This window comes from Suricata suricatta, chromosome 4, assembly GCF_006229205.1.
Source record: "Suricata suricatta isolate VVHF042 chromosome 4, meerkat_22Aug2017_6uvM2_HiC, whole genome shotgun sequence".
In the NCBI taxonomy this organism is placed as follows: Eukaryota; Metazoa; Chordata; class Mammalia; order Carnivora; family Herpestidae; genus Suricata; species Suricata suricatta.
In genome coordinates, this window is record NC_043703.1 from 115,069,139 (window position 1) to 115,141,227 (window position 72,089).

At 47.0% G+C, this 72,089-nt stretch overlaps 1 long non-coding RNA gene across 1 annotated transcript; it reads right to left on the reverse strand.

Moving 5' to 3' along the window:
• Positions 1 to 25,863: 25,863 nt before the first annotated feature.
• On the reverse strand, positions 25,864 to 26,854 carry LOC115289046. The gene is made up of 2 exons (XR_003907347.1): positions 26,694 to 26,854; positions 25,864 to 26,266 (listed from the first exon to the last, which is right to left on the reverse strand). It is a non-coding gene; the product is annotated as an uncharacterized LOC115289046 (long non-coding RNA).
• Positions 26,855 to 72,089: the final 45,235 nt, after the last annotated feature.

Consider the following 72,089-nt stretch of genomic DNA (forward strand, 5'->3'; position numbering starts at 1 on the left):
CAATAAGCAACATTCTGGGTGCTGCCTATAAGTGCAGTTGGGATCTCAGGGAGGACACCCTAGGGGACTCATTCAAGTGGAGATCAGGGAGTTTGGCATGGTACCAACTTGGCTTCCACATGGCTGTCTGCTATTGGTTATGAGATACCTATCAGAGAGAGGCCAGAGATTTCCCGATGCTGATTCCAGCCTTGGATACATGGTTTCTCTGAGTGCAATGCCTTCTCTCCTGTCCAGCCCCACCCTTCTCTTCATATCTCCCTTTCTTGCCCTTTGCCCTTTCCCTAATCTGGGGGATCCTATCTAGACTCATCATTTATTCCATCCTCTCTGGGTCTATGCTTGGAATTACAAGAAGTCTATTTCTTCCATTCTACTGAAACAGCCTTTCCTGGAAGCATTCATGCTTTACAATCTAAGTAGAATGTGAGAAAGCCATGAGATGAAAATACTGAAATGAAAACGTGCAACAATAAAGATCTTAAAACCCTATCATATGCATAAATGGTCAGGCTATTTCACTATAACATGGTAAAATCTAGGGAAACCTAACCCAGCTAGAGGTACCTAACCTGGCTTGAGGGAAAGGAGGGAGAGCAGAGTCTGAAATACTCCTTTGTTCATCATTATTTATTGCACCTGCTTGGTGCCAGGCGCTGTCCTTGGTGCTGGGACAAGAGGCATTAAGCAGGTGCCTGGCAGAGGGTATTGTCCTGGCAGAGGGGGCAGCCAGTGCGGGCACAGGGAGAGTGCAGAATATTCATGGAATTACAAATGGTACAAAGTGGATACAAGAATATAGGCAAAGTGAGAGTGTCAGGGCATGATGCTAGAGTGATAGGAAAGTGGTCAGGTAATATCTTTGGGGACATACTTGGGAACTTGACCCCTATTGTGAGAGCTGAGGAGAAACATTGATGGATTTTAATGCAAGACAGGGGTTGGCATCTGAGGAGAGGTAGATGACTTGGCTGTGATCTGGAGCATGGCTCTGAGGGGGTCTGGAGTGCATACATAAGGACTCCCACCCCAGCCAGAGGCAGCGGGCATGGAGAGAAAGGGACATATGGGAGCAACCATTAAAGAAAAGAAACTATGTATATGTATTTTCTCCTCTTCAGGGAAGGTCTATAGGGCAGGGTCACTGCTTCCCCCCATTCCCCGCACCACCATTTTTCCTTCTTGAGACCAGGCCTAGTGTTCCTCAGGGGAAGACTCGACCAGCATGGGGAGGCAACAGTGAGGGGAGGTAAGAGAAAGGTGTTGTGGGCCAAAGTGATCTCTAGTTTATAGTGAGCAGGGACACAAGATGGGAATCGGTTCAAACACTGAATGACCCTGTCTCCCCATCAGGTGGGTCCACCACCCTCTCCCTCCTGCTCTCCACCAAACCCAGAGATGTTCTTGCTACTTGTAGGCCACTGAAGGAGCCTTTGAGATCTTCATCCAGAAGGATCATTCATGCGCTGGCTGCCCTTGTTCTGGCTCTAACCTCTTGCAGACAATCTCCCAGCAGCCCACTGTAGGGAGACCCACCCCTGACTTTCCTTCACCCTCTTCTCAGAGGTTAGACAGATCCCCCCCTTCCTTGGCCCCCTGGTCCAGGGCCTCCTGCAGATCCCTGCCCACAGCCTCCATCTGGCCTTCAAGGCATCGCTTCATTTTCTTTGGCTGTTGCTTTTTCCTCTTTCCACATACCTGGTTGGCTTCCAGGATCAGCCAAGGCTCAGACTTGGCTATATGGAAATAGAGATAGACACAGTCCCTCTATTATTTAATTTAGTGAAAGACCAAAAAAAAAAAAAAAAACAAAGAAAGAAAGAAAGAAGAATTCTTGGCTAGGGTGGTACCTCTCAAGCCAGGAGGCCCCACCAAAGACCCTGGTAGTTTGGACAGGAAGTGACCAACAAGGATCTCCCTTCCAAGCTTAAATGGCCTTCTAACCCCACCTCAGTTCCTCTTTTCTGGCAGGCTTCAGGCCTCCCGGCTGCCCTCTACCTCCCACCTCCCAGGCCTCCCTTGCTCCCAACCCCCCAGGGCTACAGCCCCTGCCAAGCCCTGGCAGTGACACATTGCTCAGTCCCCGTCTGGGGCCCTCCCAGCTCCAGCGACCTCTGGATGCCCCCCCAGGCCCACCACACGCTATGGGCTGTTCCAGCTGAAATTCCCTTGCACTGTGGAAAGAGGAAATGAGAGCAGGGGTGGGGGCAAGGGATAGCAGAAAAAATAAAATTAGATGGAACCAAGTCCTGAAAGGAGAGAGAACTGAAGGAAGAAAGAGGCGAGAATTGACTTGTGTGGCTGGGGCTACCCTGGGGCCATGGCAGTGGGTCTTGTCAGGTCATACTCAAAGGAAGCCTGGTCCACACTCCCCTGTGACAATGCCTAGAGATGAATTTTGTCTTGGCCTGGTTTGGGTAAGTCTTCTGCCCTGCCTTTTCTTGAATAGGCACTGTTGTCCACAGGAGTAGCCAGGGGGCGTCTAAGTCCCCTGAGGAAGCAGGGGAAGTGTCTGGGCTGGCTGGCCTCACAGCAGGAGCTCTGGGACAGCAGCTTTCCCCACGAGGTCCCAGTGGGTTTGGCATCCCCATCATCCTTCCTGGCTCCCCTTCCTCACTTTCTGACCCCTGATTTCCAAAACCCACTCCCAGGGCCTCTCACACTCCACAGCCTTCTCTCTGCCCTGAAAAGAGCATCCCACTTTCTAGATTTCACAGCACCTGTCATCTTGTACCTTTATCAACCCACTAAATGCCTTCTGAAATGCATCATGGTGCTTGTGTGACTACTGTATTATCTCTACAAAGCTCTTTGGGAGTGGGTTCTTAATACCTACCTTTCTTCCCAAGTGTGGGGTCCTTGGGAATCCCACCCAGCACCACCACCTGACGGGGAAGGCAGGAATAGCTGCATCCAGGAACAGAGCAGGATGTTCTATGTCCTGCCTCTTTAAAGAAGAGCCACCAGAGAATGACCCAATTCCTGGCTGAGGGGCCCTTGGGACATTGGTCTGTCACCAACCTTGCTGATGGTAGAAACAGTACTAAGTAGTTGCTTAATGAATTAAATAAATTTATAAAAGCAGTGCGTTAAATTAACCCACACTGAAGTATAAATAACTAAGAACTTCATTGCTGTCCCCCAAGTGCTCCCATTAATGATGAAAATGCTCAATAAACTAAGAAGAGAGAGAAATATGCTCAACCTGGGACACATGCTGGAGTGATGGGAGTCTTCTAAAACTGACTGTGGTGACGACTGCTGGTGCTATGAGCTTGCAGAAATTATTGACAACATTGCATTGCCAGTGAATATAATGGCATGTAGATTATGCCTCAATACAGCTGTAAAGAAACCAAAACAATAATGCCCCTTAATCTGTGTCCTCTACGGAGTAATTTCTGCCAGCACTGTGGAGACATGGATAGTAGGTGAGGGGGGACTGTGATGAGAGCCTGTGTCCCCTGAGCCCCTCAGCCAGGGGTCAGGTCACTGCAAGCAGAGGTAGAACGTTCTGCTCTGTTCCTGACCCAACTACACCAGGGAATACTGCACTTGAAAATCACTGGGATTCTGACCCGATGCTTTGATCTCTATTTGATTTCAAATAATTAGAAACAGATAGTGTGTATGTATGTGAGTGAGTACATTTGCATGTGAGCATATGGGTGAGTGTAAGGGTGGTGCCTGGGTATGCCCATGAGCAAGTGTGTGAATACCTGTGTAGGTACTAGGACAAGAGGGGGCACAGTGGATGAAACAACTGTCTGTGAACCGGCCAGCAGGGAGGGAGACAGCAACCTGAGGCCAGCTTGGAAGAAGAGAACCACCTGAGGTCTTCTCCATGTTCCACACACCTTGCCATCTGCACCCACTCTTGCGTGCACACGCACACACACACACACACACACACACACACACACACACTCAGTGCTCTGGATACTGAGACCACAGTCATCAAGAGAGCTACAGTCACTTCCAGGCCCAAGACACTATGGAGCAGAGTGGAACCTGAATTCTCCCCTTGGCTCTCTGGCTGCCATGACGCCATGGTGAAGAGGATGAACTGGAGAGAAAACAAATAGATGGTTCTCAAATCTTTTAAAGTTGATGCAGGATACAGTTCTTGTCTAGCATGGGATAGAGCAAAAGGGGTGGACACACCATCCTGAGCGGATCTTAGCCAGAAACCTCTTGCCCCAACTCCTGTTCCATTATAGCATAAATCACAAGGTCCAGACCCCCTTTCAACCATCCCTCTATCCACTGGCTCATTTGCTTAGTGAACATTTACCGGGCACCTACTAGATGCCAGGCATTGTGCCAGGCCTTGAGAAAGCAGTGGCATGGAACCCAGCCTGCCACCCTTAGGGAGGTCATGGTCTGTTGAAGAAGACAGAAAAGCTACTAGATCTACACAGTCACAGCGGCTGAGTGTGTGTGGGTGTCTGTGTATGAGTGTGTGCTGTGAGAGGGCTGGGTAGTGTATCAGGGTTTATGGAACAGGGTCACCCAACTGAGCTTCAGAGAAGGGAGGCTGGTCAAAAGAAGATCCCAACAGGAGGTGATGCCAGATGAGTAGGAGTTTGCTCGGCAGACAAGAAGAGAGGGTGTAGCAGGTAAAAAGTAGTAGCCTATGTAAACCCTGTCATTGAGGTGGACACTGACTTGCACTGGGGCTTTAGGCCGGACAGGAGGATGGATGGCCTCCACAGGCCCCTCGACATACTGGAGAAAGAGGACAGGCTGCGGGCTCAGCACTGAGCTACAATGCCACCCAAGTGCCCCAGCCCCATGGGAGCCCCAGCCAGACTCCCTGCTATGTCTGTGGAGGCTGGAAGGTTTAAGAGGAAAGAAATTGGGATGCAGTTGGCTCCACACACCGGTAGAAATCTGCCCTGGCCCTGGGCCTGTCCACGGACCGGTGGTTGAAAATTGCTGGGCCAGAGGACCTCCAACATTCCATAAAGCTAATGTTCCAGCCTTCCCGGTCGGCAAGCTGCAATGCTAGATCATTTTCGCCAAAATCAGGGATGATACCATGCCAGAGAGTGTGGGAGAATACAGACCAGATGCCTTCTGCGGGGGGGGGGGGGGGGGGGGGGGGGGGGCGGCAGCGGCGCAGACACCGGCATCACCGTCCTTGCCCTCAAGGCACCACCACCTGATGGGGAAGGCAGGGGCCTCTCTTGCTCCCTGGAAAGCAGTGAAGAAGATACAAGGGGCAAAGGAGACTTCTCTCTGAGGTTCTGGCTAAACAGTGGCTCTAAGGAGCTGGGCTTGGGGCCAGAGGTACCCACACAACTCGACTCTCAGCCACCGGCATGGTCACAGATGTTTTGAATCTTTTCATCCATTGAGTGTGTCACCAAAAATTTCTTTTTTTGAAAGTGTGCCTTGAACACGAACAACATCTAAAGCATTATGTGACTGATGCAAAAGGTGGTGAAGATTATGGGAAAGAAGAGCAGAATGTGGGGAGATTAAAGACACCCTTTTCCACATAGTCGTCTTTGTGGTGAGCAAGTGAGCAGGAAGTGAGCTGGGAACCCCATGGTGGCGAGAGCATGGCTGTACTCAGAAACAAGAGAATCCAAATGTCTGAGCTTCCCAGGGAGTTGAGAGCAGGCAACCTCAGTTCTACTTGTGGTTGTGAACGGTCAGCACTGTGCTCATCTCAGTGCCCAAGCTGTACCCGTGTCCCTGGTCCGCTGGAGCAGAGTCCCTGCTGTGGACCAACCCACCCTTCTGAGGGCCGCTCTTGTTCTGTTGTCTCCAGCCTCTGAGGTTCCACATGGCTTTTGTCGCAGTATGTCCTGGCTTTCACTAAGTTGCTGGGAAGCCGTGGCCATGCATCTCTAAGAGCTCTCAGAGAGCAGATGGTCTCTTGCTCTATGTATCCCTGATGTCCGCCTGTGGCATGTCCAGGGTCAGTACATACCAGTGGTGCCCAATAAATGTCTGGGTGGATGTTTTCATTCTCCAGCCCATATACTTTATGTTTCCCTTCAGGTGGACCAATTCTGCAGATTGTAAACCTTATCTTCCCAGCTAGAATGGAAGCAAATTAAGGTCTATGTTGTCTCCTCTTTTGCTTCATAGAGTCCCAAAAGGACTGAGCTGGAAGTCTCTCAGGATTCATTGATGGCTCCCCAGTTTTACTTGTAGAAAACTAGAGCCTGGGGGCAGGGGAGTGTGGTAGAGGGAGAAGTACTTCTGTTTGTAGTATTATACCTGGTCTTGAAGGGGAGGTGGATTCTGTTTATACAATGTGAGTCTTATAAACATATTAATTCTGCTTTATTAGTGATATCACCCAGATGCTCTATACTCTTGCTTTGTAGTTATTTTATTAATTAAAAGTGGCATGGGCAAGTTCAATCTCTCATAATGCCATGCTCCTATTAATTTCTCCTTGTGTATTTTTATTATTTTTGAATGTTTATTTTTGACAGAGGGAGAGAGAGAGAGACAGAGCATGAGTGGGGGAGGGGCAGAGAGAGAGGGAGACACAGAATCAGGAGCAGGCTCCAGGCTCTGAGCTGTCAGCACAGCCTGATACAGGGCTCGAACTCACAAATCGTGATATCATGACCTGAGCCGAAGGCAGATGCTTCACTGACTGAGCCATCCAGGCACCCCTCTCCTTGCATATTTAAAGTTCAACAGTATGTTAATAGGCGCATAAAGAGTTATGAGCACTGAAGCAGAGATATCCTCTAGCGTTTGCCAAGTGACCCTTTGTCCAGGCACATTGTTTGGTTTGGTATCCTTGTGTCTTGTGCTGTCTTTTCTTTTTCCTCATTGGTTAGGCATCCTTTTGCTTCTGAGTCATTGTGCCACTCTCATTCAGTTGTGTCTTATGTGATTGGCATATAATAATATTATCATGTTTTTGTTATTATAGGTAATCATACTTCATTCATGTTTACAGTTCCATTTGGGGCTCTGTTTCACATTCTTTATAGCTTTCATTTGCTATAGGCACTCCATTTCCTGGCTTTTCCCCCCAGTTGGCGTCAAGTTGGTGTGGAGAGAGAAAAGAGGCCATCTGGGGGTGACGGCTTATATCTGAGGCTTACCCGGTTTTGCTGGCTTGCCTAGGGTTTTTATCGTCAGGGCAGTACTCAGACATGGCACACATTACATTGTCACCCAGGACTGTGTCCTTACTACAAAAGCCAAACTCTAGCCCGTGTGAGCTGCTGGGAGGCCTTTGAATCCACCTCAAAGTTGGAGGGAAGCCGGGAAGCTCTCTGAACTTGATTTACAACCTGTGGGGGCAGCTCCCTCCAATAGTGGATGCCTCAGACAGAGAACTGAGGTCGCGCAGGGTTATGTCAACTCAGTAAAGTAAGTCTAACAGAGTCCCTGGTGAAAACAGCAGGCCTTGATACATAAACAATTTCTTTAAAAATTAGAGTCTTTCCTGGAAGGGGAAGGGAGATTCCTGCCAGATTCCCTTTAGCTTCCACGACCCCAATTCACCTGCTGACATGCTTCCCTGACCCTGGGGCTGTTTCAAAGGGCGTGTGCTTCCAGAAACCTAGGGTCCCTCTGTGACTTCCATGGACCCTAAGCATCATTGCCTCTCTGGGCCTTCTCCTCCATAAAACGTGTGTATGTATACAAATACACACACGTAAAATTGCATTTTACAACGGTGCTAACACAAAGATTTATTCTGTTACTATAAGTCATTATTATTATATTATTTTTTTCTTCTGATTTTAAAAGTAGATAAAATGAAAACGTTTTCATGAGCCCCTAAAATTATTGGGAGCCCTTGGCACTGTAGCCCCTATGACTACTGGATAAATGGGCCTTGCAGAAATCAGGACCATGTGTAGGGACCGGCTAACCCAGAGGGGCAAGGGCAAGGGCTTCAGACGGTGGTTAGAACTTTGGGGTGTCTGCTTCAGAGCCAGAGAGCTCAGACTGAGAGGAAGATGGTAGACCAGTCAGATAGTAGGAGCATAAATGGTCTCAGAGTCACAAATCTCTCCATCTGTGACAGGCACAAAGCCTGCCTGCCCTTGCTTGAATGGGCATGTGGTGATGCGGGAAGGTGCTGGAATGCCCTTAAGGTTCTGACCACAACAACAAGAGAGAGAAAAGGCTTCTACTCCTACTTTGGGACGTGAGAGGTTTTGTTTAGAGCCACAGTCACGTGCGGAGGGTGAAATAGTCCATAATTCAAACCCTCTGGGGCAAGCTGCTGCCAGAGGGGGTCCAGGGAAAGCCTTGATGCTGGTCTTCATCATAGGAGACCCCATTCCCTGAGTGAAACTTCATTATGTATTTTGTAATGGTTATTTACTTTGAGGGGGGGGCAGACAGAGGGGGACAGAGGATCCAAAGCAGGCTCTGCACTGACCGCAGCGAGTCTGATGTGGGCTTGAACTCACGAACTATGAGAGCATGACCTGAGCTGATGTCAGACACTCAACCGACTGAGCAACCCAGGTGCCCCAATAATTATGGTTCTTTTAGAACAGAGTCTCCCAGCCTCAACACTAAGGGCATATTGGGCAGGATAATTCCCAGGGAGAGAGGGCCACCCCGCATTGTGGGATATAAAAGCAGCATCCCCAGCCTCAGCTCTCCAGATGCTAGTAGCAACTCCCCTCCTAGGTTGTGACAATCCAGAGTATCTCTAGACCTTGCCAAGTGTTCCTGGGGCACACTGTCCCCAGCTGAAAACCACTCTTTTTAGATGAACAATAAGGAGTACATTTTAGGACACCAAGGGTCATGGGTTACCCGAATGTTCCCTGACACTGAGATATTACCACAGCCACCTGCTGGCAAGTTTTCCTCCCGTCCTCCCTTCCTTCCTTTCCCACTTTCATATAAAGTCTAAGCAGATCTTTCTGACACTGCAGTTTCTGTGGGACCAGAGGGGTGCAGATGATTTGGCACATAACTAGCCATTTGCTTCAAAGCAAGGAGGTGTTCTGAACTTTTTATAACTTACTTCTCTTGGGGCTGAAATTATTGGCCATTGTGAGCCTCAATCATAACCCTCTTATGTCATTTGAGGATAGTGGGAGTCTCCCTGTGTCCTAGAGTAGCAACATCTAATAAACTGACCTGATGTGGGGAAGAGTCATTTCTCACAGGAATCTTGTAAGTCTTAATATATTGTCTTATTTGTTATAACTTGCAAAATTCACGTTTAGGGAAAGACGCACAAAATTTCTCATGCCACTGACCTCTTCAAAAAAGAAGCCTGTTAGATTTTGTTCATCCTATTTATTCTGTGAAAGAAATTAGTTAATTAATTAATTCTACAGTAAGAATTATGGGGTGTTAGGCCTGTCAAGGGACATGAGCACTATAAGCTCATGAGAAGAAAGGTGCCCTCAGATTCTTGTAATTGGTATCATTAATGAGAGAGAGAAAGAGAAAGTGGGGGATGGACTAAACGTAAAGTGGGGGTGGGTGGCACCAGGGCAGACCTGGAGAGTCTGGGGGACTGAGTCAGCAGGCTTCCCAAGGAAGCCTGGGCATTCGGAAGACCATGCTCAATCGTTTGTCTCCTATGGTAGACACAAACAGGACAGAGTGACCAACTCTCAGCTCATCCCCTCCAAGTCTATGGGAGGAAAAGACAAGGGATTTTTAAGCAGTTTAGGAGCTCCAGATCATTCGTTCATATTCTGACAATTTTAGTAAGGCATCTTATGCCGAGCTTGTAACAAGTCCTAAGATAAACTTCTTTTGGGCAGAGAAATCTACCATTTTACCCCAGAAATGAAATTTGGAAATAAGGAATGGGCCAGTGTTGATGAACTCTGCCAATGAGGCAAGGAAAGAGCCCAACAGCACACAGTATGCGGCCTATTGAGATTGGCTTCTGGTCTAGGGAGGTGGAGGTAGAGGCTGTGGAGGAAGTGGTTGAGGCACAGGCAGTGCAGCTGAGGCCAAACCAGCGTGTGGGCAGCTTGTGTACTGCACAGGGCACCATAGCCAGGGCTATTGCCATGTAATCATACCCATGAAAGATCTGTATATTTACTGCCACGATTTCCAAGAGATGAAAGAAAAGACCCTGAGAAAGTAGAAAGTGCTTTCTAATGTGCCCAAAGATGCCATGGAGACAGCCACAAGACACCCATTGAATGGGATTTCTTTTCAGTGGTGGGAGTTCCAATGCTTTTTTTTTTTTATGTTTTATTTATTTTTGAGACAGAGAGAGACAGAGCATGAGCAGGGAGGGGCAGAGAGAGAGAGAGAGAGGGAGACAGAATTGGAAGCAGGCTCCAGGCTCTGAGCTGTCAGCAAAGAGCCTGATGTGGGGCTCGAACCCATGAATGTGAGATCATGACCTGAACCGAAGTCGGAGGCTTAACTGACTGAGACACCCAGGTGCCCCCCAATGCTTTTGATATAAGTGGATTTGGGGAGAGTTTTTCATTTCGTTTACCTATGTAAACATCACTTACATCAAAGTAGCACACTAATGGGCTAGGGAATCCTTCATGGTCAAAGTAGTAATGAATCTAGAAGAGGAGCTGTACATAGAAAGGCCAGTTAGGCCCCAGGTTTCTCCTCTCCAGTTTTGGGTGGGGGCAGTCATTTTTCTTTAAACTCTATTAACCACAAAATCTATGTCTAGTAGTGTTCACTTCAGTCTGATGCTATACCCTCACCTTTCTTGAGTTCTTTCTTGGATGGATTATATCTTCAAGTGGATTATGTCTTATATGTACCGGAAACAAATACATAACATAGAAGTGTTATAAATATATCTATTTCTTCAAGGAAGAGTACATGGATGCAATATCTGAGCCTTTTCCTATCTGACAATGGCCTTTGCACACAGATGGCAACTTGGTTGATTTGTGTTTTTAATCAGACATTCTCAAAGCTCCTTCATAAGACCTACTTCTTTACCTTCTTTTGTAAGTAATCTATTTTCTTTTTCATCATGATATTCTTCATCTTTGAAGTTGGGATATTTCATTGGGGGTGTATCCAATGTATTGATTCTTTTTGAGACCTTTGTTCAACTCAGGAAACTTTTGTTTCTGTTGTTATGTCAGTAGATGAACCAACATGGACACCTCATTACCACCCCAAACCCATAGTTTATGTTAGGGTTCACTCTTGGTGTTGCACATTTATGGGTTTTGATAAATGTACAATGACATGTATCCACCATTGTAGAATGATTCTGTTATATATCAGAGAACTGTTTCATTGCCCTAAAAAAGTCCTCTGTGTTCTGTCTGTTCCTTCCTCCTTCCAGCATAACCTCAGCAACCATCGATCTTTTTACTCCACAGTTTTGCCTTTTATACAATGTTGTATGGTCAGAATCATACAGTATGGAGTGTAGCCAGATTGGCTTCTTTTTCTTAGCAATATGCATTTGAGTTCCTCTATGTCTCTTTATGACTTGATAGCTCATTACTTTGTAGTATTAAATCATATTCCGTGGTCTAGATGTACCATGGCTTGTTTATCCATTCACCTACTGAAGGACATCTTAGTTGATTCCAAGTTTTGGCAGTTATGAATAAAGCTGTTCTAAACATTTATATGCAGGTTTTTGTGTGGACATATAATTTCAACTCATTTGGGTAAATACCAAGGAGTATAATTTCTGGGTCAAATGATGAGAGTATGTTTCATTTTGAAGGAATGAAAACAGCTAAGCTGTTTTCCAAAGTGACTGTACAATTTTACATTCCCACTGGCAACAAATGAGAGCTCTTGTTGCATTTGGTGTTGTCAGTGTTCTAGATTTTGGCCATTCTAATAAGTGTCTAATGGTGTCTCATTTTTTATTTAATTTATATTTCTCTGATGGCATATGGTGTGGAGCATCTTTTCATATGCTTATTTGTCGTTCATATATATTTTTTTGGTGGGTGTCTGTTCAGGTCTTTGCCCATTTTTTAATCAAATTGCTCATTTTCTTTTTTTAAATTTAATTTTAAGATTTCTTTATATATTTTGGATAACAGTCCTTTCTCAAATATGTCTTTTACAAATGTTTTCTTCCAGTCTGTGGCTTGTCTTTTCATTCTCTTACAATGTCTTTCACAGAGCAGAAACTTTCATTTCAATGAAGTCCAGCTTGTCAATTATTTTTCTCATAAGTTGTGCCTTGGTGTTCTATCTAAAAGGTCATTGCCAAACTGAAGTCATCCAAGTTTAATCCTGTATTACCTTCCAGGAGTTTTCTAGTTCTGCATTTTACATTTACGACCATGATCGATTTTGAGCTCATATTTGTGAAGGTTAAAAATCTGTATCTAGATTCATTTTTTTGTCTGTGTGGCTGTCCAGTTGTTTAGCCCCATTTGTTGAAAGGATTATCTTTGCTCTATTGCATTGTCTTTGCTCCTTTATTAAAGATTAATTGACTATCTTGATAGAGGTCTATTTCTGAGCTCTCTGTTCTGTTTCAGTGATCTATATGTCTGTTGTTTCACCAATACCACACCTTCTTGATTACTGTAGCTTTATTATAAGTCTTGACATCAGATAGTGCTAGTTGCCCAACTTTGTTCTTCTCCTTCAAATATTGTGTTGGCTATCTTGGGCCTTTTGTCTCCCCATATAAACTTTAGAATCAGTTTGTCAATATCCACAAAATGTATTGTTTGGATTCTGATTGAGATTGTCTTGAACCTATAGATTAATTTGGAAAGAACTGACATCTTGACAATATTGAGTCTTCCTATCTCTGCAGATCCATGATCTTTTTAAATCATTCTATCTTTTATTCTTTTCCTTGGCATTCTGGAAAAAATCCTCAAATATTCTTTACATCGTTTATTCTTCTTCAGTATCAAATCCCTCCTTCAATTCTAATGAAGATTTCAATTCTTCAGTGGCATTTCCAGTTTCCTTACTCTGTTTCCCCATCGTCAAGCTCCCTTTTCTCTTAAACTCTAAGTCTTATCCCTTTCCATTTCGGTCTAACACTGCATCATCTTATCTGTTGCCTCTTTTTTCATAGAGTTCACATTTTCTTGAATTATTTGAGAACACAAAGCAGCTATTTCCTAAAATTTCTTCTTATTTCCTGCACTAAATATTTGGCAAAAGCATATATATCATCTGCATCTTGATTGTGATGCTTTATTTTGCAAAATATCTTTGGTCCATTCTGGGTTCTTTGGCTTCCTTTTGAGGGCAAATCAATAAGACCTGGAGTTTTCTCAGCCAGAACAACCATTGAGTGGATTGTTCTTAGTTCCTATCATGTTTTCTTAGTTGCTGTACAAATCTTGCTCCCATATCTTAAGCTATAATATAATAACTTACACAATCAATTCAAAGTGAAAGGAAGGCAGAGCTGTGAACAGTCCTACCAGAGGACTGTGTGTCTGGGATTTGGTTCAGTGTTTGCAGAAGTTTTCTGCAAAATTTTCTTTCGTTTTCCTGTTAGGTCTGGCCTTCATACAGGGTATCAACCACAGCTGGAGCCTCCTTCCATGGAACATTGCCCATCCACCAGGGGCACCTCCATTACCTGCGGGCTTGCTAGAGGAGGTTGCTGATACTCCAGACCTGGACCTGCCAGTGCCTCTTACTCAGGCAGCTGCTCTGTGGTATGGAGGTTGCTCCTGCGCTGTGTTCCTCATCTGTTCTCAGTTCTGCCTCATCCCTCAAATTAGCGAGTAGTGGTAGGGTCTGCAGCCTCTCTTCACCTTCCCATCAGGGTGCTGCTCCTCAGGCAGCACCCTAGCAGATTGGTTTTGCTACTGTCCTTGTTCAGAGTCCCCTGGGTTTTCTGGATGTGAATGGTACTCTTCCATATTAGCAGTGATTCTGCATATTCCCCATTGCTGTATAGCTAATACTTTGGACATTTTAATGAGAATTTTGAGTGATGTGAGTGGGTGGTAAGGAAGATGGAACACCTGTACTCACATCATTATCTTACTCAGGTCTTGGTTGGTCTGTACATCTGTCCATCTATCTAGTTAACTGTGCAGCAGTTAAATTTGGAACAAGCCTCATCATCTTGCTATTTCCTTCTGACTCAGCTCACTTTGGTCTCTTCCTCCCTTTCCCATATTGGAAACCTGACCTCTTTGTTCCAGACATGTTTTCATGTGTCTGAGGGTTATCTGATATTATATTCCCATATCATTGGCCAGCCAAGAAGAACTAAGTGAAAGTTTATTGAAACCAGTAGGTATGGATGGGCCAGAGACATTTCTTTAAAGAGGAAAAGGCACAGTCTTGATGGGGCTTGGGTACTGGTCAGACTTCTAGCTTCATCATTAATATGTTGGGCAGCCCAGGAATTATGTATGCTTCCTTTTATGGGGTCTCAACCTGCCTCATTTGTTAAATAAGAGCATTGAATTTCCAATGCCTTCTTCTCTGATATTTTTGGATTTTTCAATGAACCAAACTCTGCTGAAGAAGAGGCAAGAGAAAGTACAGTTCAGATTACTGGGTAAAGAGGTAAAACTTACACTCGCATCTGTTTAAGAAGCCTTTTCATTGCAAGTAAAACTAAACTTTGCCAACAAGTACAAGGTGTTTAATATTTTGCTGAGGAAAAAAAGGGGAGGGGGGAAGGACCAGAAGATGGACACAGAGAAACCATATGGGAAAGATAGATGATGTGAAAAAACTAGAAAGAGACTGAAAATAAGAAAATTTGAGAGAGATAGACAGAGACAGAGACAGAGAGACAGAGAGAGAGAAGGAAAACAAGAGGCAGAGGGATGGAGAGTGTGTGAGATATGGGATGGAAGGAAGCAGGCAGAGGCCCAAGCACAGGACAGGCAGTTGTGGAAATGAGGGGCTGAGCTGGACAGGGGGATCATTGAGGAGGTTTTCATTCCTTCTGGTCACTGTCAGAGGTGACAAATGAAGCTCCAAAAATCTGACATGTCCTAGTGGCTGCTTCCCACTCACATTCCCACTCAAATTCCCAGCTTATCCCTGAGCTCTGGAAGAGGGAGAAACAGAGCTGATGAAGTGACATCCGGGCCCCACTAGGCGGCCATGGGCCTCGTTTGAACACCAGGCTTAGCAGAGAATTCCTCCCTATGTAACCGGAGATCCATTTCCTATTCCCTCTATTCCCTGGAGAAAAAGGGATGGAATTGTGATGAAAGGGACTCTAAATAGAATAAAGGACACACACACACACGCACACATGCATACTTCTTCATAGAAGCAGTTATTGTGTGTGAAAATGGTAACCTCTGCAGGAGGGCTGAGGCTGGCCGCCATCATTTTTTGTTGGTTTTCTTAATCAGTCAATGGTTTTTCTCTGAAGGCCAGTAGATAAAAGTTGAGGGCTGAGTTTGAGTATAGGGTTAAGATCTACCTTTGGTTAGGGTTAGATTCAGCCCACAGTCAGTGTTAGGATCAATATGAGATCAGGATCAAGTCTCTGATTAAGGTCAGAGTAGCCAGGAAATAACATGGCTATAAGCTCACATAAGAAATGAACTCATGACATTCTGAGCTCTGCTCTCTAAGGGAAAAACCCAGGGATGATTTCCTGGAGGGAATAAACTTCTGGTGAGACTTTGAAGAAGAAACCTGGGAAGGCAAAGTGAAACCTTGAGGGACTAGGAAGAATGGCTGAACACAAATGAATGTAATGTTAATGGAAGTCCCTACATTGTGGTGGTCTTCATCAAGGTCCAGTTCATCATCAGACACCTGAACTCCAAGGTCATCCTCCCTTTTTCTGTGGGGAAGAGGAGTCTCCACTAACTTTGGCCAAGGGCACTTCACACATTCCTGGTGCTGAGTGCCCCTGGGCTCTGTGTCTGCACTTGGGGTTGCCAGGGCAGGGGCTGGCGCCAGGCAGGGTAGACACAACCTGGAAACAGGGAGTGGCTGTGGAAACTATGTGAGTCTGGCACACACCACCAGCCACTCCCAGGCTAGAGATGAGCTGGGTCATCACTGGGGAAGCCAGAGCCTTGGGACAGGAACAGTGAGGGGTTCACTCAACCCAAAGCCACCTTCTCCAGGAGGCCTCACCATCATGACTACCCCAACTTAGCAGCTGCAACAGGTGCGAAGTCTGTGCCACTGTGTTACCTGGCACTGTTTCATAAGGTTGTTGGCATGTGTCTTAGCTGTTTTCTCAAATGATAACTTCTGTGAAGCATTTCTCTTCTCTGCCTGCTCCCTTCCTCGGGGAACACTTGAGCTTGTCAGCAGTCTTTGACCTCCATGAGGGGATGGTCTTAACCTGTTAGTCAAAGGCTTCCTTACAGAGAGTCCACCTTAGTTAGATCATGGCATGCTGAAAAGGCTCTTTCATCAATATGAGGAAGGGACTTCCTGAGGAAACACCTTCCTTAGCAACCTGGGACCCCTAAGGAAATTCTTCCATCAGTCTGGAGACTCTTCTCCATAAGTCTAAGGGATTCATCATTATGGTTAATCAATGAAGGACCCTCTCCAGTGTGGAGCCCATGAGAATATGTCTCCTCCAGTAGTCTAGGTCCCTGGAGGGATGCCATCACTCTCAGCAGACTGGGCAGTCACTGTGAGTCCCTGTTCAAGAGCAACCCCAGCCAGTTGGAAGCACCAACCAAGAATCCAAGTCAGGCTTGAGTGAAGGTCAATACACGTCCATGCAGATTTTGTAAAGGAAATGATGGCAGACATAATGATAGCTTGTGGTGTTGGTGATTAAATGATGAAAGGGGCAGTGATACCTGGTGGTGGCAGTGATGGTGTGAGCACAGTGATGGTGCTGAGAACCTCAGTGGTGGTGGTCCTACCAATAGTGTTGTTCAAGTTAGCAGTACTAGTGATGGCAGAAGCAGCAGAGATGGTGGGGACAGTGAAAGCTAGGGAGGGTACAGTTGTGGAGACCACAGTGACAGGGGGCATTAATGATGAAGGTTGTGGAGGCCTCAAACTCTCCACCACTATCCTAAGAGGGAAGGGTCCCAGGGCAATGGGAGCACAGAATGGGGAGGAAAGATCTAGAATAGCTTGAAGGAGATCTCAACCATGATTTAAAAGGGCAACAAAAGCTGTATTCAAAAGGAGTTCAAGTTAGCTCTGAAACAGGGATGCCAATTATAGAGTCCAAAGCTGTGGGTTTTACCAGCACTGAGAGATATGAGTGAGAAAGCCCCCAGGAACAAGACTGTGAACCTGAGACAGGAGGCAGCCCACTTTGATGGAGCTCCTAGCCATGGTGGGTATAAAGGGTAAGACTCAGAGACCTCCATGCCTCTGGATGGTCCAGAGGAGGCTGGAGTATCCAGGGCTGCCTCAAAGGGAGAGGACTAATGGCTAGGTCTGTGGACTTCTCTGATCCCTCAACTTCTTTGTTTTCAATTTGGGGGACAGGGGGTGGTGGAGGCAGGGCTGTGGGAAGGATGTCAAAATCAGCTGGTGAATGTTAAAAATATAAGCGTACCTCCTTGCAACATGTCCTGGGTATTCTGACTCAGTTTCCGAGGTGAGTCCTGAGCATATGTATTTTTAATGAGCTCCCAAGGTATGATGATACACACACACACACACACACACACACACACACACACACGCTCAAGATACTTAACCAGATACTATATTCAGCAACCCTTACCTCTGTCACTGGGCCTGGAGGTATTTATAGCCAAAGGCAATGACATTTCCTATCATGGCATCTCCACCCGGCCCACCCAGAGGGTCCAGAAGACTGCAAGTGACTGGATGATGCGGGAGACCAGGAGGTGGAGGGCAGGACTGCAGCTGGGGCCTGCGATGGTCATTTCCAAGTAAAGAGTTGATACTGGCCTCAAAGAGGGACAGGAAGTGTTGGTGCCAGACATGACTCCATACCCAGCCCCCAGACTGCCTACAGACGTGGGGGTCATGAGTGGGTGGTGTGGGAAGTTGGAGGGAGGACATGGGGAGCACTCAGAGGATCAAAGCTGAAGGAGGAGAAGACCGAGGCTGAGGAGTTGCTGAGAGGGAGCTGGATGGGGCGCCCAGGCCCAGGCCGCTGCCCCTCTGAGGGAGCTGTGCTATTTGCTTGCGGCGCCTTCCACACTTCCTGTCAGGTCCCGATTCCAGGCCAGCTCCCATCTGCCTGGTCCACGAAGCCCTCCCAGGCTCCAGAGACTGCAGGACCCTCTTTCTTTGCTAAGCTCTCAGACTGTGTTCTTTGTCTTTGGGATTAGACACACCAGGTCTTATAATTTACCCTTTGTGAGATTGGTTTCTCTGGAGGGACTGTTTTTTGCCCTCACAGCTATCTTCCCTTTCCTCCTTCCTCCCACAACTGATTTGTTTTTCTCTGGCCCACAGCCACCATTCCCCTAGCATTGGGAGAGCGTGAGAAAGCATTTATTAAAATGTGTGGACTTGGTTTAAGGGTGGGATAAGCACCCTGTAGGAAGTCAGGGCCCTTGGGTTCCAGCCCTAGTCTGCCCCTTTCCTGGCCACTGGGGTCCCACTTCAATGGGAAAGACATGAGAACACCTTCTCCCCATATTTCCTCTCCCTTCATCAAGCCCTGGGCATTCTGTGTCCTTTGTTCTAACACGACAGCCCGAGCCTGCCAGCAACAAAAGGATGAATACCCCCATCTGGGGCCCAGCACAGTTCAGAGCAGGCAGAGAAGGGGAAACTGAGGCAACCTCTGAGATGCTAACAATCTGTTCTCTCTCCTTGATGTTCTGCATTGGAGTCACTTCAGGTCATAGGCCTTGTGAAAAAGGACTAAGGTTGGCAAATCAGGTCAAGGGAGCGACTTGAGCTAATCAATGAAATCTTCTTGAAGGAGAAAGTAAGAAAGGCCTTGGGAGTAAGGCCCAAGGATAAAATGACTTGCTTTGAAGACAGGGAGGCCCTGAAGTGAAAGAAGGGGGTGGCCTGTGGCAGAGTGATGGGAGGGAGGGGCGCCAGTGAGTGCTGAGGATGCGGTGGGAACTTTAAGGTTGGCTGCCTGGCTGAGGTCCAGGGCAGGGGGTGTCGCTGCAGGATTAAAGGTGGCTCACACACCAAAGGGACTTTTCAAACTCCTCAGTATCTCTGCTGCCTCCTCAGTGGCCCCACAGGCACCTGAGGCCAGACCAGAGTGGCTGCTCCCAGGTGAGGAGGTGTGGGCATGAGCTCTATTTCCCTGCCAGGAAGCCCACCTGGGGGTCTAAGGGATTTCTTACTTTCCAGGCCCTCAGCTCCCAGCCCCTAGTGTTTCTGCTTTCCCAAGAGCTGTAGGAGAGAGAGAGAGAGAGAGAGAGAGAGAGAGAGAGAGAGAGAGAGAGAACAAGAGCAAGAGTTAGCCCACTTAGGAAAGAATGGTGTCAACTTTGGGGAGGGAAGATTTCTCATCCCTGCCCCCTGAGAATAGAATGTACTGGTAGCGGCTTCTCCATTCTAAACAGAGCACAAGGGACGCCTGGTTGGCACAGTTGGTTGAGCATCCGAATCTTGATTTTGGCCCAGATCATGATCCTAGGCTCGTGGGATTGAGCCCAATGTCGGGCTCTGTGCTCAACATGGAGCCTGCCTAAGATTCTCCCTGCCCCTCCCTCTGTCCCTCTCCCTTGCTCTTACTCTCTCTCTCTAACCAGGCCCCCACCTCACACAGGAGGAGGCCATGCATAGAGGTATTAAGAGATGGAAGCATACATCCACACAGAGGTCGTGCAAAGCCTCTTGTGGAGATGCCAGGCAGCCTTATCCAGAGTAACGCCAAACTGGAGACAGCCCAAACACCCATCAACAGGTGCCTGGATAAACAAATTCTGGTACATCCATCCGAAGGAACGCTAGTCAGCAATAAAAAGGACTGAACTATTGGCTACATGCAACCACTTGGATGAACTTCAAGATAATTGTGCTGAGTGAAAGGAGCCAGGCCAAAAAAAGAGTACATGCTGTATGGTTCTGTTTATAGAAAACTCTAGAAAATGCAAACTAATCTATACTGACAGAAAGCAGAGTAGGGGGCTGCCTGGGGACAGAGAGTGGCTGGGATGGAAGGAGGAGGGATTACGGAGGCAGGAGGAAGCCTTGGAGAGGATAGAAATGTTCAATATTTGCTTGTGGTGATGGCTTCATGGGCGATGGCTTCATATATGTCCCAAAGGCTCCAACTGTGCGCTTTGAACAGATCTGTTTATTATAGATCACTGATACCTCAATAAAACTGTTTGAAAACATGGTGGAGGTGGTGATCAAGATGGTGGTGATAAAGCTGAAGCAAAAGTTGCAGACAGGCCAACCGCAGTGTGAACGAGCCCACCGTGTTCAAGTGATTTAGGCCCTTGTCTGTCCCTGGAAGCCATGGGATGGAAGGGACAGGGACTTCTTCACCTCTGTCCCCAGCACCCAGTGTAGGGGTTCGTAATGCAACAGGCACGAAATAGTCTGTTTGTTCATCTCACTGATGACAGCCCAGCATGATAAATGCTACAGTATGAGAAACCCGGGGGCTGTGGGAGCGCAGAGGAGCGTCACCATCAATCAGACAGCTCATGAGGCTTCCTGGAAGAAGTCAGATCTGAACTGGGACTGGATGGGGAAGTAGGGTCTTTCCAGGCAAAGAGAACTTGGGCGGGGGGAGGAATGCCCCAAGTATAGGAGACAGCTTCAGTCAAGGACTTGAAGTTTCACAGAACAAAAGGCATTAAGGACACTCTGTGTGGTGGGAAAGGGGGAAATAGGATGTTGGATGGATGGATGGATGGATGGATGGATGGATGGATGGATGGATGGAAGGATGGGTGGTGGGTGGATGAATGAGTTTGTTGTGTCTACAGAGCCACAGGGAGCTCTTACGGTAGAATAGGGACTAAGATTGACACTGGAACATGACAGTGGTGTCCCAATTTTCTTCAAATGTGGGAAAGGCCTCTGGCATCCCAGTTGTCCATCTGGTACCCATGTGCCCACCCTGATACCAGCCCATCAGAAGCAGGGAAAAGCAGATGCATGGGTTTGTAGAGACACCCCCAATCTCTGCCTCCTGTTCCCCTCATTGAGGAGACAGTCTGTGACTCTAGGAGGGGCTGAGGAGTTGGTTTCCTCCCAGACACTGCTAAGTTCTGCTGAGTTCAGGTCTGGAGTGAAGGCAGTGGTGTAAATAAGGCTGGGCTGGTGGGGGTGGGGGCCATCCTCACTGAGGGGTGTCAGCTGGAATGACCGGGGCTGGCCCTGCGGGTCCCCAGGGGGCAACAGGAATGAAGTGAGAAGGATGCAGATTGTGCTGGGCTCTTCCAGGCAGGCCAGCTGTGCTCCCCACTCGCAGGGTGGCCTTGGGCAGCACAGCCAGACCTGCCCTGCAGGACCAGGGCGAGACAGAGAGGCAACCTCCCACCCTGGCTCTGTGTGTGTGGCTGCAGCTTCCCCAGTACACGGCGTGCCTTGGGCCCCGGCTCAGCCTTTGTAAGGGGCAGCCACCCACCAAGGTAGGACCCTGTCACCCATCCCGAGGATGGATGTCCTCTGCACTCAGTGACTGGGAGCTTCAGAGACCACCTGCTTGTGAGCAAGGAGACCCCAGTGGAGCGGATTTGTCCTGACACTATGTAGTACCATGCCATTCCCTCTGGGTCATGGCTCCATGCCATCATTCTTGCTACATGACACTCCTCCCTAACCCCTGACACCATCTAAAGCCCTTCTCTGCCCGCCCCACTGCCTGCTCCTGTGGAGTGGCACAGCCCCTTGTGACGTCCCGGCTCAAGCCCAAGCCCAAGCAATGGCCACCAGCCCTGCCTTGTGTGACTGAGACCCTGGGCCAGCTGGAGTATCTGTTCACAACCTTTGTTGATTTTCACAACTGTCATCTGCTGTGCCCGTTAGGGTTGCAGCGTTATAAAGGGGTTCTGCCCTTCTCGTTCTCCAGGGCTAACTGTTCTATCTGATTAACAGTCCCAGAGATGCTGCAGCTGCAGGGGCAGCTCTTGGCTCTCCCTGGCCTCCCTCCAGCTTTGTCTAATGCCAGGCAAGGGCAGAAGCTGGTGCCCATCCTCCCGCTCAAGGCCTAGCCCCAGCTTACCCTTGCTCCCCTGTCTCACTGGATGCCCCTGCTCTCTCATGGCCCTGGTCACTTCTCCAGGCCCGGGAAGGGGCTGTGTAATTCCTTTTGCATGGTGGCTCCACCAATGTCCCCAAAGTAAGAGATTCCAGAGTCCCTTCTATTCATGATTCACAGCTCTACAGGGGCCTTGTTTCCACCATGTTCTTAAAAAGGAGACAAGGAAGAGGGAATGTCATGGTTACCACCACATCCCCTATTCCAAGGACTTTGAAACCTTTGGGGAAAGCACAGCGTGAATCCAGGCAGGCAAGGAACACCTCTGGTGGCTGTTGGCAGAAATCACACGGTTGCAGCAGAAATCAATCCTTCCCTTCCTCCCACTTCTTCCTCTTGCCCTCTGGAGATGTCAGCGTCGACCAGGGAGGCCTGCTAACCTTTGCTGCCCCGTCCCAGGTGCCTCCAGGATACAGATCAGGAAAGGAGCTTAGGAATAGAATAAATATCTGTTTCAGACTCAAGTCAAAGCTTTGTCTGAAAAGAGAAAGTAAAGTTTAGGAGGCAAGGCATTTGAAAAGCAGCTGACTCTGGAAAAGCGGACGTGCAGGTTGAGACATTAACAAGCTGACTCCACGTGTCCACCTTATAGATGGGAGACTTGAGTCTGGTGGTCCTGATCTGGGACCTCTGAAGGCAGGGCCCTAGCATCCCCAGGGGATATGCAGGTAGCATGTCAGTCTCCTACCCTGTGCTCTCCCTACACCCACACACACATGCACATAGAGACACAGTTAATTCACAGGGTGCTGACCATCTATGGCTTTAAGATTGTATGAGTGATTTGAAGCACATAAATTGTGCATCCCTTACATTCACATCCTAAGAGGTTTGGTGAAATCTCTGCCAAATTACAGCAGGTGTAGGCAGAGTTGGCCCTATGGACCACCTCCGGACCTGGAGTTTTCCCTCTGAAGCAGAACAGGTCGGCTTAAGCCCTTTGACTGGATATTGGGGAGACCAGGGAAGATAGATGAAATGAGAAGTTGGGGGAACATCAGAGTAGGTGCCAAACCTGCAGCCAGCTTTTGGGTCAGCTTTTGTAGCCCAGGCCCAGAGGCTGAGGAGCGCGAGGCCCTATCCCCACTCTGCAGAGTCCAGGCCGTTAGACACACACAGAGAAAGCTGGCAGCCAGGGAAAGGTCTTGGACCAATTTTTTTTCCACTGGTGAATCAGAGGAGAGCGGTAATGGGGACCAGGCTGGCCTGACCCTGGTCACCTCTGTGAGTCAGAGCTGAGGTCCCTGTGCTAATCTTAGCCCCTCGGGGAAGACTTGTTGGGACTTGCCACCAAGTCCTGACCACCAAACTACTCTTGGAGCTGACGTCACCCTGGGAAGGTCTGGCCCATCAGAGCAGGGTCAGAGCATGGAGACAGGGCAGAGAGGGGCTGGTCTGGCGTTGGGCCTGCTCCCAGCTCACCTGTGGCCTTGAGCAAGCCACAGCGAGCAGTCCAGCAAGATGAGCTCCCAGGTCCTTCCAGCTTAGAGAGTCTGCCAGACCAGGGCTGAGTTGAGGCTGGTCAGGAAGGGAGCAGGGCCAGGCTGGCAGGAGGCCTTCGGACCAAGCCCGGCCCCGCGCCCTGTCATAGCAATTGCTCACCAAGGACCTGACTCCTAAGGATGGACAACAAACGATGCTCCCTGGGTTCTGGGGCCACGTGCACCCCAAACATGTTGTATGATTTTGGACAAATTGCTTCCCAAATCCCTTTTCTACCCTGGAGGCAGTACAGCTAGTGGTGTAAGGCATTAAAGTTTGAAGTCAGGCTAACTTAGGTTGGAATCTTTGTTCTAATGCTTAGTAGCTGGGTTAAGTCATTCAACCTAACCAGGTCCCCATTTTCTTGCCTGTAACATGGGGCCAGGAACAGGACTTTCCTGGGGGGGATTCTTGTGAGGGTTATGTGAGCTTATGCCTATGAGATGCTCAGCCCCAGTCTGTCACATAGAAGACACTCAGTCAACCCTCCATACTGTCATTAGCAGCTACTACTTCTGAGCTTCAATTACATTTCTTCATAAAGAGAGACAGTGCTGAGGGTGATTTCTGAGCCCCCATCTCTAATCAGCAACTGTAGCTTGCACAACGAGTCCAGTGATGGGATTTGCGGGGAGTGAAAAGGGATGAGCTGTGGAGAGGTCCCCAGGGCTGCGGAGAAGGGGTTTGAGATGCACGAGAGGGATCCCAGTTAAACACAGGGGAGCTCCAGGAAGCTGGCTGTGGGAGCCGAAGCCTAGCCGCGTTCTGAACCTCAGGGTCAGGGGGCCCCAGGCAAGCCCCTGGTGTCTAGGAGGAAGCCTTCTCCTCGCACTTAAGCTGATCCTCAGTTTCCCACTGAGTTCCAGCAGAACGATCTTTCTTTTCATGCTGTTTCCCATGGTGGTCTTTTCACCATGGTCTTAACCACAGCGGTGTCAAATGTGTGTTAAAAATGGTGCTTTTAGAACAGGTGGGTATGACTCTTCCCCTCACTTTCTTGACCATGCTGGGGTGTGTGCATGCATGTGTGTGTGTGTGTGTGTGTGTGTGTGTGAGAGAGAGAGAGAGAGAGAGAGAGAGAGAGAAAGAGAGAGAGAGACAGACAGACAGAGACAGAGAGAGCCAGAAAGGAGGGAGGGAGAGAGGGAGAGAACAAGAGAGGTTGCGTATGTGATCTGATCTGACAGACACAGGCATCCTTGCTGTCTACCAGGGAAGCTGGGGCAGCCATGAGGCTGTGACCTGATGAGGTAAGGACACGGAGGCCCAGAAGGGCTGGACCCAAATCTCTAGTCTCCTACCCTGGCCAGAAAGGGCCTCTTTTCTTACCCAGCACCAGGACCTGCCCTCCACCAGTCATGGAGAATGAGAAAGAACAGAAGCTCTCTTTCCTCTCGGGGAATGATTGCAGGGCAGCCTGGGTGTGGCCAGGGCCAGGACAGGAGGAATGGAGGTAACCCCTCTTGGGAAGATGTGGCCACATGGAGGCCCTAAATGGAACATGGTGCTTGTGAGGGACGAGGTGCTGAGTGTGGAGCATTGCATGTGTGAGGGAGTATCAGACTGCCTTCTCCCAGTGAGGAGGGTTCTGGAACATTTGGAGACCCTGGGTGCCTGGTGGCAGAGACCAGCCCTGAAAATCTGGGAAGCAGGGAGCAGGGAGCATGGTGAAGACATGATGAGCATCCTTTGTCTTGTTGCTAAATGCTGGGGTCTACAGAGGCTGCTATGGAGGGAGTGGGGAGCACCAGGGGCAATCCCTTGACATAGAGCGCTTTGACTCCGGGGTCAAGGGAACAGCTGTGAAAGCCACGGGCACATCTGGCTGGGGCTGAGCTAGAGGAGGGTGAGCCTGTGGCCGGCAGGGAGCCAGGGACGTGGTGGAGACAGATAGGGCCCCTGTTTACTGCTGGGCGAGGTGTTGCAACAGGAAGAGGGCTGGGGGAGGAGGAGGCAGCTCAGGCGGAAACAATTTATCTGGAGCGCGAGGAACAACTGGGGAGGGAGGCCAGCTCTGCTGCTTTCCAAGGCCAAGTGGGACGTGAGGAAGGGATGCCCGGTGCCAAAGCAGCCAGCAGTCCCTGTCTCGTGCCCCCCACCTTCCCTGTAGCCTTGGAATCGGGCCCCGCTGTCATCGCCCAGAGCAGAGCCCATGTCAGCAGTCCCCACTCCCAGGCCCCGGCCTGGGGCTGCCTTGCTCAGTGGGACAGCCCACCAGACTACAGGTTTTATCTGCCACTGAATGTATACTGTGCCAGGCATCGCACATTCCTTTCACCTGATGACTGTGTGAGATGGGTGTGTTCTCCACTCTCCAGAGGGGAAAACAGAGAAGTCATAAGCAATTTGTCCAGGGCCGCATAAAAAGTCGGGGCTGTGGAAGGAACTTGAGCCCATGTCTGTCTTATTTCCAGAATCACTCAGATGGCCCTGGGCACGTGAGCGGGGACTGTGGGTCTACCCTTGGCCCTGTGGGATGGCCTCTCCTCCTTAGCCTAGCCCCGGGACCCCTCACCTCCACCCAGCTCACAGCCCACTCCTGAGAGGCTGGCAGTCCCACAGGCACCCGTCTCCCGCCAGGGTCTGACCAGGGAGCCCTGCCCGTCATCTGCCTCTCCTAAGTCTCTGTGCCCACAGCCAGACACACAGAAACAGCAGCAGCTTCTGAGTGAAGATTTCTGGAGCGCAGGACTTCTCCTAGGCCTCTCCCTCGCCTCTTGAGGTGGGTTTCCAGAATAACCTGGACAGCTGTGGTAGCCAGAAGACACCGAGTTCCCTCCTGAGGGAGACCTGGAGAGATGGGGGATGGGGGCAACAGAGCAAAGCAGATACCACTTAGAAAGACCTCTTGAGTTCCACCCGTTTGTGAGATGGGGAAGGAGAGGCTTGGGGAGCCCTTTCAAAGCAGGAAGGACAGACCTCACCTCATCCTCACTTTAATTTTTTTTCCATAATATTTTATTGTCAAATTGTTTTCCATATAACACCCAGTGCTCTTCCCCTTAAGTGCCCTCCACCATCACCACCACCTCTTTTCCCCCTCCCCCTTCCCCCTCAACCCTCAGTTCATTCTCAGCATTCAATAGTCTTTCAAGTTTTGCATCCCTCTCTCTCCCCAACTCTCTCTCCCTCCTCCGCTCCCCCTGGTTCTCCATTAGGTCTCTCCTGTTTTCCTGCTAGACCTATGAGTGCAAACATCCTCACTTTTAAAACCCACCAGTTGAAAAACTGGAATGGAGCCTCCAGCCCCGTGTGCAGCTAATCCCCAGGGAATGTCATTTCTCATCCAGAAGGACATCACATAGCCCATCTCACTTTGTGCCCTGAATGAGACCGGGACCTCCTTCAGGTCAGGTCTTTGCCTCCTACTTGTGTGCATCTCCTTCATGGCAGAGGAAGTGAAATGAACAAGAAGTGAGTGTGTCTCATAATGAGCCACACAATGTCACATTCAGTCCTTGTGACATAAAGCAAGTGTAACCGCTCCCATTTTTCAGATGGAGAAACGGAGGCCCAGAGAGGAAGGGACTGGCCCGAGGTCATATAACCAGGCAGTAGCTATAATTCAAATGGATGGGTATTGAGTCCATACTGTGTATTAGGAACAATAGTTATGCTGCTATAACAAATAGCCCCAAATCTTAATACGACAAAGGCTTGTTTTTCTCTCATTCAAAGTCTGCATTTAGACTCTTCAGGGCAACCATCTTCCACTCTGGTTTCAGGCTGCTTTGTTCTGGGACTCTGTGGTCTCTTCAGAAGGCTCCTCTTTCACAGGATGGGTGGTGGACAGTTCACTAATGCATTGGTCAGAACTAGCCCCATGGTCCTGCTCCCCTCCCACCCAAGGTAGGAGGGGCCTGTTGCAGGCAGGTGGAATGTTGGCTGGCACCACTGTCTTTCCACAGCCATGCATAATGCTAGCCTGGGTCCAGTAGTAGTCAGTGCCCCCTGGGCACAGTGCTCACCCTGAACACCCTCCAGTGTCCCTGGGCCATACACAGGCTGAGCTCCCTCAGCTGGTGTGAGCTTAGGACTCAGGCTCAGGTGACCAGGAAGAACTCAACGATATTCTGACACCTCCAAGTCCATTTTGAATTCATACTTCCTCAGAGGCTACTTCTCTAAGTAACGCTCTGTGGCCCCAACCACTGGGATCCCTTCGGAAGCTCTTCCCTTCACTGTGTCCTGTGGAACCTTCCCTGCAATAGCGTGGGCGGCAGGCTCCCCATCATGGCATGTACGATACAGAGAGAGACCTGACAGGAATGACAAATCCAGCCCATTGCTTCAACTTAGCCTGTCCCCAGACAGACTCACCATCACACTCCTGGTTCAGTCTGCTTTCTCCCTCGGCTCAGCGCCATAGCTGTTTCTCTGATCCCCGGATCCCTGGGAAGGCACTGTGCTTTGCATGTGGGCTCCAAGTCTCCCCATATGTCTAGGATTGAACTGGGCCCCCAAGCACCTCATCCACATTCAAAGACTTTCCTTTTCCTGCCTCCAGAATTCCACTACATCAGGCTCTGCTCTCCCCTACGGACGCTGGCACAGGAGAGGCTGTTTCTACTCATCCATTGAGGGAAGATGGGGGAGAGACCCCACCGGAGTGCTGAGCGCCTCAAAGACCTTTTCCATACATTTCATACAGGAACAAAACCAAACCATGTGGTTTCAAAGAGCCTCCAGTTGCCTGTGATTTAAGCCCCTCTAGGGTATTTGGAAACTTAATGAATAATTATGTAAAGTGCCTAGCACAGCATTAAAAAAATATTTGAAAAACATACAGCATGACATTACCTTTAAAATCTCTGACATAGAAGGCTCTCCTGACCTGCACATGTGACTGCTTGCCGTCCCTCCCTGAGGCTGTGCCCCACAGCAGACCTGGCTGGGGCATCCCCGACAGCCATTCTTCCCTCACTGCCCTTTGTCTATGGCAGAGCCCGCCTCCCTCACAGGGGCCCTGAAGGCCACACCGTTGTTCCCCCAGCCTCCCTTGCTGCTATGACAAGGACCTGTGACCTCATTTTGATCAGTGGACCTGAGGGCTTGGGGGAAAGTTTTCCTCTCTACTAAACTAGGTTTCTGAATGGAAACTCTGCTATTCTCTGGCCAGAAGTTGGCATCTAGAGGTAGTGCCTAGACCTCCAGCAAGCCACTTTGTGGCCAGAAGAAGCCAGACCAGTGTGCTGTTGGCAGACCGAAAGTACAGGTGAATCTTGCATCAATTGTGTGATTGAACCAGTGAAGTAGCCCTGGGACCACTGAACTTCTTGCTACTTTCAGTTAGGTGTTCTGTTACCTTGGCTGAAATCGTTCGAACTAACACGTACCTCATAATCAACAAATCCATAAACAAACTCATCAACTCGTTCCCAAATTCCTTTTCCTCTGAAGTTCCCCACTTCAACAAAGGCGTTTCCTTTTCCAGAAATACTACTAATCTCTGCTTCTTCCTCCTCCATTTCTCTCATCCAGACTGTCACCAAACACCTTGACTCTTTTTCTGAAGTCTCCTAGGTCGCTTGCCCCTGCCAGGATGATGATGACCATCTCCTTCTGACTCTCCCTACTCTAATTTCTTACGTCCGGTCCATTCTGGGCAGTGTGCTGAGTGCCTCTCCTCCCCACCTCATCGTGCCACGCCAGTCACGCCTCCGTGCTCTTGCGCTTGCTGTCCCCTTGCTGGATGGTCACTTCACTCCCTTCTCACAGAACTCCTGTGAAGCCTGGACCAGCACAAGGTGTTCTTTTCTCTGTGAACCATTTATTAACTTGCCCAATGAGAGTTAGTTGAACTTGCTTTTGTATTCTACAAAGCTCTGGTTTTAGTAGTCAGCAGATTGTAATGAACCTTATTGCCTATATATCTCCCCTACAAAACGGCAGGCAGTTCGAGGGGAGAGATGGTATCCCAGTTACCTTTGAACTCCCAGGACCCAAAAATGGAAGGCAGCAGTGACTTAGAGATTCTTAACCCAGTGAATGAACAGCTGTGCAGAATAAATGGACTTCCTCTTGAATGTGGGCACCTGTCGTGGCTATCTATTGCTATGTAACAAAATTTAGCTTAAAACAAAAATTGCATTTATTTTGTTTACAAATATGAAATTTGGGCAAGACTCAGGGGAAAGAGTTCATCTTTGCTCCACCTGGCATTGGTTGAGTTGGGTCAAAGGCTGGAAGATAGAATCATTCCAAGGTCCATTTGCTCACATGTCTGATGGTTGGTACTGCCTGTTGGCTAAGACCTTGGCTGAGATTGTCAGTTAGGAACTTACACATGGTCTTTCATGTGCTGGGCTTCCCCACAACATGGCAGCTAGGTTCTAAGGGTGAGCATTTTAGGAGACCCAGGCAAGAGCAGTATTGACTCCTGTGGCTCTGTTTTAACAGTCATTTCGCCTCACTATCACCACGTTCTATCCAGCAAGGCAGTCACAAAGTCCTGCCCAGGTTCAAGGGTGGGGAAATAGGCTCTGCCCTGATAGGGGAGTGACAAGATTCTGGAAGAGCATGTGGGACCAGAAATATTGCTGTGACCATTTTTTAGAAAATGCAATTTGCTTCAGGAACCCTTTAAGTATTTTAGTCAACTCTTGTCTACCATTCTTTCCAAACAGTCTTTAGTCTTCCTTGTGAGACCTTATGTGCAGAATCCTTGGTCCTTTCCTTGTGATGTGGTTCTCTGAATGTGGTATAGACATGTGGTTTAATGAGCAAATTACAACTGTTAGGAAAATTGGGTTTGTAACCCACCGCTGCTACAGTCCAATTCTGTGACTTGGGATAAGTGTCTTGAATTCCATAGGCTTCACTTTTTCCCCTCAGTAAACAAGGAACTGATGATACCTGCCCCATCAACCTTCTAGGTCCCTCACAGTGGGAAACCACCTGAGTCCCCAGGTGGGAGAAGCAGGAGTGAGTAGCCCCAGCCATGTGATCTGAGAATTGTTTGATTGTGGGCACAGTGTAGGCCATCCTGATTGGTATCACTGACCACTGGAACAGTGCCAGTCCTAATCATGCTTGACCAAAGAAAGAGCTGATGTGGCAGGAAGATAGCTCCTAGCTGCAATACCACCTTCCAAATTCTATGTCAATTGGCAAGATCTAATTTATATTCAGAATTGTAACTTTAGGGGAGTCTGGGAAATGTAGTTTTTAGCTTTACAGACTCTACAGTTCAGGAAGGCATTCTCAAAGAATGGACTTGGAGAGCCAGGTTAGCATACCCATTAGAGCAAACACAAATGGAATTGCTCCAGCCCGAAGCCAGGTGAGAAGGATTTACAACCTGATATTTGGGCCAGACAGGGTGGGATGAAGGGAATGGAGGTACAAAATCACATGAGATGGGCTTGGGATGGCAGATGGAGTTTATATTAACTTTCTACCTCAGATGAAGACTACTGTGTGTGTGTGACTCCTGAAAACATTTAAAAAGTCCTCAGCACAGATGACAGAATATATTTTTGCTCGATAAGTATTGCTTTATAAGGTATTAAATGCTATGTGAAATAATGAACGCCGAGTAGCACGAAACTGTGAGCTCTGTATGTCCAGGGAGCCACGTCTCATCTGGCACTCTTTGCATCTAGCACCGTGCTGGACATGGAGTAGGCATTCAGTAAATACTTTATGAAGGAACGGATTTGTCAGTGTTCCACTGAGAAACTGACTTTGAGAACTTGACTCGATGTTCCCAGTGTGGTCTGATTAATCAGAGCCTGGTGGGAACGCCCCCTCCCCTGGTCTTAATATTATACTTCTCTTAACGTGGCCCAAGATTATATTAGTCTCCTTGGCAGCCACACCACACAGATGATTCATATTGAGCTTGAGGTCAACTATAGTCTCTGGGTCTGTTTCACATGAACAACTATTAAGTAACGCAGGGCTTCCCCATCCTGTCCATATGCACTTGATTTTTTTAACTAAACGCTTTTTGTAACATTTCATCCTGCTGAGTTAGTGTCCATCTTTCTAGCTTCTCAAGATCTTTTCAAGTCTTAAGTCTGAACTCAATGTATTATTCATCTTAGAGTTGCTTCATCCACGATTGTGACGCAGAGGCAATCTGCATCTTCTCGGATGTTTATGGCAAAAGTGCTGAACAAGGCAGGCCACCAGAGACCTCCTTATATACGGTCAGCAACTTTTTAATCAGTGTAACCAGGGAATTGTAACTTAGCCATCTCGGATCCTATCTATATTCTCACCATTTTGTCACAAAACATGGCCAGAGACCGTCTCAGGCTGGAACAGTGGCAAATCCAGATCGCTCCCAGTCTCTGGTACCCGTGTCAAAGGGAGGATGGGGCCAGCCAGGTACTACTGGCTTTTCGCAGTGATGCTGCTCTCAGGCATCTTTGCTTTCTCTTATAGGCTGTCAAGGGCATTCCTTTATGTATCAAGAACCATGAAGATGTTTAGACCTGGTCCCCGACCACAGTGTTGCCTGCTGTCATCTAAAAGTCCAGATGTAGGGAAATGGCAAAGTCGATAGTGGTACAAACTCTTCATGGAACCAAATGGGCACTATTAAAACAATAGTTGTTTTTAAAAACAGGGGTCTGGGGGAACTTAGATATAATGTGAGCTCAAAAAAGCAAGCCACAAAATGATGTGTACCCTACGAGGGCAAATATGTTACATCATGTGCACGCATAGGGGGCATTCAAATGTTGTAGAAACTGGGTCAAGGAGACAGGACTAAGGGTGATTTATTCTATTTTCCAAACTTTCAGTAACCCTATAGAAAGCAGCTTCTGAGACAAAGGCTAAGTGAAGGCATCTTACTGAGGAATGTGCAGAGGGGGCAGGAGGGAGGGCCAGTGATGTGGGGAGAGAGGGAGAGAGCTGGCCTCTAGTACAGAGGGTCACTGGGTCCCCCAGGACCTTAGGGCTGTTGGTCCCTGAGGGGAATTGGGAGCACTCATCAGCTCCAGCTTCATCCCCCCAGGGTACTAGCTCTACAGCACTCCTGGTTTTGTATGTGAGAGCGCTTAGAAGGTTCCTGGGGAGCTCCGGCTGGGAGTGGGTGGGACTCTCCGCAGTGGTGCCCAGGGGCAGGGACCTATAGAGTGGAGGCCAGGGACGGTGGGGGAGGGTGGGTCTCAGAATCTGATGTGCGCACGGGATGGGTCCAGCTCAGCTCCGCTGATGGTTTGTAACTACAGAAGTCTGCTCTATCCCCTCTAATGCTGGACATAAGCCTCGTGGTCTCTGGCATCCAAATTCCATCCTGAGGGGCAGAGAACCTTAGTCCACCTCTGGTTTTCATCTTCCCTGCTCTTCCCCAGAGTGTCACCAGCAATTCCTCCCAGAGCTGAAACCCAGCTCCGCTGGGCCTCTTAGACACCTGCCTCCTCCTGCACGTCACACCTCTGCACACCTCTTCGGGCCGTCAGCTTGCTGCCCCCATGGGCACACAGTTCCCAGGGAGGCCCGCTTTCCCCTCCTAGGAGGCGAGGGTCCAACCATCTCTCTCATTGAAGTCCCCTTTTAAACTCTGACATATTCTAGGTGGAGAAGGACAGATACCATATGTTTGCACTCATAGGTCCAAAAGGAGAAACCTAATGGAAGACCCTGGGGAGGGGAAGGGGGAAAGAGAGTTGGGGAGAGAGAGGGATGCAAAGCCTGAGAGACTATTGAATACTGAAAAGGAACCAAGGATTGAAGGGGGATGGGGAGAGGGAAGGGAGGTGGTGGTGATGGAGGAGGGCACTTGTGGGGAAGAGCACTGGGTGTTGTATGGAAACCAATTTGACAATAAACTATTAAAAAAATAAAAACATACAATAAAATAAAAAAAAATAAACTCAGACATGTTCTGGAGTGGTCCTGACACACTTTGTATCATCCAACCTGAGGACTCTTTTTTTGTGGGAGTGGAATTGTTTTCCCACCACCTTATTCCCTGTTTGTTGTTGGTGATAGTTTTTGTTCTCTTCTTTGTTTTGAGTTTTTCATGGGGCCACATTGATCTTTTGAGTCATCTTCTGCAGACCACTGTATTTTCTCTATTTGAAAACTATCTGCTTTCTCAAGGTTCACCCTCCACAGTGGGATTTGCCCACCACTCCCTTCCTGTGACATTGTGAATGCCGGGATGATAAAGTCCTTTCCTTTTCAGGTCTGTAGCCTTTTATGTACCACCACACGCCTCTGAGTTGATCAGAATTTGGTGTATCCTGCCAGTTCTGTGTGTTGCTTTTTCAGAGATTAAATTATCAGCCAAGCAAGAATGTAGCAGCGTCCTGGCTTCAGCGGATGTCCTTGTAACTGGAGCTTCATCACTCCAGCCAAGACCTGGCTTCTGCCAATTTGGGGACCCTGATCTTGGATGTGGAGAAATACCTCTCTTCACTCTCTACAGACAGCCAGGAATCCCCTCAGCCTCCAAGGAGGGGTCTCGGAGAGGGGAGCTGGTAAACAGGGCTGGTTTCTTGGGGCAAGTCTTGCAATCCTTTGGAAGCAGAGGGGAGGGAAATGCCAGGCTTCAAGCCTCAGCTCCATCACTCTTCAGCTGTGTGACTTTGGGCAAGTTATTAAACTTCTCTGGGAGTTTCCAAATCTGTAGATGCTGGAACTCTCTTGATCTTACCAAAAAGTGTCAGAGGAAGGTTTTCCACACATAACCATGATGACTATTGCCTGACAGCAAATGAAAGATGCCATTTCTTATAGGCTGATTTCAGAGGGGCTAAGTGTGAAAAAATATATGCATCTAGGAACCAGTGAAATAGGTTATCTATTCATAAGGCGTTGTGAGAATTACATGATTTAAAAGATGTAAAGCAGCAAGAGCCATGGCTGGAACATAGCACCGTGTTTGTGTGTGTGTGTAGGGGGGTGCATGTGCGTGCATATGTGTGTGTGTGTGTGTGTGTGTGTGTGTGTGTGTTAGCTCTGGGAAATGGAGGAGGACACAAGGATGGAGGGTTCTGAAGAGCAGATAGTAAGACGGCTCACTATCCACTGTCCCTCCTGGTAGAACAGAGATTTTTGTTTTTCTGAGAATCAACTGTCCAATGAGACACCGTCCCTGGCCCCCTTTCTTCCAGGTGTCTGATGTGCTTTGTGACTGATTCTCACCAATGCTTCATGGGAATCATCAGTTTCCGGCTAAGGAGTTTCAAAAGGGAACACGTCTTCTCCGTACATGCCTGTCTGCTGGAACATATGGAGAGGTCTCAGGGCCCTGTGGGACGCTGGGACCACAAGATGGAAGAAGCTGGTCCCTGAATCCCCACCTGGAGGAAAGGTTGCCACAGGCTAACCAGGAGCCCAGGCTAACTAACATCCAGTGGACTGCAACAAGCAACAGTTGAGTGCAGCCACTGACATTCAGGGGTTAACTTACGCCAGCACCTAGCATTTCCTTGGTTAAACCCATAGTGGTATCTGTGGAAGGAACTTGGAAAACTGGGAGAATGCTTCAGAGAAATTCAAGGGACTACAGAATCAGGATCTCACTCACCGTATTCTCATGCCTCTGAAAACAGTTGACAGCATCCACCTCCCCTGGTCTCCCCCACACAGTGCTGACTCTATACTGAAGTTTTCATCAACAGACCATTCATTCAACATGCAGTGTGTCTCTCCCACATGTTCGCACAAAGTCCCTGCCTGACGGGGCTCTGCTGGGTGTGGTCTCGGCACGGCCCCCCATCCTGTGGTCAGGCCCACTCCTGCAGCCCATTCATCATCCTGACATCCAGAAGAGACCCCATCAATCACAACACCTCATTTGCTAATGTGACTTCCCTCAGCTGCGCTCCGCCAGGGAGGGAGCCCCAGCCGTCCCGCGGTGGGTGGGTAAAGTCGGGGACAGCAGACTGGACCCGGCAGACCCACAGCAGGGCTTCCAGACCCCAGTTCCAGGCCCCAGGGATCGGACCCCCAGGGCTTCTGTCTGCACTGGGGTCACCACGGCTGAGCTGCAAGATTTCCTCCAGGAAGCTGTCAGGGTGGGGGTGGGGGGAATTGGGGAGGCAGGCAGGGACCACTCCAGCTCCGCCTGGAAGGCTGCAAAATCCCAGCGCTGCTACCTGAAGCGAGCTCTGAGTTTCATTTCTTTTTTGTTGGAAAAAATAAATAACTAAAAAATCCAAACCCAAATGGTTTGTCTGCATTTTCGTTCAGTATGTTAGTATCAAGATTAAATAGTCTGTGGCTGCTCCCCAATTCACCTCTCAGATCATAAAACCTCTGTAGTGACTGAAAGCAGGAGTCCATCAAGTGGCTTTCTGTTCTCCTCCTCTGTGCCCCCAGGGCTAGTTACAAGGAATCCAAGTTACAAAGTGCAGGCGCCCCTGGGGCCGGGGGCCAGGTGGCCTCAGGAGTCCCCCTGCCTGGGATGAGTTTCTCATAACCCCAGGGCCACAGTTGAGTGTGACACGTTACCCCTCATAACCCCTGGGCCACAGGTAGACCGGGTTTTCAGAGGTACCTCTCCCAGACTCTGGGGCAGGGTCCCTTCCCTCCACCCCTAGCCCTGGCCTGGTCCAGGGAGTGGGCTCTGGCCTAGTGGGCAGGGCAGCTAGAGGAAGGACCATCTAGAAGAAGGTGGCCCACCCTGCAGGTGAGACAAGCCTCCTGCGTATGAGCTCAGCCCCCCTCACCCCTTCCAGGACCGCTTTACTGTAAACCTATCACAGGAAAGTAAACCCTATAAAGTATTTGCGACCCGTGAGCTCTGCTCATCGAACATTGCAACCTGGGGAAAATGAAGCTGCTTCAAAATACAAAAGAGCAAGATTGGAAATAATAAAAATTTAATGAATACATTCAAACGTCATTAATTGTTCCATTTGATACTCGTGAAAATTTCCCTCCATTTGAAAACAATTTGTACCTTTTATTTTCTCGCCCTGTACAGATTCCTGCACGTATGTGATGATGGCTGGGAAGTTGGAGCCAATTGTAAACTAAATGAGTAAACTTCAGCCAAATAATTTCAAAAGCAAAATTATAAAAATTCTTTCCAAGTATTTTATAGCAAAATAATTCCATTTAATGTGGGATGTGGGTGCATTTTAATTCTTTTATATACTCTGGGGTAGAACCTACAAAAAGACCGTCTAGGACCCAGGGAGTCCGGCCTCCCTCCTCCGCCCCTCTTTTCCTGCCCTCCCTCCTCTCCTTTTCTCTCTTCTCCAACACCTCCTTCTCTGTGGTCTTCACGAAGCATCAACACAATCTCCTGCTAAAAAATATTAATTTCGTAAAGGCACTGATTCTTAGCATTCTGAGGCCTCTTTTTGGGAGCGGTAAATGTTACACAAAAGGATTGTTATTTTTGCCTCTCACAGGTCCCTTAGCTCTTCCTAAGGACAGCATACTCTGCTGAAAGGGACACTTCCTCACAGCAGAGGAACTGGAAACACCCTGCCCCCAGCTCCTTCGTGCATGGTTGGGCCCCTCACTCTGGCTGGCTGGGTATTGTGGTGCATGTATTCTGTGATAAGCCTAGAGTTTTATTATTTTATTTTATTTTATTTTATTTTATATTCATTTATTTTTGAGACAGAGAGAAAGCACAAATGGGGAAGGAGCAGAGAGAGAGGGAGACACAAAATCAGAAGCAGGCTCCAGGCTCTGAGCTGTCAGCACAGAACCCCACGTGGGGCTCCAACCCATGAACCGTGAGATCATGACCTGAGCCGAAGTCAGATGCTTAACCAACTGAGCCACCCAGGGGCCCCAGCCTAGAGTTTTAGCCAACAGCAAATAGATGCTATGGTCTGTGCCTTAGCTATAAGGTTGTTTTTCAATGAGACAAGTGGGCCACGCAGCAGGCTGATACCTTCTTGCCAAAATGCGCAGACCCTCGGAATTCACAGGTGGTTTTCCTGTCTCCTGGGAAAAGCACCTTGAGCACCTGAGTGACTCATGGAGTAGAGGGGTGGCCCACAGGGCCCTCAACAGGGACGGTCATTTGCAGAACCCCAGCACACTGCTGAGGGAGCTCCTTGGTGAGAAGGGCTCCAAGGATACGCCCCCCGCCACACACACAAAGCCCTCCTGGCACCCTCTCAAGCAACACGGAGTTCTGTTGGCCTGGGGAAGCATGTTCCAGAATGTTCTCCAAAGCCCCCCACCAGAGTCTAGCCGCACTTAGCTCTGCACTTTTCCTCCTTCCATGTCCCTCACACCCTACTCTCCAAATGGCAACTCCCAATGGCCCCTGCCCTGCGGCCTCAGCCCTGTCCTCTGTCCATGCACTGCCAGTGGCCCCGAGTCTGCACCTGGCTAGCTCCCCTGTCTCTCCTTCAAGACTGAGCTAAGGTACCTCCTCTCCCAGGAAGCTTTCCCTAACTACTCTCCCTTCCCAGCCCTTCCCAGACGCTCTGCTCTGTTTACTGTGTCAGATAGATAGATAGATAGATAGATAGATAGATAGATGACAGGTTTAATTATGGCTCCATAGATTGAGGGCGCGAGGGAGCCTCATCCATCACGTGCTGCCCTCATCCTAGTCCAGGACCAGGCACACGGTAATGCTGAATGAGTGGATGGATGATCGGACAAGGGCAAGGCTTGGGGAAGCAGGAAGTTGAGACAGGTAGGCAAGCGGCAAGGATAAGCTGCACTCTCCAAAGTTCCAGGGACACCAAGGGGCTCACGTGAGGCCCAGAGGTGAGGATGGAAGGCTAGATCATTTCCAGTTTTGTTCTGCCCCTCTTCTGCCATCTCTTGGGCGATGAGCGTGTTGTCATCTAGGCGGGAGGACGCGGCCCCTGTGAGGCCAGCCTAAGTGCCGCCCTCCCCTCCCTCCCCAGTGCAGACCACCTGAGATCCAGCCCCACTCTGCTGCCTGCTCACTGTGGAATGTGACACACATTATTCCACTCCGCTGGGCCTCCACCTCCGTGATGGCAACACTTGCCTTGCTGACTTGTGGATTTAAATACAGGAATCCATAGGAAGTGCCCAGAATAGCGCCCAGGGCAGGGAAGCATTAGCACTTGTGATGCCAAGCCTCCCTCCCCACCTCACCCTGCCTCCGGCACTAGCCTGAAGACAGAGTCAGGGGCAATCTGAGGCCACTTAGGGTCAGTCTGAATTCAGGGTCAGGCTATAGCTGCCCTTGGCTGCATGAGGTTTGGGAACTCTTGAAACACCCTCAGCACATTCTCATTAAGCCGCCAAAGCCCCTCTGGATCCCAAGAAAGGAGCAGGTGCCTAGGGAAGCCTGCCACAGTGTTGCCTCAGAGATGCGGGGAAAGGGCGGTCTTGCTCCTCACAGCAGGCCTCCTTCGTGCTGCTCCACTACAGATGGCCTTCTTGCCCAGCTCCACACAGCCCTGAACACTAACCACTGTCAAGGGTAGGCTGGGCCCTGGCACACAGCGTGTGGGAAACACTATACCTATTGTCACCCTCCCTGGCTGGGCTCAGATGCCAAAGACAACAGGGCACCACCCCAAGCCCAGTTCCCAGTGCCCACCTGCCAAGAGGAAGGATTCCCAGGGTGAATAGGAAGGAAAAAAGCCACCTTCTGTTCTGGAAATGTCAACTTGCCTCCCTGTCCCCCTGGCTCTCCACTGTGCAGTGGCTTCCCCGGAGACCCAGCATCCCTGTCCCTGGCCCTCACCTCCATGGTTGTAAACACAAGACTGGGGCCTAATCAGAAGCCCAGCCTCCTCCAATGTCCTCCTTTCCACCCAAGCATGCCTGGGACTCTGGGGAGATGCATAAAGGTCCATGGGAAAAAGGGACACTGTCACATGATGAGGGGTGGCTTTTCTAAGGTTTGCTTTATAGATGTTGGAAAAAAAAAAGAGCAATTCCATCCATCCATCAAACCTGGCTCACACTTCAAAGCCCAGTTCACTCCCTTCCTCCAGGAAGCCTTCCCTGACTGTCCCAGCCCATAATCCCTTCCCTTTCTCAGTTCTTTCTGCAACTATTATCTCCATGACCTCTCATCTCACCCACAGCACTCTCCAGGAAGAACAGAAACAGCTGGGGTCGTGCATCTAGAACCATGTGAGCATCAGCACTCAGGGTGAGGGGAAGGGACTCAGGCTGGTCTACAAGAACAGCCGAGTCTACAGCTCACTCTTCCTCTACTCACCTGAACACGAACCCTCTAGTGCTTGTGCTCGGGGGGGGGGGGGGCAGGGGGTCTTAGAGGAGGTCCCTGCTCTGCTTTCTGCCTCCTGACAGCAAAACTCTTAATTCATTCAGGACCAAAGACAGCTAGCCTATCTCTTCTTGAAGCTGGCCAAGCTCTTTCTTCATCCTTTATCTGCTGAACATCCAATGTTCTCTTATCTGACTCTTGTCCTCAGGTCCCTTTCTCTGGAGAGGTGGGAAACAACATCTCCCTCCTCTCTGAGCTGTCCCTGATTTATCCCCTTTTGTTCACTCTCCCTTCCTAGACCCTCTTGTCACTGGCCACCTTCCCCTTGTTTGTGGCCATCCCTGGTTGACTAGGGCCACCACGGGCACCCGAAAGCCTTTCCTTCCTCCCAGGGGTGAAGTGAAATGTTGCCCATAAAGTGGGGAGGCAGCCACATCCCTTCCTCCCTGGGCTTTTGGCAGCCTCACGGGGCACCCCCATTCCCTCTGGAGACCTTTCTGGCAAGCTGGAACTTATGAGGAACCCCTGTCTAGCTTCACCCCTTTCTCTCTTTGCTCCCTGGGTGGCCTTCTCTGTTCCCTCCTCCTCATGTCATCTGTGATGCCAGGAAATAGGGTTTCTTCAAACTGTCTGACATATGTGGTTCATGAGGTGAGAAGTGGGGCCCCCTCACAGGTTCTGAAACCTAAGTGGGCATGGCCATGGCTCAAGGGGCTTGCCAAAGCAGATTCCCTGGCACCCTGCCTAGTGATTCTGTTTCATAGAGCTAGAGTGGGGTCTGGAACTCTGAATTTTTAATGAGCACCCCAGGTCACATGCCTTTTGTCCCTGAGCCCTGTGAGGGAACAGAGTGGGATGAGGTTGGTACCCCCGGAAGCTCACCTGCTGCCTGGGTGCCTTGTGGAGTGATGGGTTTAATGCACTCCCAGAGGTGGGCAAGATCAGGGAAGCATTTGAAGGTGGGTTCTTTGATGAAGAGGACTTGGGCTGGACCTGAAGTCAGGTGGAATATGAATCCATAGAGAGGAGGAAAGACACATCCAGGCACCAACTGGAGGAACGATCCTCCAAGGGAAGGGAGTGCCAAGAGCGGGATGCTGCAGCGGGCTAATGAAGGGACCATTTACATGGTTTGTCGGGATAACCTCTTGAGGAGATCCACAAAAAAAAGAGGAAATGGAGAAGGAGGGAATAGAGAAGAAGAAAGAATGGACTCCAAGAAAAATTGGGTCTGAAGGTTTCAAATAACTAAGTAAGCCCTGAATTCCAAGTTCTGATGTCATTTCTCTTCTTCAGCCCCTAGTCAAGGCAGGAGTGCAGGCGAAACCAGAACTGGGATGGGGATGCCCGCTGGGTGCAGACCTGGGCCCGGGGCAGGTGTGCCACAGCCCCCGGCCACCCTTACCGCAGGCAGCACCCTCGCGCTCCCCGCCCCATGCCACCAACGCCAAGCATCAGCCTTTCCCATTCAGGGTGGCTGGCCCCTGACCACAAAAGCATTTGCAGCCAGCTGCTGCCCACTTCCCTGCTCTGGCACCTGGCTCAGGGGCTGGCGTCAGCCTCCTCATGAGTGATCCACCAGGGTCTCTGCACCCCACTTCATGCTCACTGTGCTTATGCGTGTGGGCCACGCTCAAGAATCGACTCTGCTGGGCAAGCTCAGTGGAAATTGAAAGCCAGTGCCAACAAGGAAGAAAGAATGGAGGGAGAGACCATGAGGAATGTACCCAAGACCCCCAGGAGAGGGAGCCCTGGCCTGGGAGACCCCACACCTAGGCTCTGGGGGCAGTCTTGGGCTGGCTATTTTCCTCTCCGGGCTTCAGATATTTTTCCTATAAAATGAAGGGGTTGAAAGAGCGTTTCCTGCTCCTGGATGCTGCATCGGGGGAAGACCTACAAGGAGAACATGACAGAGATATTAAACCAAGAGGAGGCATTGTGAGGTCAGCAGCACCTGGGAGAAATTGCTTCGACGACGCACAGAAGGAAGGAGTTCTTATCTCTGAGGTGGAGGCCACAGCCCAGGCAGTCCTGAAGAGACACCACAGTGTTTACCAAAACCTGATAGCAGACACTGTGTAGCAAGTTTTGACTGATAAGGTGTCGTGTTTGGGCATGTAGGCGTTACTTTCATCTCAACTGTGAGGAAACCGTCTCAGTCAGAGTGCACGTGCCCAAGGTCAAACGGCTACTGGGGTGGAGCTGGGAGTCGCCCGCGCTGGTCCAGGCAAGCTGCTTTGTGTGGAAAGCCTTGCTCTGCGGGGGAAGGAGATGCCTCAGCGCCCGCCCAGCCCCGGCCCTGGCTCCGGGAGCGCCGCTGGGAGCCGCCTCTGGGCCTAACCTGCGCCCACCCCCTCGCCCAGGGAGCCAGCCTCTTCACGCTCCCGGCCTTGGAGCAGGCCCTGTGGATTCGGAAGGGGACCTGGACCCCCCAAAACAGAGGCTCCACTGACCCCCCAGGCCAAACCCGTCAGTTGCTTGCTAAAGCACAGCTGGCGTGTTTCAGATTAAACTAGACTCTTCTCTGTGAAAAGGAAATGACAGAAGAGGGAGGCCCAGGGGGGGCTAAACACGTTCAGCTTCTCAACTGACCGCTGAGCCCTGGGGGAAGTGCTGTTTTGTGTCTTTTTCAGAAATAGCTTTTAAATGAGTGAAGCATACAATAGAATTTAAAATATTAATGATCATTTTGGGTTGCTGTGTATGTGACAGTAACTGTTTTAAATGCTTCAAATGAATTAGCCCGGTAAGTCCTCACAGTAGCTCTATGAGATAGGTATTATTACCCCACCTTACCAATGTAGAAACTGAGGCACAGGAAAGTGACTTGCCCAAGGTCATGCAGCAGTTCAAGGAGAGCAGGCTACTCTTCTGACCAGGACCTCACAGGGCAGGTATGGGCCTGACACCCCTCCAACCCCAGGCCCCGGCCCTCAGTGCCCCAACCTCTGTGGGTGTCTGCAAGGGAGGATAAGTGTCCATGGCCTCTCACTGCGGGGGAGGGACGCTGGGATCTGGCCCTCACTCTGAGGACTACCCTTGTTCAACAGGGGCCCTTGTCAGGCTCCACTTAAAATACAGAACGGCTGACGCATTACTTGTTCCTTGCAAAACCTTCTCTGACTCTTGAGTTATTTCCCTGAGCCCCTCCTGTTTGCTGCTGCTTTATTCTCAAAGAACACGTGTGTCAGGGCGTCTGGGTGGCTCAGTCGGTTAAGCATCCGACTTTGCCTCAGGTCACGATCTCATGGTTCATGGGTTCAAGCCCCACATTGGGTTCTGCACTGACAGTGCAGAGCCTGCTTAGGATTCTCTCTCTCTCTCTCTCTCTCTCTCTCTCTCTCTCTCTCTGCATCTCCCCACCTGAGGCTGACTCTCTCTCTCAAAATAAATAATAAACTTAAAAAAAAAGAACAAGTGTGTTATTGTACGTTTCCCTTGTAAATTGCCTGTTTCTACTTGTTGCTCATTTTTTTCTTTCAAGTATTTCAACTTTTCTTACCAATTGGTAACAGTACTGTCACATTTGCATATTCTCACTGTTGTTGCCTCTCTGTGCAAGATTTTCACTCTTGCATCTTGGGTATATATAATTCCTTAGCAGTAACTCTATTTAGGAGATTATATTGCACAGTGGTTAAGAGAGTAGGCTCTGTAGCTACCCTGCTTGCATTCAAATCCTGTCTCCACTCTTCATTAGCTGTGGAACCTTGGGAAAGTTATTTAAGCTCTCCATGCCTCAGTTTTCCTATTCGTAAAATGGGGATAATGATAGTTCTGCCTTCAAAAGGTCGTTGAGAGAATGAAGTGAGAAAAGCAATGTAAAGTGTTTAGAATAATGTCTGGCACAAAATAAATGTTCAAGCCAGAAATTATATGTGAATATCTAGAAAAGACAAGCTCAGTAACTGGCTCTCGAGGGGATTGGGCACTTTCCAAAGGCTTGCGTTAGATTGAATTCAATGATTTGTAAATGTTTATTGTTGTATCTACAGTTTAAATGCACCCAGTAGACTTTAGATTTTGCATGAAACTGATTCCCACATTCAAATTTTTCTCTAAAATTTTTTTTTAAATTTTACTATTATTATTATTATTATTATTATTATTATTATTGAGATACGGTGAGAGACAGTGCAAGCAGGGTAGGGTCAGAGAGAGAGGGAGACACAGAATCTGAAGCAGGCTCCAGGCTCTGAGCTAACTGTCAGCACAGACCCTGACACGGGGCTTGAGCCCACAAACCATGAGATCATGACCTGAACTGAAACCGGATGTGTAACCAACTGAGCCACCCAGGCAACCCCCACATCCAGATTTTTTAAACCTAAAAAAGAAAAAGTATAACACCTTTTCTCATTATTTCCTCACTTTGTGTCTCAGCCGTATAATTTCCTGCATACCTCTATAAATAATCTTAAATCAAAATAAATAAATGTACCAGCAGACGCTATTATATGAGTATTAAAGATATTGACCCTTTGGCTGCCATTTGTCAGTCTTGTAACAAGAATCAATGGCCCTCTAGATTGGAGGATCCTGGTTGGTGGCAGGCTTTCAGTTTCGCTGAGCTTCTGGAAGGATCCACTCATGAGATAAGGCAGGGCAAAAAGAGCTGAAGTGCTCCACCTGACAGAGGAAGAAATATTTGGAGTTGGAGAAATTCTGAGATGTAGGAAGGAAAGAGGAGAGGGGAGTGAGAGAAGAGGGCTGTGGGAAAGTGTGGGTGGGTTCCAGAATACGGCCCCCAGACCTTCTGAGAAGTCCAGTGGGGTAAAGTTTGGTTCAAATGTGGTGCCTGTGGTCTGAATCCGTATCCCAGTTGACATGAAATAACTGTCTCAGGCCATGAAGTCAGGGGCCTGAAGCCACTTACCCCTTTGCTCCCCAAACTGGCAAACTCAAACCATTGAGATGCCTAGGGACGTCAACCGTTGATATTTGGATTGCACACATCTCTTTAAAGCCAGTTCATTATTTGGCCGCTGGAACGGACACTGTGGTGTGTCTTTAGGACTGCAGGACTCCATCCTCTAGTCGTAGGGAAATGTTGCAGCCAGGAGCCTCCGACTGTCGGCTGCCAGAGCCACCATGCCCAACATCACAGGTGTAACAGGAACCGACTGCCCCAAAACAACAATTATTATCTTGAAATTTCTGTGAGTTAGGAATTTGGGAGCCACTTAGAGGGTGGTGGTTTGGGTTAGGGTCTCTGATGAGGTTGCAGGCGAGATGTCCACCAGGGCTGCAGTCATCGGATGCCTTGACCGGGGCCAGAGGACAGGCTTGGAAAGGTGTCTCACTACAACAGCTGTGGGCAGGAGGCCTTGGTTTCTCACCATGGGGGGCTCTCCAAAGGCCTGCTTGAGTGTTCTCAGATCCTGGTAGCTTTCCTTCCTTCAGGAGGGAAGCCCTAAAAGAAGCTATGATGGCTGTTATGACTGCCATCATGTCTGCCATGTTCTGTTTGTTAGAAGCAACTCAGTCCAGGCTTCATTCAAGAGGAGGGGACGTACCTTTTGGAGGAACGATGTTAGACAATTCATGGATGCATTTTTAAGCCACTAAAATGCCGCACTCCTGAGGGCACCCATATCCAAGGATGCAAAGACCCCCAACTAGGGACAACGCTCAGCTTCAGAGCTCCTTGTGGGGTCTGCCCAACCTTCACTGAGATGCAACACAGCTCCACCTTCCCCTGCCTGACCTTGCCTGCACATGTGATATTCCCAAGATATGAACGTCCGGTACTCTCCGCCTCCGAGCTGGCTTGCCAGGGGACCAGCTTGTGACAGTGGTGTCTTCTGTTACTGCGCTAAAGGTCTCCTGTGTGTTAGACCTGGCTAGTTCTTTTTTGGGGATTCTGCTCTTGTGTTTTTACAAAACCTTCTAATCCTGAGATGAGATAAATACCTAGATCCTGTTCTAGCAGTGATTTCAAGCTTTATTCTTAATTAAGTAATATAATTGGGGTTTGTTTTAAAATTTTAAAATCTTTTTATTTTTTTTGAGAAAGAAAGAGAGACAGAGCGTGAACGGCGAAGGGGCAGAGATAGAGGGAGACACAGAATGTGAATCAGGCTCCAGGCTCCGAGCTGTCAGCACAAAGCCCAACACAGGGCTCAAACCTACAAATCTCAAGATCATGACCTGAGCAGAAATTAGATGCCCAACCGACTGAGCTACCTAGACACCCCAAAATTGGGGTTTATTTTAATATACATTGTGAGATATGGACTTTTCTCTGGTGCTTCATCAATTGTCCTAGCCAGTTAAAAAAAATCATTTTACTACTGATTTGAAATGAAACTGTTACATATGTACTGAATTCTAATATTTAATTGGGTTTGTTTCTGATCTTTCTGTTGTCTGAACCCCAGCCATATTATTTTGATTTTTATACTTCTGAAGTATATTCTAACATCTGAGATAAAGGTCACATTTCTTCTTTCTTAGTTTTTGATGTAGTCATGAGCTTATTCCTTAAGGATACTTTCATAGTAAATTTGATAATTGTTCCATTCCCCAAAAATCACACTGAGATTTTGATTGAGATGTGCTAAATGTTTGGATGCCAGTTCTTCCAAAATATTTTTACAATATTAAAACTCCCATTAAAGAACATAATATGTCTATCTATCTATTAAAATCCCATTTAAAGTTCTTTCTATATGTGTAGGGTATGGCTATATGTGTAAAGCACATATGTGGAAAAGTATGTATATGTATATATATATGAGTATGGTGTGTGTGTGTGTGTGTGCACACGCGCTTTCACATACACCACTGTGTTTAGTAAGCTCATTCCTACATATGTTACAGTTTTTGTTGCTATTGGTGATATCTTTTATTGTGTTTCCTAGTTGGTTATTTATGAAAGTCAGTGAAATCTGGGTAAATATCTTTTAATAAGTCTCTGTTCACTCTTACTATTTCTAATACTTTTCTAATTGATTTGCTTTGGTTTTCTTAGGCAAACAGTAATACCTTCAAATAATGATAATTTTCTTTTCCTTCCAGTCTTGACCTTCAAGATTCAGAGGAAGAGCACATTCCTGCATTGTGCTAGTTTTGTTTCCTTTTCATACAAAAGCAACTCATGAGCCTAGTACAAACGTTAGACAAGATCTTTAAAAAAAACCACACCTCTGAAATAACACTGTCTGTGACTTAACTTGGCCGTGTATTCTCTTTTCACTCTGTTACCTGTGGGGATATATATGCATGTGTGCACATATGTGTGTATATACAAAACCATATATGAATGTATAAATATGATAAAAATAATCACTATTTGTAATGTGAACCTTAAACTTTCTATATAATGAAAGCATTTGGGGGAAAATAAATACTTGTCATAATTTTATATTGCTTTATGTCTTCGTATCATAATCTATTCACTCAAGCTTCTTTTTTAAAAAGTTTATTTATTTATTTTGAGAGACAGAGAGAGCAAGCGAGAGAGCAGGGGAGGGGCAGAGAGAGAGGAGAGACTCCCAAGCAGGCTCCACAGTGTCAGCGCAGAGTCTGACATGGTTGATCTTATGAACCATGAGATCATGATTCAAGCAGAAATCAAGAGCTGCAGGCCTACCTGACTGAGCCACCCAGGTGCCCCATATTCACTCAGACTTCTAGTTTAGGATGTTTAGGTGGTCTCCAGTTTTTGATATTCTAAATTATTTGCAATAAATCCTGCTTAGAATAGTCTGATTCCTGACCCTGCTGCACCTAGAATAAACTGAAAATGGAATTGGTTACTCGAGTGACACATGTTCTTAAAACATCTTTGGGGCGCCTGGGTGGCTCAGTCGGTTGAGCATCTGGCTTCGGCTCAGGTCATGATCTCACAGTTCGTGGGTTCAAGCCCTGCATCGGGGTCTGTGCTGACAGCTAGCTCAGAGCCTGGCGCCTGCTTCAGATTCTGTGTCTCCCTCTCTCTCTGACCCTCCCCTGCTTGCACTGTCTCTCTCTGTCCCTCAGAAATAAATTTTAAAAAAACATAAACAAATAAAAAAACAAAAAAAATCTTTGATTTATGCAGGATTGTTCTAACAGGATTTTAATCTTTTTCACTTCATTGGAGCATGGCTTGTCTTCCTTCTCTCCAATGCTGATTTTTTCATTCCTTTTCATCCTTACCAATCTGAAAAGAAAAAGATAAAAGAGGCATCACATTTCAATATGAGTTTCTTTGATTAGTAAGGAGGTTGGATCCTTCTTTTGAGACTGCCTCCCTACATAGTTTATCTAGATTTGGATTTTGAGAGGGGTGATTGTGTAATTTTATAATTATATATAAAACAATATTAACCTCCTTTTGTCATGTATTTTTTGCAAATATTCTTTACAGTTTACATTATGGCATAGGGAAATATAATATCCATATATTCATTCACATGACCTTATGAAATATCAACTTGTCGATTTGCCTCAGATTATTAAAGCAACAAAACATTTTCATTACAGCTCATGTACTTTGTATTTCTCTCCATAATTGCATTCTACTCCCTCTCCCAATCTAATCACTATCCAATCTTGGGGGGTATTATTAATCCTATGCATGTTTTAATAACAATATTATGTGTATATCCACAAATGATTACATGATATTGTTTTATACATTATGTTTTGAAACTTTCCATGAATTGAATCACATCGTAGGTGTTCTATAATTGGCTTTAGCTCAATATCATGTTTGGAAATATATTCATATTGAAATATACAGCTATAATTCATTCATTTTAATGGAGGGATGGCATTTTATTTTATAAATACACTGCAATTTATTCATTTTCCTGTTTGGGGCACTTAGGGTTTTTACTCTTCTAAATCTTCATTATAAGAACATTTAATATTATCATACACGACTCCATACATGTCCGAGAGTCTCTCCAGGCACATGGCGAGATGAGGACCGTCTGGGTCACTGCTGTGCACAATTTCAGATTCTCTAGACGGTGCCCAATAGCTCTCGAGCAGTTTTACACCCTCCTGGGTATCGTTTCTCCACTCCAACTCATGGTATTACCAAACTTTTCATTTTTGTCAATACTATGGGTAAAAAAAAAATCTCACTGTTTTACTTTTATATTTTTCTAGTCCAAGTCAGTTTGGTTGTCTTTTCACACATTTATTGGCCTCTGGGGTTCCCTCCTCTATAAATGCCATAAATCTTTATATATTTTTCCTATTTTTCTGTTTATTTTTCTAAACTATCTGTAGCAATCCGTCAGAGTTGTACATGCTGCCATTCATATGAAACATAGACTGTTTGGCACTCTATGGTTGGCTTAGTAATTTGTGTGCTGTTTTGTTGAGAAATATCTTAAAATTTAATGTAGTCTCACTTATCAATATACATATATATTTTAGATTTAGGCTGTGTGCGTGTGTGTGTGTTTTAAATCTGTCATTCCCTATACAAAGATTATAAAGATAGTCTCCTATATTTTCTTCTAAAAGTTAAAAACTTTTGCTTTGTATATATAGTTCTTTAATTACATGGAATTATTTTGTATATGGCGTGAGGTAAAGATCTAAATTCTTTTCCATATGGATAAACTGCTTTTCCCAGCACCGCTTATTAAATAGTTCATCCTTTGGCCTCTAGTACATTATAGTACATTTCTGTCACATCAACTTTCCGTATATGAGTGAGTCTGTTTCTAGGTCCTCTGTTCTGTTCCATTGGCCTCCTTGTTAGTCCCTCCACCAACAACACATTATAATAATTATACCTTGGAAGTGTCTTGATACATGACCAAAAAGTGCCTGTGGCAGGTTTTTTCCAAAAGTTATTTTTTAATTTGGTTAAATATATCAATTTCCCTTTATATTTAGTTTTATGTTAGAAAGGTGTGCCCCACCCAAGATTATGTAAATGTCAGAGTGATAACATATAAATATTTGATAGCTTCCCCATCCTCCTCCATTCCAAAGAATATTCTGTGTCTATTTGCTTAGATTCCTGATTTTTTTGGTTGTATTTTTTAAAACTTGGTACAAAGAGCTGCAAAATCAGAAGGATCAAGAGAAGAGGTACATCTGTACATACATATACAAACATATAGCCACAGAAGAGAAGGAGGGGGGAAGCTGAACCACGCATTCTCAGTTTCTGAATGAAACTTTTTTTAATAGTTTATGGTCAAGTTAGTTTCCATGAAACACCCAGTGCTCTTCCCACAAGTGCCCTCCTCCATGACCATCACCCTCCTTCCCCCTCCCTCTTCAGCCCTATTTGTTTTCAGTATTCAAGAGTCTCCCATGATTTGCCTCCCTCCCCCTCCCTAACTTCTTCCCCCCCTTTCCCATGGTCCTCCGTTAAGTTTCTCCTGTTAGACTTATGAGTAAAAACATATGGTATCTGTCTTGCTCTGCCTGACTTATTTTACTTAGCATGACACCCTCAAGTTCCATCCACGTTGCTACAAATGGCCAGATTTCATTCTTTCTCATTGCCATGTAGTATTCCATTGTATATATAAACCACATCTTCTTGATCCATCTGAATGAATTTTGACTGGAACATTAAGAGTGGAATAAATACCAAATTTTGTAGCTACCAGCTGTGGTACATGTGGAGGATATAGGGAATGGCAGAGATGGGAGAAAATTTTTTAATATTTTTTGGTTCATTAAAAATGTACTTCTCTCACACACACACACTGTCACTATAGCCTATTGGTGTTTATTCAAGAGAGTAAAGATTTAAATCCTTTTCAATTCTATTTTTCTGTATGAGTTCTGTTTAGTGGTAATTCCATGGGAAGAGTGAACCTAGAAACTACCTGCATTTTGTTTCCATAAGTTAATAATAACCTGGTTTTTGCCTAGTACTTTCATAAGTTTACACTGTATTTTAGTAATGAATGCACATAGTAGAAGGTAGATGTCTCCTCCATACCTTTTCCCCAGTCTCCAACTTGTCTTTTTCAGAGGCAAATTGTGTGTCCAGTTTCTTGGGAATCTGGAGATACCCAAGCATAAACCACGTGTGTACTTTACACCCCACCTTAATCCCCACAGAGAGTGGCATACTACGTAAAGTGGACTATTCCTTAATTCTATCCCTCCTGAGCATATTATTTGGGGATCATTCTTTATTCGTACATAAAGATCCTCCTGGTTATTTTAACGCCAATATCATATTTTACTATACTAATGCATCAGTGTATTTGTTTAGTCTTTTTTTTGCGGGGGTGGGGCTTTATGTTTTTCCAGTGTTGTTCTGCTGTAATTGGTATGTTGAACAGACGCCTAATGATAGCCTCAAAAGTTTTTTCTTCCATTATCCATTTACAAGTATTTCTTTAGGATAACACATCTTGCCTTTGTTTGAAAACACTGGTTGTTCTCATGGGTTTTTGTTTTCAGTCAAAAACACAGCCTCAAATCATAAATTATAATCTTTATTTCCATGTAATAGACCAAATCCCTGAATCTGACTTAGTTTCTCTCCCTCTCTTCTCCCTTCCCCCAACTCTGGCCGGCTACCTGTAGGAAGACTGCAGTGGGGAAGGGACCTCTGTCTGCCTCTCTTCTTTACACCACTCCCCTGCTAGTTGTGATTTCACTTCCCACGAGTGAGAAGATGGCAGGGGGAAGGGGCATATGCAAAATGTAAAGGGACAAGGTGGTGGTTATCACTGGTTGGGTGACTTTGAGTTCCGTGCCCCTGGCTAGTGGCTCATGTTGCCTCTTTATCTTAGGGCTCTTTGTGTGGTTGTTGGAGGTTCCCTAGAAAGCTGTTCTTCCTGGCAGTTCTCCTGACTTGTTCCTGATTGTTGTTTAGGACTTCTTTCTTGGCATAACCAGCCTTGTCCTACCAAGTTCTCCTAGGCCCTTTGGGCAGTTCTACTGAACCAGACCCAGGGACACCCTATGTTGGTCTTTGGCACCATATCTGACTTTGGAAACACTCATATATTCTTTGTCCTAACAATCCTTAATCTCAACATAGGTGCAGCTGCAGAGTTGCAGCCCTGCAAAGCTGTAAGGCAGGCCTTCTCTGACTTTGGATTTCTCAGGAGAGTTAGCCCCTGATTCTAGGCCACCTTAGCAACCTCCCACCTGGGGCAGACATCCGTCTTCTCTTTCTCCCGCTGCTGGAAAAGCATCCTGAAGCTCTCCAAGAAGCTCCTTGAAATTCCCCTTCCTAGTTTTGACAGTAGTCTTCCTTACTGCTCCCCAAAAGCTGAGGTGAAGACTTAGCCAGGCAACAGCTCTTCCCAAAACCTCACTCTTGTAGTCTCAGACCTTGTTTACATCCTCAATATGGCTGAGCATTTCAAGACTCATTCGACAGATTTTGACCAAATTCCTTTATCAGTCTGTAGAAAGGAAGGTGTCTAGGCACATTCTCTTTGGTATCCTGAGCCAAGAAGCATTCTGTTCTAATACCATAAATAATGCTGCCATTAATATTCTTGTCCAAAGATGTTTATTTGTGTACATGGACCAATCTATCTACACAAATTATCAGATAAATTAATAAAAAAGGTATTGTGTGGCCAAAGGATCTGGAAGTCTTTTTATTTTAATAGATACTGACAAATTGTGCACCAAAAAGATATGATAGTGTCTGTTTCCTACCCTTTTTTTTTTCTCTCTCTCTCCTTCTCTCTCTCTCTCTCTCTCTCTCTCTCTCGGAGCCAGCTTTAAATCCTCTCTCTAAAAAGCTTCATATTTAACACCTAACCCTTTTCTGACATAAATTATATTTTAACTCCTGATATGTCCTCTAATATGTTAGATAGTAAATGCAAATTTATTTATTGAAGAAACTCATCCATACCCCACCGACTTAAAATGCCACTCTTCTTTTGCAATACATTCTTGAATACTTTTGGACTTGTTCTGGGCTTTGTCTCTTTGCTCCACTGATCTGTTTTGTCTATTCCTGCACGAGGTCCATACGATTGTGATTACTGTGACTTTATTATAAATTTTAATATCTGGTAGGAAAACTCCCAGTTCATTACTAGAGTTTTTCAAAAATTCCCTGGATCTTATCAAACTTTATTCTTTCAATGACTTTTAGAATCATTCTGTCTGGTTCTAAAAAATTCCATATGGATTTTGATGAGGATTACAAGTAATGTATAGTTAAATATGTGGGAAATGGACAACTTTCCAATATTAAATATTCCCAAATAAGTACACAATATTCTTACCAGTTATTTAAAGATTTCAAGTGAGCTTTGTAATTTTCTTTGTGCAATTTTCATACATTTCCATAAACCTAATTACATATGTATGTGACATTGCATATGTTTGTTGCTATTGTAATAAAGATCTTTTTTCCATTATACTTTCTAATTACAGTTGATCCTTGAATAATACAGGTTTGAACTGCACTAGTCCACATATATGTGGATTTTTTGGATACACTACTATAAATGTATTTTTTCTTCCTTATGATTTTGTTATTAACATTTTCTTTTCTCTAGCTTACTTTGCTGTAAGACTATAGATTATAATACATATAAATACAGAATATGTGTTAAGTGACTGATTATCTTATCATTAAAGGCTTCTGGTCAATAGTAGACTATTAGTAGTTAAGTTTTGGGGAAATTGAAAGTTATATGTGGGTTTTCTACTGCATGAGGGTTGGTGCCCTAAAACTCATGTTATTCGAGAATCAACTGTAGTTAATACTGGCAAATAAACACTTTCTGTTTGAAAAGTATTCTATTCCTAGTCATTTTACTTTATTTTCGTAGGTCTTCTATGTAGGTAATCACATTATCTATAAATAATGATAACATTACTAACTCTTAGGAGAGCTAGTAAGACCTCTATGACTATAAATCCATTCTGAGATTTCTACTACTTATTTTCATTTGTTTGTCTAATTACCAAGGCTTCACCCCCCACTACAAAGTATAGACCAAAGATGCAAAGACAAATGACAAAATATTAATAGTGGTTCTTTTCTTTGTCATAACTTCTGTATTTTGGTAATATTTGCAGTAAACATCAGAAAAATCAACAAGGCAAATTTCTGCCACCTATTTAAGTCTATATTTCTATAATAATCCGAGTCAAGAAGTAAAAGAGTACTTACTCTTCTACTTCCAGTAATGATGGATTAACAGTAATGGCGCTTACTTTTCCACCTTAAACAACTAAAAATTAGATAAATACATGAAATAACTGCTTCCAGATATTGGACAGTAGGTATCTCAGGAAAGACAAATAAGCAAATGAGGAAACCCCTATGATTGACTGCATTGGCTTTTTGCATGGAGGCACCTTCTGGACCACACAACAGTCAGAGAATCACAAGCTGGGTATGGCAGTCTTACTGAGTTGAGAAAAGAGACCAGGAATTCTGAGGCAGTTAAAATGTTGGGATTCCCAGGTGGAGTAAACTCTCAGAAAAAGAACTTGAGAAATCTTCATAGAAATCCTTTTGGGTCTCTGATGAATATTAAAAAGGCTATGTGTAAAATTCCATGAGTATGGAAAAGAATAATCAGTGAGTCAGAAGTTGAATTCTAATTCTAAGATCTAATCTAAGATCTCCAACAGGGAGTCCTTATTGAACATGTAGTACATTCAGTGGAGATCCTAAGAAGAACCACACATTAACAGAAAAACTAAATTATAGATTAAAAGCCCACCAGGAAAGTGCTTTTAAAAAGACCTTGAAAGGGTCAAATTAAATCACTAGTAACTTCACTGCCTACTACAACAAAGCCTAATGCTCTTTAAAAAAGGACAACAAAATCTTGACTTTTAATAATATATTACTTACATTTTCCAACATCCAATCAAAAATTCTAGAGATGACTAGAAGCATAAAAATGTGACTCATAATCAAGGAAAAAAAAATCACTCAATAGAGAGAGGTCCAGATGGCATAGGTGAAGGAATTAGCACCTTAATACTTAATTATTTACTAAATAGCTATTATGAATATGTTCAATAATTTAAAGAAAAGTTACATAATCCATATAATGGTATAATGCCATTTTAAGGTAGAATGAGATTAGACAAATTAAATCCTAGAGCAATCTCTATAAAAAAAAACAACAACAAAGGAGCTAATAAATCACCCAGGAGGGGCACCTGGGTGGCTGAGTCCATTGAACATTGGACTTCAGCTCAGGTCATGATCTCATGGCTCCTGAGTTCAAGCCTGACATTGGGCTCTGTGCTGACAGCTCAGAGCCTGGAGCCTGCTTCAGATTCTGTGTCTCCCTCACTCTCTGTCCTTCCCCTGCTCACACACTCTCTCTCTCTCTCTCTCAGAAATAAATATTTTAAAAAATTTAAAAAGTGTATGGATCATTTAGAGATAAAATTAAACTATATAAACACTGCTGAGAAAAAAATTTTAATTTAAGTGAATGAAGGAAAAGATCATATTCATGTATTGGGAGACTCAGGATCATTAAGATATATATTCTTCTCAGATCAATCTATTGATTCAGCAGCAGGATCAATCAAAATTCCAGTAAACTTCTTAATAGTTGACAAGTTAATTCTAAAATTTACATTGAAAAGCAAAGGAACTAGAATAGCATAATGATTTTGAAAGAAGAGCAAAGTTGGGGCACCTGGGTGGCTCAGTTGGTTAAGTGCCTGACTTTGGCTCAGGTCATGACCTCATGGTCCATGAGTTCAAGCCCCATGTCAGGCTCTGGGCTGACAGTTCAGAGCCTGGAGCCTGCTTTGGATTCTCTGTCTTCCTCTCTCTCTGCCCCTCTCCTGCTTGTACTCAGTCTCTGTCTTTCTCTATCTCTAAAAAATAAATAAAACATTTAAAAAAAAAAAGAAAGAAGAACAAAGTTGAAGGACTTATAATACTCGATTTCAAGGCTTATTATATTATACTAAAGAAAAGAAGCCAGGATAAAAGAATATATATAACATGATTCTGTTTATATAAAACTGTAGGAAAACTAATTAGACAGATGGGAAAAAATTAATGGTTTTCTGAGGTCAGGGCTGGGGTGGAGGTCAGAGATTAACTGGGTAAGGCCACAAGTGACTCATCTAGGGTAATTAAAATGTTCTCTATCTTGACTGTAGCGCTGGTTACAAGATTGTATACATTTGTCAAAACTCATTGGCCCATACACTTGAAACATGTGTATTTTATTGTAAATTATACCCCAACAAAATGTACCTTTAAAAAGCATATGATTAAGATATCCCTATGAACGATAAAGAACTGGTATATGTTTACATCATATTCCTCCTCTCAATTGTTGCCAAAATGATTTGATATTTTTACTTCAGCTTTATCATGGTCAAATCATTATCATCTTTATATTTTGTAAATGTAACTAAGAAGCATTCAGCTTCCAAACAATAATGACAATAATTTAGACTTAGTTCTATGTCCACTTCACTATTTACCATTTTCTTTTAAACCATGACTCCCTTATTTGTTAACTTTTTTTGTTTTATCTCCTTATTAATTGGATTATATAATCAAGTGAGTTTTTTCCATAGAAGATAGGTGTGTGGTATTTTTTCTGAATTGCATATAAATAAAAAATGTTTCCTATTGACTGAATCTCAATTTTTTCCTTCAAAATTCTTGACAAATTTATAGTGTCTTCAGTTACCTAATGTGGCAAAGAAATGAGTCCAGCTTGATTACTTTCAATCTTGAAAAATCTCTCTTCCTTTAGTTCCAGACTCTCATAGCCTCCTAGTTCTCTGTATTTCTCAGGACTTTTTTTTCTCACACTCTTTTGTAACACTCTTGAATATTGGTGCCCCCAAAGGCTCTTCCTAGGTTCTTCTTCTTTCTCATGCTACACCAAGGATTACAAATTCATTCAAGTCCAAATTTTAAGGAGTTCAGTAAAATAATCTTTTGTGAAAATACAAATTGCCATAAGGAATTCATGACACATAATGCCTTAAGAGACCAATAATTAAGGAACAGATTTAAAAGATTGATAGAGGGGTGCCTGGGTGGCTTAGTTGGTTAAGTGTCCGACTTCAGCTCAGGTCATGATCTCACAGTTCATGGGTTCGAGCTCCTTGCTGGACTCCGTGCTGACAGCTTGGAGCTTGGAGCCTGCCTCAGGTTCTATGTCTCCCTCTTGCTTCTCCCCTCCCCCACTCATGCTCACACTCTCTCTCTTTCTCTCTCAAAAATAAATAAACATTTAAAATAATTTTAAAATAATGTAAACATAGTTTAATAGAAGAGCCATTAAAATAATTCACTACATCTTTAGACCAAAGAAGAAAACCCTACGATCATCTAGACATGTGTGAAATTCAAGAAAAATCGACTTTCTCCTAGGATGTAGACAATCACAAGGGAACATTGCTCCCCCCACATAACCATGTTTTTTTTTAAGCCAGATGATCTACAGAATTATGAATTTTCCTGAACCCATCAGAAAGCTGTTGTCACAAAATTACCAGATGAACTAGATTTCAAAGAGAAAATAGCCCATTTGAGGAGAGGTGGAACCCACAAATGATTTCACTTTGGAGGAGCACAGAAGAAACAGTTGTAGTAGGTAGTAGTAGCCCACCTGCTAGAGGAATTTCCAAGACGCCATAGTGTGAAGGTAACTATAGCAACAACAATATCAAACCCCATTCAAACACCGACTAGAGCAACTCACCAACCACGTACCCACACACCCACACAAATTAATGTTTTCACAGAAAAGGAATCAGGCCCATCTCAGGGCAAAATTACCATTTGTCTCAATCTCTGCTATTTTTCTATATACCATGTGCAACATTCAGCAAAAAATGACAAGAAACATAAAAAAAAGCAATAAAATAATTGTGAAGAGATAAGGCAGTCAACAGAACTAGACCCAGAGATGACCCAGATATTGGAATGATCAAATAAGAATAAGAAATAATTGTGATTAATATTTTAAAGGATCTAATGGGAAAAGTGGACAAATGCTTAAACAGATGGGGAACTTCAACATTGAGATTAAAACTATTAAAAAAAAAAGTCCAACGGAAATACTACAGGTGGGGGGGTGTTATATCAGAGATAGAGAAGCATCTCCTCAGCAGGTCCAGAAAAGAAAAGATCTAGAAAAGAAAAGAATCATTAAGCTTAAAGGCAAACTGCCAAACCCAAAAATATTCCCTATATTGGTTTATGGTTTCAGTGAAATTACAATAAAAATCCCAGTTGAATTTTTGGTAGAAATTAACCAAGTACCCCTAAACTATATGAAAAAGCAAAGGAACTAGAATAGCCAAAGTAATTTTGGAAAAGAAAGACTCATATAATCTGATTTCAAGACTTATTATAAAGCTACACTAATCAAGACAGTGGTATTGGTAAAAAGACAGACACTTAGATTAATGGAATAGAATAGACCCTGACAAAGGGTCTGATTTTGGACAAAGGATCAAAGGTAATTCATTAGAAAAAATCATAATCTTTTAACAAATGGTGCTGAAAACATTTGGACATCCACATGCAAAAAAAAAAAAAAACTACCTTTAATCTATATCTCACTCCATATAACAATTATCTCAAAAACCTATCATAGATATAAATGTAAATTCTAGAATTATAAAACTTCTAGGAAAAAACTCTGGAGAAAATCTTGGTGACTTTAGGTTGCACAACATTGATACACTATGAGTTTAAAAACAAAATCCATAAAAGAAAAATATGATAAATATTGGACTTCATCAAATAAAAATTTCTTCCTTTCAAAAGACCTTTAAAAAAATTAAAAGTCAATGGGCACCCGTGTGGCTTAGTTGGTTAGGTGTCTGACTTCAGTCCATGTCATGATCTCGTGGTTCGTGGGTTCTAGCCCCACATCGGGCTCTGTGCTGACAGCTTGGAGCCTGGAGCCAGCTTCAGATTCTGTGTCTCCCTCGCTCTCTGCCCCTCCTCCACTTGCACTCTCTTTCTTCCTTTCAAAAAATGAATAAATGTTAAAAAAAATTAAAAAAAGAAAATTAAAAGACAAGACACAAGTTGGAAGAAATTATTTACAAAACATATATAGAAAAAAGAATCTTTATCCAAAATATGTAATGAATTTTATAACTTAATAATAAGAAGCCAATTAAACCAATTAAAAAATATACAAATGACTTAGATACTTACCCAAAGAAAATATACGGGTGGCAACTAATCACATGAGAAGAAGCTCAAAATCATTAATCATTAGGAAAAAGTAAATTAAGACCACAGTGTGACACCACTACACCCCTACTGAATGGTTAACATTTTTTTAAAAACTGACATTACCAAGCGCTGCCAAGGAATGCTATTGATCAGAACTCTGAAACATTGCTTGTGGAGACGCAAACTAGTCCAACCCCTCAGGAAAACAGTGTGACAGTTTCTTATAAAATTAAACATACAGTTACTATCTATCCATGACTCAATAATTCTATTCCTAGGAATTTACCCAAGAAAAATGAAAACATATGTCCACCAATGACTGGTGTGTAAACTTTAAGGACTTTAATCATTATAGGCCCAAATTGGAAATAATCCAAAGGTTTGTCAACTAGCAAATGGATAAGAAAATCTTTATATCCACATAATGGAATACCGCACAACAATAAAAAAGAATGCAGTATTGATACATGCAATGATACGAGTGAATCTCAAATGCATTATGCAAAGCAAAAGAAGCCAGACACAAAACACTACATACTATGTGATTTCATTTATTATTCTGGAAAAGGCAAAACTATAGGAATAGAAGTCTAGATCTCTGCAAGTTCGTAGGCATAATATTCTCCAGTTTAATTTTCTCCTATGCAAAAACAACCTACGCAAAAGGAAACTTAAGTTAAAAAACTCAAACTCAACCTTGAACCTCCTTAAAATGCAGAAAAATGTCTATCACAGTGTTATTTGTAACATACATTTAAAGGAAATGTTGGGTGAATAACCTCGGACAAGCATGCAGCCATTCAACTGTGACAGAGAATATTAAGGACATAGGAAGCCGATGGCATATCCATGTAGGAAGAAAGGACACAAAATGGAAACACTACTAGCTAACAACCGCGGAGTGGCTCCTATGCACTGGACACCTGTGTAAGTGCTTTATGAATATTAATCCATTCAATCCTGGAAAATACCATGTTATTACTGTTGTTGTGTTGTTGCTGCTATCAGTTGTGGGTTCTGATGTTTGGTGAATATGTTACAACATGCAGCAAGTGATGGGGCCAGAATTGGAGCCCAGGCAGGCTATTCAAGACTCAGAATTCTAACTAGTACACTTTACTGTCTCTATCCTGAGTGGCTGTAAATCTGTAGTTTTTAAAAAGCACACATGGGCCTGGAAGCAGCTGAACCAAAATGTTAACAAGTCACGTCCGGCTGGGGGTTATATAGGTAGCTTTTATTTTGTTATTTTGCTTCTCCATGCTTTTAAAATAGGCTCTCCCGGAAAAAAAAGGATGATGTTTATAATAAAGGAAAATAATACACGTGATTTAAATAAATGAAGGCTTCATTTTGTCTGAAAAGTTGCCTCCTTGTGAGGCACTGCCTTCTAAGACTGGGGCCTCGTCTTTGTACATTCAAGTGTGCCATCCTGCACTCTCTGGCTCCCCCTTCCTCCACGTAACCCCACTTCAGAAGTCTAGGATAGGCAGGGAAGTGCTGTCTCCAGAGAAAAGCCTTCCAGCTGCTTCTGCCAGGCTTCCTGGAGGGAGGCTGGGTGCATCCAGCTCCCCCTGGGTCTGACGTTGGCAGGGCTGGCCCCGGGGTCCTCAGCTGAGCCCAGGCAGCAAAGCCCCAGGTCTCCCCCTCTGGGGGTGGGATGGGCGAGGTAGCAGAAGACAGGGAGCAGTGGCAAACATTAAAAGAAGAAAAGACCTGTTTGATTAAGCCACGTCTCTCCTCCCCAGAACCCCCCTTCCCTCCCTGAGCTGTATTCAAACCCCATTGCATTTGGAGGGAAATCCAATCCATGTGTTTCTGATTCATTTACACTTAACTCATCAAAATCCTGTTTTGAAAGAGGCCATTGGATGGTCTACAAAGTCTGAGCAAAGCTCCCCACCGCTGCGGGCTGGTTGTGGACTCACCAAATACCCCATCTAATCCACGGGGCTTGTAGGCAGGCTGTGCACCACGGTATGGGTTGTCTGAATGTCTGCTCCCCAGCCTCGCCTCCTTGGAGTCCTTCCCCAATGCCTTCTGCCTCCTTACGGGTTCTCAGGCTGCCTTCGAGGGCCTGGGAAACTCACCCAACCCCAGGGCAGAGGCACAAAATGTGCTGTCCTTACTGGGCTAGGCGGGGTTTGAGATGAACTTGTAGAGGAGAATACAAAGGGAGGAAAGAAGAGATCTCTGGCTGGGGGAGTGTGTTGCAGATAGAAGCGGCTGCGTGGGGCCCTCTGTTGCTGTGGGTGCAGTGCTCACCTCTGAGGGGAGTAATGAGAAGGCCAAGCAGTGCACCTTGTTGCTGAGGCATGCCTCTCCCACCAGAGTCTGAACCTGCACTGTCTCTCAGCCTCAGACCTTCTTGGATTGGATTCGAAGGAAGAGCCGGTCTTCCCGCAAGAGCAGGGCACCGGGTTCTGGTCGTCGAGGTGCAGCAGGTGTGCTTGGGTCAGCATGGGGTGATGCTCGGTGTCAACCACTGGTGCAAAAGCAATCCCTCCTAAGCAGACATTTGGAAGTCATTAATTCAAAAAAATGGTTGACTCAGACGCAAAGCATGCCCAAGCTAGAAAAGACCTTAGAGAACTTTGTGGTCCAACCCCCACGTTTACAGATCAGTCCTCATGAGATCCTCTCCAAGGGGTTTTGGAGTAAGCCAAGCGCCTCCAGCTTGCTGCTTTGGGATAACATGGGGTGTGGTCAGAAGAGACAAGGAAGGCTGGGCCCCCTCCAAGCAGGGCTTATGACTAAACTCACGGGAAGCAAGAACAGAACCAAGAGCGGGGACCTGGGTCCTTTTGTGTCAACATCACAATGAGTTTTAATCTTTAGATAACTCTCGTCCCCGTGGGCATGTTGCTCCCTTTTCCCTCTGATTACTAGCAGGGAGGATGCGTGCAGTTGGAGGACCAGAAGGCAGGCAGTGCCCTGTTGAGAGCCTAGGTGGGGGGAGACAGCAGGAGCTGACTGAGACAAGGGGGCAGAAGATGAATAATGACAGTAGTGACTGTTCACTGGGGAGGATTCTTCAATCATGAACCTCGGAGAGGTTCAGTAATTTGCTCCATGTCACACAGCTACTGAGTGTTGGTGTCAGGGTTCAAATCCACATCTGCCTGACTCTAAAATCCACCTAGGTAAAGACATACTTCGGGGATGGGAGGACAGAGGGGAAAAGCTAGATGTGGCTCTGTGCTCCTTGATGTGCAGGGTTGACAATCAAGGAAGCTCCCAGAAGGAGGTGCTGTTGTGCAGAGTCTGGAAGGAGAGGAGGTGCGAGGTTTATTGTAGAAGGGAGGAGAATGGTCCAAATGGAGGAATCAAGGTGGGTGCCAGTTGGGGGCGCTCCACTGCACTGGGCACTAATGGTACATGGTGGTTGCACCTGGGACTTACCAGCAGGTGGCAGTATTTCAGAACAAGAAGGTGATGGAAGGAGGGTAGGACTTTACGTTACCAGTTACTGAGCTCTTACTATGTGCCAGTTATCATCATAAATATTTTATACAGAGCGTCTCATTGAACCTTCACAACAACTCAATGAGGCAAGTATCATTATTAGCCTTGTTTGACACAGGAGAAGGGTTTAGTGACTTGTTTGAGGCTACAGAGCCAGGAGATACTGAAACCAAGATTCTTAACCCAGGAGCCTAACTCTAGATTCAGACCCACACAGCACAGCAGTCACACCTCAGGCTGCAAGCTAGGCTGAATCTCCACCGTGGGTGCCCCCCTGAGCTGGGCACTGCAGACCTAGAAGTGGGCTAGACAGTACCTCTGCTCCGGCTACTCCACTGATGGCTCTAATGTCCTGGAATGATGCAGATAAGTCCTCACAGGCAGCGGGTAAGAGACCCCCACTGACCGCGTCCTCAGACCTAACTCAGGGCCAGCTATTCCGCTCACTGCTGGGTGGCCTTGCATACATTAATGGATATCTCTGGGCCTCAGTTTTGCTTAGCTGTCAATAACTGGGTATAACATTGACCTCATGAGGGTTGGATGGGACAAGAATCAGGCATGGTGTGGGTAGTATGCTTTACTGAAATGGCCACAAATATCAAACACAAAAGGCACCAGGAGCCCATGAGAGGGCTAACAAAGTGGGTTTCTGAGGCTGAGCAGCAGGCTGACAGGAGGGTGAGCCTGAGGAAGCATGAGGACTTGGGCTGGGGGGAGGGGAAGCTCAGTGAGCATCTCCCCATCCTTGGAACCAGCCCATGGGGAATGTTAGAAGACTGAGAAATCTGATCTTCAGAGGGCTTCAAAGTGTGCTCGATTTAAACAAGGAAGGAGAGGATTTGGGGCGCCCCGGTCAGCATGCTGAATGATAGTCGTCCCCTGGGCCCTCTAAGGAACAAGCACCAGTCTTGAACTGGCTCAGCCTGGGCCCTTCCTCCTGCATGTTACATGTGTCCTGGCCCTGTCTTGCCGTGGACTGAATCAAGCCCCACCAGACGCACCTCCCAGCTCTGCCCAGCAGGTTTGTGAGCACCCTGGTTCCAGAAGTTCCCCACATGCTTTGCATAACCCACTCCGCCTGTGACCCTTCCAGCCACACCCTCAGGGGATGAGGAGTACCCCAGCAGGGCAGGGGATGGCATGACAATCTCCATTCCAGGCGTGCTTGAGTCATTCAGAGAGGACGCATGCCCCAGGACAGCGTGGTAGACAAAGCATTGGGGGCAGACATGCGGAGCTGGGCCCTAGGGACTGGCAAGCACAGTGCCCCCTGAGGAAGCTCAGGCGTCCTCAGCCTCTGGCTCTGCCCCGACAGCACCATGCTTCCCCCGGCACGCCCCCCATGCTTCTAGCCGCCCTTCTTCAGATATTGCAGAAACAAAGGCCAGTGGCTCTTCCGAGCTCTTCACGGGGCTGATGGGAGTGCAGGTCTGGCTCCGGCATTATCTGCACAGAGGCGCATTCCTTCCCTGGACAACCCCCCACCCAGAAACCTCATCATTCGTTCCATCACACACACAGCTGGGGCTGGGGGAGGCCATGACAGGTGGGCCAGCCTCGGAGGTGGGGATGGGGCGCCACAGCCTTCTCCCCACCCCCCAAACAAGACAGATATGTCCCCTCTGAACATGCTGGGGGAGATTATTTTAACAAGCACTTTTGTACCAGGAAATCAGTGTGTTTAACCTAACAAGCAAAGAACAGCCCAGTGGGGCCCATAAATCTCGTTCCCACCTATTAATTTTACGGCCTACATAAAGCAGTGTTGAAGTCCAAAGTATATGTGACCTAAAAAGGCATTGCTCATTCTGACACATATACGACGTGGCCAGGACTCGAACCCTGACCCTGACCCTCACTGCAGGAAGCCAGCTCCCAAGCCTCACAGGGCGCAGGGGCTCACACTGCAGAAACCTGCCTCGGCTCCTCTCAGAAGAACAGGACAGCTGGAGGAGACGGCTGGGGAGGAGGCTGGAGGGTGCGGCTGCTCCTGAGGCTGGGTCGGCAGCAAGTCCCTGCTCAGAGATTCCCCAGCCACCTCCAGGGCTGTGCAGCTTGGTTACCACCCAAAGGCACCCAGACAAGGGACAAGTGAGGGCTGAAATCCAGCCTTCCACTGGGGCAGGGATGTGAATATCCTGCCTGAACAGGGCATTTAAAGAAACCCACTGGATTGGCAGCAGTGCTCATACCCTCCGATCCCATCCTGATTATTTCAAAGATTGATCCCCAAATTCAATGACTCACTATACCCCCAAAGCAATTACATAGCCCTCCTACCAGGGAAATCCTGGGAGGCATTGACTATCTCTCATTGACTCCTGACTTCGGTTACGTGCCAACCCCTCCTGACCCTTAGCATGCTCAGGCACCTCATTCACCATGTAGTGACGAAACCTGGGCCACTCTGGAGTCCTCAGGACAGGGGCCACCCCAGTGCAACTTAACCCTAAGCAAGCCACCTCCATCCTTCATGGACCCTATTCTTCCATTGGAAGAATAGCCCGAGGACCCCACATTCCAATGCACCCTTACTGCACGCCAGCCACGTGCTGAGCTCCCAAACTCAAGTGCACAGCGGTGCCCAGTACCTTCTATTTGTTCCCCTACCCCACCCTAGGTTCATGTTCCACCCTGTCTGTGCCTGGGAGGCTCACCTCTAGGGACTTGTTCTCTCATTTCCAGCCCAGTTCCCAAATTTGGAGCCCCTATTAGTGAGGTAAGGGGGGACCCCTGTGGCCAGAGATATACACTCCCCATCATGGTTTTGCTTCATCTTGAGAAGTCATGTGGAATTCATGTTCCCATAATACATCTTTGTTAGCTTTATTATAAAAATGTTTCTCTTAGGTCAGGTTCCCCAGAAGCAAAACCGAGACAAGGATGTGAGGGGGAGACATTTGTTTGGGCCGTGATCCCAGGAAGCACCATAGCAGAGTGGGAATGTGAGCCCAAGAAGGGAAGGAAGCCTGCACAGGGCATATTAATGAGCAAGGGACCGCTGGAGGAAAGGGGCTTGGTCCTGCTGCGAAGATGCAGCCGGGGTATTTATCCACCAGTTCCTGCCTGTCGTTAGTGTCGGGCTGTCACTGAGGGAGGGCAGTAACTCCAGGCCTCTCTGGGTTGCCTGGTGAAGATGCCACCTGCACCCACAGTCAGACAACATCCACAGGCAGAGTTACAGGTGCTGTAGCAAAAACTATGGGCATTTAAGGAACAGTGAATACCTACGGAGAGAGTGTGGGCAGAGCAATGTTTGCATTTGCCACAGTGTTTTGCTCAAATTGAGTAAATTTGACTCCTAAATCTCCCCTGGTCTCTGCATTTTCTAAGAAGCCCAGTTTGAGATGGTCATACCCAGAACTCTCCACCCTAAACAAGGCACCAACTCCCCATACCCACCCTTCCTGCCAACTCCCATGACCCTTTCTCACCCCCATAGTTGCATGCTGGCGTGCTGACCTCTAAACCCCACCATACATGGAACTCAAGGCTCGAGTCCCTAGCTGATCAGCATTGGAGTCTCTGTTTTTGAGGCTCCCTTCCTCTGGGAATCTTTCCCAGGAGACTACTTGTTCACCCCATCCCCAACTTCATCCGTGCCCTACCCACTGCAACTGAAGGTCAATATGACCAACTGATCCCCTAAACCTACACTGATCCTCAAAGCTGGCTGCACCTTGACCCTCCAATCCATGCCAACCACACACTGATGCCTCAGTTCCATCTTTAGCCACAAACTTGTCCACAATGACCCACAACCACCCTGGAATATTTGGCCCAGACACATATTTGTGACTGAAGTCAGTCATACGTGGTGATGTTCAACACTTAATACACACCAGCTCCCTGATTCCAAACAGTGTACATGCTAACCATCTAAATGCAACAAGACACCAAAACAACAAAGTATAAAGAATGCTGGCTACCATTCTTCCCAACCACATGCTGACCCCCAGTCCCAACCATGGGCTGTCACTCCTATTTCAAGCCCTGCATGAATGCCCACTACCCAGTTAGAGCCACTAACTACTGTAGACACCCCAAGGTGAACAGTCGCTGTGACCTCATGAACTTCAGCCAACCAGTGACCTCGGTCCCAGCCATGGACCTCAACCCAATAATGGCCTTAATCTCAGCTTCCCCACAACCAGGCACTCTGATCCCCAAGCAGGGCCATGCCCTTAATCCCAGAACTCCACCTCACAGTTGGTCCCAACAAAGAGTGATCCACCAAGCTTAACCTCAGAGTGATCCTGTCTAGAGCATACACTGACTCTCAAGCCCCATCTGTGCACCTACCTTCAGCCCAAAGCCATACTGACCCCAAAGCCAAATATCCCAGCCTGGCTGCAAGCTGTATACCCTCTGCTGAACTTCACTGCTCCTCCACATGGAGAGATGGCACTCTGATGGAAGCCCCCAACCCACTGTTCACTGATTCCCCCCCACACCCCACCAGCCATATTGAACCCCTGGCTACACTAGGCCTTCAAATCCTGTATACATATGAGCCTGCCACAAAACTGTCCCAACCTGGCCTCACCCTGTCCCCTTCCACATCCCCCACTCCTGAATCACACCTCACAGAGATGACCCAAGCTGAGCTGCACCCTTATTCTCTAACACAACCTCACCCTACAGACCTCATAACCTACACAAGTGAGGACCCACAGGTATGGCATTCAAAGAGAGATCATCTCCAGATTCCTGCAGGCAGCGGCCCTTAGACCTGGGTGCTTGACAGTGTCTTTTGTGTCCTATCGCCATGACTCAGGGAAGGCACCAGAAGCTCTTGCCTAGTGACACTGGGATGATCAGCTATATTCTTCCTATTATTTGTACATCCAACTTGGCTAAGTCTTCATTCCACTCCAGCTTTGAGCATACTGACCTCTTCCATGGGGTACAATTCCCTTGTGCCAAGTTCAGGTCTCCAGGGAACCCTCCAGGATCTTGGTCAGCTGAGTTAGGTCACACAAATCTGTGCAGCCTGCTGGGCAGTGGGGTCAGGAGATTGGGTGATTGTCTTGCTCACTTGCCCACAGGCTATGTGATCTTGGCTGGTCGTCACTTCTCCTGTCTGGGACTCACTTGATCCCATACGTCAGGGGTCAGCCGACTACTGTGAGCAGATCAAATCTGGCCATGCCCTCTCATTTTCCTATTGTCTGTGGTAGCCTTCACAGAACAATGGCAGACATGAATAGTTGTGGCAAAAACTCTATGGAGCTCAAAGGTGAAAAGATTTACTATCGGGCCCTTACAGAAAAAGTTTGCCAACTCTGCTGTGCATCCCCTACCTTCCTCCCAGAGGGTTTGATCACACTGGAAAATTCTGTGTGTGAAGACTTGGATACAAGATAACCCCCCCTTCCTTCTCTGGGATTCTCTAGGAAGATCCTCTTTAATGATGAGTGGACTGCTCACCATGACGATAATAAAACCTGTTATTGCCCGCTCCCCAACCTGTGGAAGAGGGGCCAAAGAAAGATAACAGGGTCAGAGAAAAGGCCTTAGGGTTTGGGCAGCAAAACCGGAATGTCCCAGTATCTCTGTTTATTGTGGAGTTTCTTCCAACATTATTCCTTTTGTTTATTGAAGCCTACCCCCATGGCACTCACCACCCTTGGCAGGGGGCCCAGACCTGCCCAGGCCCCAGCCTGCCAGTCCTGGCCAAGAGCACTGGGGGTGGAGAGAGCACTGGCCAGGCCCCATTCCAGAAGCCTTGCTTGCTTACAGCCTAAGGCACTAACCCCCACCCCCTTTCTTAACGTCTTGCTTACAAGACAGCATTTGGAGACAATTTCTCATCAGACCTTCTTGTAAACATCCTCCTGGATGAAGCAAGCCTGAAGGAGCCCTTATTGGAAACACCTGCGCCAGACAACGGGCTTGGTGAATGACAGCCTGCAGAGCCACCACCGGCCCCCCTGCCAGTCCTGGGGCTGGTGAACCGGGCGGGATGGGAGATGGGAGTGAGGGTTCGAATGGGGGGGGCAGTTTCTTCCCTCCTTTTCCCTTCCTCCCTAATCCCCCAGAGGGCTGGTTAGGCTGAGACAGTGTCTTTCCCACTGTGGCATGAAGGGGTGTCAGGAAGGCTCAGTGAACAGGAATCTCTCATCGGCTGGTTCTTGTGGTGCCCCAAACTACACCCCCATCAGTCACCTCTCAGATCTCGAAGTTAGTCATTGCCCTCTTGAGGTTCTCCAAATAAGATGGAAGCCACACTTCTCTGTCAAACATACACTCCCAGAAGTGTTAACATGCTGAGTGTTAACATCACTTTAAATGAATGAGAATATTCAAGATTTTCAGCACTGTCCAAGTTCAAGCGGAGATAGAAGAGAGGCAGATCGAAGTTTCCCTGAGTGGAATTCCCAGGCTGGAAGTAACCTTGACATGCCAGCAAAAATACAGAAAAAATCAAAACCAGAGTCCAAAGGCCACATCGTCTACTGTGAAGACAGTTTCCAACCATCTCCCTTGCTCCAACCAAACTTTTTGGCAGGTGTTGATCCAAACCCCCATTTTGCTAAGAGAAAGCCACAGAAAGGGAGGGAGGAGGGGGAAGAAGGAGAATATAAATTGGGCCCCGAAATCTTAGGGTATCAATTCTGGTACCATGAGAATTGGTCTGTGATGGGACATCCCAGCACTCCCTGGGATGCTACCTCACTGAGACACTTGGCCAAGCACCCCGGCGCCCCTTCCTGGAATCTGGCTCACAGATTCTCTCTGCCGTTGGTTTGCTGACCCATCCTGGAACTCGCTGAGGCCAGACCCTGCTCTTAGCCATCCCTTGGCCCTCCTGGGGGCCCAAAAAGGGATCTTCTTCTGCTTCTGGGGCTAGACACCCTGTTAAGGTGCCGTTGCTAAGGTCAAGTGGATAGTTCTAGAGGGAGTAGAGGCATGAGTGTCTGTCTCTCTGGCCCAAGAAAGGCCACGCTCCAGCCACCCCTCACCCCGACCTCCCTCCCTGGCAGGCCACAGAGCTCTGAGTGGGACTGAGGTGGGGGAGACTCAAGAAGGACCAGGCTTTAATGAGTTGGGCAGAAAGAGGAAGCACGAGGCTCCATGAAATAAATTAGTGAAATCTCAATTCCGATAAATCCAGTTTCTTTAAAAAAAAAAAAAAAAAAAGCAACTGGTAGGAAAAGAAAATGTAATTTATGCCTATTGAAAGGAGGCCAGGTTTAAATTGATGAAGTCTCCTGTTTATGTAATAAATCCATTTCCATTCATGTCACCAATATATTTATCCACACATCCTGGTCCAAGTCAAGTCTTCATTATTTTATTATTCAACGAGGGGCATAGGGGAGGGCAGGGGAACAGAGTTCTGTGTCGAATTAATAAAGTCTCACTCTCTCCCCCAGATCCCTCCTTGCACAGGGACAATTTATTCCTAAGAAGAAGGCAGAAGAACTGGATGCAATTTATGTGCTTTGAAAGAGACCCAAACGTAATTAGGCAAAGTCTCAAGTTCACCGAGAAATAAATCCCAGAGAAAAGTAGCCGGGGGTAAAATTTACGTTCCCTGAAAGTCTGAAAGCCTCTCTCCCACCGGCCTCCCGCCCCTCCCCCAGGCCACCGTGTTTGGTTCCTGGTTCCTGAGCCCTGCCAGGCCACAGGGGTTCTCTCCAGCACCCCCACTTCCCACAAGGCCCAGTGTGTCCACAGGGCGCTCCCCTCTGCCTGCGGGTCCCCAGGGGATGTGCACCGTGCCTGTCCATCTCTCCCCCTTGACACATACACACCCCTCTGGCCACTGTCCCTTCACTCCAGTCAGGACAGTTACAAGACTAAGGGACTTCTTCACCTGGAGGGACATTTACCCCAGAGAAATGAAGGCTTACAGGGAGGGCCTGTGTCTCCACACCCAGTCAGATGCTCTTCCTGGAGGAAGGTCGTTTTCCTGAAGGAAAGCCACAGACAGCTCCTCTCCAGGCCCAGGGGTCTCTCTTCACCCCCAAGGCCCCAGCTTCCTTCTTTCAAAAGTGGGGAACAGGAGATGGGGCCCTTTCCCCAGGAGGGGGGGCATTTGGTATTTGGGCCAGCATGGCTCAGGATTTTTTTTTAAGTTTATTGATTTATTTTGAGAGAACAGAGTGAGAAGGGGAGGGGAAGAGAGAGAGAGGGAGAGAAAATCCCAAGCAGGCTCCCCACTGTCAGTGTAGAGTCCAATGTGGGGCTTGAACTCATGAACTGTGAGATCATGACTTGAACTGAAACTGAGAGTCGGGCGCTTAACTGCCTGAGCCACCCAGTGCCCCAGAGTGGTTCAGGATTTTTAAAGCCATCAGTTTGGACAATGCAGAGCGGCTGGGTGGAGGACAATGATCTGGTGGGGGCTGTTGTCCTGAGGAGGAAGCCCACGAATTGGGGTGCACAGCAGAGCTTCCCGCCCCGTGGGGATGCACATGGGCCACCTGGAGCTCTGTGTGGGGAGGGCATATGCATATGAAGTTTACAGTTGGGAAACCTCCATTCCCCTCCCCTGCCCATGACAAGTCCCTAAGAATGTAGCTTTGTGCAGGCACAGAGTCGAGATGCCCCTAGAACTGATTTTCCTTGGCTCAAAGGCGTCTGGGCACCCACAGCCAACAAGTGAGGCCTCCTGTTGCTCCAGAGAGACTGTGGGAACTTACCCTAGGTCTAGCCTTACTTAAGGTGCCCCCCAGTGAGGAGCTAGGCTCATCATGGCCCCGCCGCAGCCCTGCCTTTTTCCCTCAAGAAATAGGCCATCCTGCTCCCGGCAATCAGGCAAAAACACTTGGGAGGGTGCCGGAAGGTGAGACTGAGGTCTGAGCAGAGCTCAGGCACTGGCCACAGAGAGAGAGGACAGACCTAACAAGTAATGGGAAGGAAAATCAACGGGATTCGTGCAGGGTAAAGGAGGGGGCAGTTCCCAGTATCTGGCAGGAGCTCCTGTGTGACCAGCCAGTGAGGTCGTTTGCCGTGATGGGGGAGGGTTGGGGGAGAAGGAACCGGGTGGGCACAAAAGGTGATGAGTGTAGCTAGAGAAGAGCAGATCTAGGGGGAAAGCAGGGATAAGATGGGTTTCCTTTAGAGCAAGTGAGTTGGCCAAGACTTTGCCTTCACCAGAGAGACAGCTGGTGGAGGCACAGTCGGAGTTCAGGAGCGAGCATGGAAGCACCTCTGATGCACAGGTGGTCCCCGACCAGAGAGCCACACTTGTCCAGGGAGAGTGTGAGGAGGAAGGGCAAGGCTGAGGCCATGGGCAGAGGAGGAAGGGCCTACAAGGGACCAGGGAAGACATGGCCAGAGGGCAGGGGGAGGAGACAGAGAAGGGGGTGTCAAGAAAGGGGACACCCCCAACAGCATCCAAGGCCAAGAGAGGACCATGCACTAAAGACCAAGATGCCTCCATCACTGGTAGCAGAGAACACTGAGGACCTCAGCCAGAGGAGACAGAGCAGAGGCCAGACCTCAGCAGGTGGAGGCAGAGAGCTCCGGCCTGTGTGTTCTTCTGAGAATAGGATGAACCTTACAGGCTAACAGTGACTGACATGACATCACAAAAGCAAGTGCTGGGGGAGGGTCTCAGGGAAGGCACTGGGGGCTGGTTCCAGAGCAGATGTGCACTGCACTCTTGGAGAGTGGGCAGGGCACATTTCCCTCCAGGGTGGGAGGTGGCTCTGGACATGAGAGGGAGGACCATGCCCAGCTCGGGAATGGCAGGGAAGGGCCAAGTTAGAATATGGGGTGGGCACTGCGTGTGGAGCTCTGAGCTCAATCCCTGCCAATCCTCTTTCTAAGAACCCTGTATTTTCAGCTTTTGCTGGCCACTGGCAGACAGGATGGCCTGCAGGAGGGTGGATGTCCTGGTTCTGGAGAGCAGCAGGTGCCTGCTGGAACCCTATAGGACCAGTGTCAGAGCCTACTTTCCTTCCTTTCTGCTAAGGAGGCACCCC